At 39.7% G+C, this 72,089-nt stretch overlaps 1 protein-coding gene across 1 annotated transcript; it reads left to right on the top strand.

The window, feature by feature from the left end:
• The first annotated feature begins 24,586 nt into the window (after positions 1 to 24,586).
• On the top strand, positions 24,587 to 67,825 carry LRRN1 (leucine rich repeat neuronal 1). Its single transcript, XM_065935279.1, has 2 exons — positions 24,587 to 25,045; positions 64,462 to 67,825. The coding sequence occupies exon 2, from the start codon at positions 64,741 to 64,743 to the stop codon at positions 66,889 to 66,891; it is 2,151 nt and encodes a 716-aa protein (XP_065791351.1). The 5' UTR covers positions 24,587 to 25,045; positions 64,462 to 64,740; the 3' UTR covers positions 66,892 to 67,825.
• The last annotated feature ends 4,264 nt before the right edge of the window (positions 67,826 to 72,089 follow it).

The raw sequence follows: 72,089 nt of genomic DNA, 5'->3' as shown, positions 1-72,089 counted from the left end.
CACTCATCTAGAGTCAGACATCCTGGAATATGAAGTCAAGTGGGCCTTAGGAAGCATCACTAGGAACAAAGCTAGTGGAGGTGATGGAATTCCAGTTGAGTTACTTCAAATCCTGAAAGATGATGCTGTGAAAGTGCTGCACTCAGCATGCCAGCAAATTTGGAAAACTCAGCAGTGGCTACAGGACTGGAAAAGATCAGTTTTCATTCCAATCCCAAGAAAGGCAATGCCAAAGAATGCTCAAACTACCACACAATTGCACTCATCTCAGACGCTAGTAAAGTGATGCTCAAAATTCTCCAAGCCAGGCTTCAACAGTACATGAACCGTAAATTTCCAGGCATTCAAGTTGGATTTAGAAAAGACAGAGGAACCAGACATCAAATTGCCAACACCTGTTGAATCATCAAAAAAGTAAGAGTTCCAGAAAAACATCTATTTCTGCTTTGTTGAGTATGCTAAAGCCTTTGACTGTGTGGATGACAATAAACTGTGGGAAATTCTTCAAGAGATGGAAATACCAGACTACCTGACCTGCCTCTTGAGAAACCTGTATGCAGGTCAGGAAGCAACAGTTAGAACTGGACATGGAACAACAGATTGTTTCAAAATAGGAAAAGGAGTACGTCAAGGCTGTATATTGTCACCCTGCTTATTTAACTTATATGCAGAGTACATCATGAGACACGCAGGGCTGGAGGAAGCACAAGCTGGAATCAAGATTGCGGGGAGAAATATCAATAACCTCAGATATGCAGATGACACCACCCTTATGGCAGAAAGTGAAGAGGAACTAGAAAGCCTCTTGATGAAAGTGAAAGAGGAGAGTGAAAAAGTTAGCTTAAAGCTCAACATTCAGAAAACTAAGATCATGGCATCTGGTCCCATCACTTCATGGCAAATAGATGGGGAAACAGTGGAAACAGTGGATGACTTTATTTTTTTGGACTCCAAAATCACTGCAGATGGTGATTGCAGCCATGAAATTTAAAGATGCTTGCTTCTTGGAAGAAAAGTTATGACCAACTTAGACAGAATATTAAAAAGCAGAGACATTACTTTGTCAACAAAGGTCTGTCTAGCCAAAGCTATGGTTTTTCCAGTAGTCACATATGGATGTGAGAGTTGGACTAGAAAGAAAGCTGAGCGCCGAAGAATTGATGCTTTTGAACTGTGGTATTCAAGAAGATTCTTGAGAGTCTCTTGGACAGCAAGGAGATCCAACCAGTCCATCCTAAAGGAAATCACTCCTGAATATTCATTGGAAGGACTGATGCTGAAGCTGAAACTCCAATACTTTGGCCACCTGATGCGAAGAAATGACTCATTTGAAAAGACCCTGATGCTGGGAAAGATAGAAGGCGGGAGAAAAAGGGAACGACAGAGGATGAGATGGTTGGATGGCATCACTGACTCAATGGATGTAAGTTTGAGTAAACTCTGAGGGCTGGTGATGGACAGGGAGGCCTGACGTGCTGCACTCTATGGTGTTGCAGAGTCAGACAAGACTGAGCAACTGAACTGAACTGAGCTGAAATGTGAAGATCTAATTTGTTTCATTTCATGATCCAGGCATCAGGCAGCATCCCATCTTAGCAGACAGAAAGGGGCTCCAAGGATCTGTACAAAATGAAAAACTTCTACAGGTAGACGGAAGCAGGGCAAGGAATCTATTCTAGCAAAAAACAGATTGCTTCAGGTAAGATCCCTTCCTTTGGGAAAAGGCAGGTGTCTATCAGGCAAATTACGTCACTCGTACTGACCAGGTAATTCCCAATTGGCTCATTAGAGGTCATATTTCTGGGAGAGGTGAAAACTGCAATCAGGTTAGGCATGGAGTCTTGGTTTTCTGAAAGGGGACTTAGCACAAGGGGGTCCATTTTGGATTTGTTTCATTTTTTAAAACAATTTCCCCCTTATGATCAGATTCTTAGTTGAACTGACAATTTATCAAAGTTTAAGGCATTAGCACCACTCTCAGCTATCACTCTGTGTTCTTGCAGTTTTTGCTAATATGCCACATGGTACTCATATGTCATGACATTTTTGCTAAATCTCTGTGGTATTCACAACTCATGACTTTAGGTTTATTCTCTCTCTCTCTCTCTTTTGAAGTTGGTCATTCTCTTTGTTTCTTTTTTTTTTTGGATATTCCAGTCTTAAGATCATTTTTTGGTGGTTAGCACCTGAAAACATTCATTTAAAGATTCTGAGAGAATATAATATACCAGGGGGAACATTAAGACTATTATAAGCAGGATAATTCCCAGTGTCCGGAATGTACTTCAGAGCCATGATTCCCAAGGCCCAAGCCAATCAAAATCAAGTAAGTCAAAGAAAGACTCCGTTGAAGGAGTATGTTTTTAAGCCAAGTGGATTGCTCAGTGATCTAATGCAACCAAGTTTCAACCTCCCCCAAAGTGTTAATCCAGGTACAGCAGGTGGTGTTGGCCACAGAACAGATACTCCCTAACTCCCCGAAAAGACAGTCAAGGGCAGTCCTGTTATCAAGAACAACTTTGGCCAGAGAGTCCTAGGATTTTTGTTTGGCAGCTATTATTTTAGCAGCAGATTCTACAGTACTTTCAAGAGTTAGGGAGAGACTCCTGATCATAGCCTCATGTGTATTTACTCCTAACCAGGGAAATAGAGGCCTGTGAAAGGAAGCAAATACTGATTTATGAAAGCATCCTGGTTAAGACTGTTCTAACTCAATGATGTAAAATCAAGGGAGTGGACTAGTGAGATGTCTCAGTCTGTCTGTGAATATTTAGGGGCACAGTTAGGTAACCTAAAAGCATTGCTCTATTATACATCAGTCACCCAAAGAATGGATGCTTTTGAATTGTGGTGCTGGACAAGAATCTTCAGATTCCCTTGGACAGCAAGGAGATCAAATCAATCTTGAAAGGAATCAACCCTGAATATTCATTGGAAGGACTGATGCTGAAGTTCCAATGCTTTCACCACCTGATGCGAAGAGCCAGCTCGTTGGAAAAGACTGCCATGTTGGGAAAGATCGACGGCAAATGGAGATGAGGGTGGCAGAGGATGAGATGGTTAGATAGCATCATCAACTCAATGAACATTAATCTGAGCAAATTCCAGGAGACTGTGAAGGAGAAGGAAACCTGGTGTGCTGCAGTCCATGGAGTCACAAAGAGTTGGACACGATTTAGCGACTGAACAACATCATGTAGCCATTCATTTAAATATATATATATATATATATATATATATATATATATATATATATATATATATATATATATATATATAATTAGAGCCTTTTCAATTGTATCCAGCTTGTTCACACACCAACATTTCTTTCCACAGATTCTTTTCCCACAAACCTTCTACAATTTTTTTTTTTACATTAAGATTCTATTCTGGTTTTTTTTTTTTTTCCTTCTTCCCCACTCTGAAATAATCAGTCTCACATTAGAACAAAATTACTTTCTTTTCTCTCAATAAAATGCACCTCTGTTCCTCATTTCTTCTCTTGCCAAAAACACAGCCCTACTTTCCGTGTTGCCCTTTTCCTTTCTAAAAGCATTAAACAGTTGTGAATAGTCTGTTACTGACAAATTTATAAGTACATTCCATTAATTCCCCAAAGTATATTTTCCTCATAGTACATTTTCAATGTGGCACATTGAAATGTTTACCATTAGATCCAAATATCTTTAGTTCCTCTGTTAAAGGAAGCCAAAATAATGTGTAAACTTGTTTTTAGTAATGTTTCAGTGTTTTATTTGGAAATAATCTAAATATTCAATAAATTTGACTTAACTCATCATTTAAATTAACTTAGCAAAACCTTAAGGCTACAAGTAACCAAAAAGTTTTGGAAACTATGGTGAAAAGTTAACCTAGAAACTTTAATCCCATTTAGATCTATTATATTCATTACATCTTTAAACCACTTGTTCTTAACCATGTTTTGAATATCTATGAAAACTTCATTGGACATTAGACAAAGGTAATCATCTTCTTAAGCTATTTTTCTTGCCAACAAATGATGCCGGAGGTAACATGAATTTATTTAATTAGAAAACCCTGGTAGAATGAAAGTATTATATTTAATGCTAATAACTCTAAAGACATACCTGTTTTAATTAAACCAACAACCTTATACTAACCTTTATTTTCTAAAGATCCTATTATCAGGTTGTCAAGTAAAAAATAGTCACAACCTAAAAGTTAAGAATTACATTTTATTCGATGGGAATTTTTAGGACTTCAAGCCCCAGGCGACAGCATCTCAACTGACCTTGAAAGAACTGCTCCGAAGGGAGGGGGGTAAGGGGGACTGTGAGTGATCTGGTTATACAGAATTTTGTAACAAAGGGTAAGTGCTCCAAACATGAAAAGTATTTTTGTGAATTAAAGAAAACCCAATCTCTCAAGTTAGAGAATTTAGCATTTTTCTATGTATGGGGCTTCCCTGGTAGCTCAGCTGGTAAAGAATCGGCCTGCAATGCAGGAGACCACAGTTTGATTCCTGGGTCGGGAAGATCCACTGGAGAAGGGATTGGCTCCCCATTCCAGTATTCTTGGGCTTCCCTGGTGGCTCAGACGGTAAAGTATCTGCTGCAATGTGGAAGACCTGGGTTTGCTCGCTGGGTTGGGAAAATCCCCTGGAGAAGCGAATGGCTACCCACTCCATTATTCTGTTCTGGGTCACAAAGAGTTGGACACAATTAAGCAATGTTCATTTTCACTTTCATGTATGGGAAGATGTAATAGTCTGGGCTCACTGAAATCATTCCTTTCATATGTATCTCAGCTATCTGGTGCCAACATCCAGTGATCTTTCACATCCTAAGTTCCTCAGTTCTCATTCTAGGGAATGACTGCAGCCTGATGGTAGCCTGATCGCAGGTATTGTTCTCCTTCCTGGTTGTCCTTTGGGCTAGAAATTTACATTTGGAGGGTCAGAATTGCTGATGACTGTGACATCCTTATTTACTGATATGGCAGGAAGTACTCCATTTCTCAAGGTGAACTTGAAAAACATCTGAGTTATACTTTTGCATTTCAAAGAGTTTTAAGAAACTTTCACCCATATAAGAACTTGATTTTCTTCAAGCCAACAAAATGGAGCTCTTTTACAAATCAATGTACAGTAATACCATCATATCATCCAGAGGTAGAAATTAATATACATCTACAAAATATACACATAGATACAGAAATGTACAGACACAGATAGATACATTATAGCTTCTGTTTAAAAAGTTTAGCCATGAATTAAATACAATAATACAAAACTCACTAGTTATAAAAATGGTGGGATTCAAACTACATTTCTGACAGATGGAATAATTTAAAGTTACCTCCTCAGATGGCTAAAAGCCTTTTAATATTAGTGGAGAAGACACTTAAGATTTTTCATTTGCCTAAGTGTCAAAATAACCTTTCCCTTTTTAGTTTTTCTTCTAATAAGAATTACCTCCCTGAAGTTTTCATTTCAAGAGGATGGCCTAGATAAGAGTTCTAGGAGAAGACCAGGTAGATTATTTACATCTCAAAGGCACAGAGAAAGAATGTAGGTCCTCCAAGGACTTCTGTTCCCTAAAGCCAAAATTTTTACAATACCTACAATTTGTTTGTCTCTGTAATGTTTTACTAAACCTTTTCACAAAAGCTTCAGGTTTTTCTTTCCATCTGGGCACATGGTTTCATTTCAGCTTAGGGGTTCAGTTCAGTTCAGTTCAGTTGCTATGTCATGTCCGACTCTTTGCGACTCCATGAACTGCAGCATGCCAGGCCTCCCTGTCCATCACCAACTCCTGGAGTCTACCCAAAGCCATGTCAGTGGGTCAGTGATGCCATCCAACCATCTCATCCTCTGTTGTCCCCTTCTCCGAAGGCCTTAAAAGAAAAAATTCCTCTCAGGCTATGAATATCAGCTTCAAGTTTACCCAAATTCTGATGTGAGAGATACTTTAAAAAAAAAAGAAAAGAAAAAGAAAGACATCCTTTCAAATATCTTGTAACATTTTAGCCAGGACAAATAGTAAATAATTTTGGTAACATAGGGTAATCCTTTTTGGATTAAAGAGATATCCCCAAAAAGGATGCAAAAGAGATTTTCTTTTCCTTTCTCTACCTGGTATTACAGACAGAGATTCAAGAGAGCAGATTCTGGTAAGAATTCTCAACCTTTACTGACTTCTGCAGGATCCTACTTGCAGGCTATGACTGGGGTTTAAAGCAGAGTTTAGCTATGATATCACCAGAATTTGGCAAGATTTATTAATTTTAATTTTAGTTTTCCTTTGGCGGTTTAAAATATTACTGGTAGCAGTTTACTAGTCCCAGAGAACCCCATGAGCTCTTGAAGGGGCCCACACAGGGCCTGTCCTTTGAGGGTATAAGTTTTAGGGGAAGGACACAGGTTGAAACCTTTCACCCTGGCCAGGCACCATAGTAACCATTTGCATAAGTTGTTTTATGACAGGAGGTCCTTGTAAGGAGCACAGAACTAATAAGCCTTCACCAACCGGAAGAGTTTGGGAAAGGTCAAAAGGAGACACCACATGTCCGACCACCTCCCAGAATCCTCCTCTCTAGCATCCATCTTGGCTGAATAAGGCGTGCACCACCAGGAAGGACACTGAGTCAGAATGATTGGCTAAAGACAACCAGGAAACTAATCCCATCTCCATAAAACTCTGAGACCTCGGAGCCACGAGCCACATGGCAGAGCAGTTCTCCTGGGTTCCCTTACCCTCCTGCTCTCTGCCTGGGCGCCCTTTCCCAATAAAATCTCTTGCTTTGTCAGCACGTGTGTCTCCTCAGACAATCCATTTCCGAGTGTTAGACAACAGCCCAGTTTCGGGCCCTGGAAGGGGTTCCCCTTCCTGTAACATAAACAGCAGAATTGGAGATGACTTTGAAGATTTTTCATAGAGCCTATGAAGACAATCTTTTTTCCCCAGTGTCCTAGTTGATTACAAGTGAGACATCAATCCCTGGGCCAGCATTTTGACGATGCTTGTGAGAGTGTGATGTAGAAGACCCGGGTGTTATTTTAGCTGCCAGGACTTGAAACTGTTGTAGTTGTAAGGTCAATAGCTTAGCCGACTTTTGCTTGCGGTCTTGTTCCAAAATACTTTGAAAGTGCACAGCAATGGTCATGAATTCAGTCAAACCAATAGTCTCCCACCCTATCTTCTGCCCTTTTATCAGTCCATTTATATTAGGAGATAATTTATTTACAAACAGGGCAGCTAGAGCATGTTATGCTCAGGCAGTCAGTCAGGTCTGACTCTTTGTGGACCTATGGACTGTAGTCCACCAGGCTCCTCTGTCTATGGGATTTTCCAAGCAAGAATACTGAGGTGGGTGGGCATTCCCCCCTCCAGGGGATCTTTCTGACCAGGGATCAAACCAGCGTCTGCTGCAACTCCTGCACTGGCAGGCAGATTCTTTATCACTAGCACCACCTGGGATGCCCAGAGCAGATGGAGTGACTTCATTTATTGAATGAAACCTGGAATGCTTTAGGTAAAGCACTTCCAGACAGGTTTTAAAAATTGCAACAGAATCATTTTTGTTTTGTTTGCATCTTTGAATAATACACCAACCTACATGGGCAGAGAAGACTCTAGGAATGGCTTTTAAAACATTGGTTGCTATTTCATGAGCTTTATTTTTTGGTTCCTGAGGGAACCATGTTGATGGCTGAGGATCTCATTCTCAGGATTATGTCTTTCTGCTTCCCATATCTACTTTTTGGCGTGGACTGGCATCCTACCAATATGTGCACCAGCAGAGTACTTTGGTAAAGGAGAGAGGGGAGCAATAGGAGTAAAGTCAGATTTATTTGCTCTATTTTAGGTACCTCTTGGGTCTTTAATTTTCTACTAGGGTTTCGCAGCACATTTTTTGGTGAGGCTATTTTGGAATCTTGAAGACTTTCAGATGCTTGTGCACACCAACTTAAATAGGTATCCCATTCTGTTTAATTTAGGAATGCTTACTTTCAACTACACTTTTTAAATGACCGATCTTATCTAATTGGAACATTTGCCACAATGGCCATTATAATTATAGGCTGTTTTTAGTAAGATTTTGCCATTTTTGTAGATATTGATAACTTCCGGGACCATAGTTCTTAGACATAAAATAAGCAGGTGTACCAGAGACAGCATGCTCAAATTTTTTGGAATTTAAGTATCCCATTTTATTACTGTTAATCTACTTGCTTATGCTAGCTAAACTTCTGAGTCTTTTGGAGCCAAACTGTACCTAACAGAGATGTGCCTCTGGGTTGGGAATTGTGTAATGTTTTTCAGTGTACCTTGCTGCACAGAAATTTTCTTGAGATTGACAGGTTAGTGTCAATCTAACCCATCCCGTGACCAACTTAATGTAACACAGGTGTGTTAGGTGATGAGCACTCTAAAGGCTTTTAAATGCTTGGCTTATGTACATTTCTATGACTTTCTGAGATCCTGATTAGCAATAGTTTCTACCTCATGTGCACATTAACATACCAGCATTATCAATGTTACTGTGGAACGGCCACTAGGAAGTCCTGTCTACATCAGCAGCAATTCCCATGAAACTGGGGGCTAAACAAAGAAGTGAACCAGTGAATCCCAAAGAACGGGGGCTGCAGGATGGGTTTGCACAGCAAATGTTGGCGGTGGTGGTGGCTGGGGTGGTGGTGGGGGCTGCAGACTAAACTGCCAGCAGTTCCCAGTGTGGATCTAGAGACAGAAACAAAGGCTGAGGTGTTCCAATCAAAAGGGGAATTGTGAACTGAACAAAAGGCTTGAGTTCTAGATGGAGCCATCTGCTCGCTCATGCTGACCTACCCTGGACTGGAAAGCCAATTAGATCAGGAGCTCAACACAAAGAGAACAGAACTCAGAACCACAAGGAACTTACCCTCAGCCCTCAGAAATAGAGAAAAAGAGAACTCAGAAGATTTTCCAGGTACCAGGCTTCTGTTTCTCATTTTTCCTGAAACCATTGGAAGCGTTAGCTGCTCAGTCATGTCTGACTTTTTGTGACCCCATGGACTGTGGCCCACCAGGCTCCTCTGTCCATGGGATTCTCCAGGCAAGAATACTGGAGTGGGTTGCCATTCCCTTCTCCAGGGATCTTCCTGACCCAGGGATTGAACCTGGGTCTCCCACATTGCAGGCAGATTCTTTACCATCTGAGCCACCAGAGAAGCCCCATTGGAAGTCTCCTTCAATTCCACCATGGCCACTAAATTTGTTAAAAAAAAAAAAAATTCAACTGAGTAAATCTGAAGATCTAATTTGCTTTATTTCATGATTCATGAATTGGGCAGCATCCCATCTCAGCCAACAGAAAGGGCATCAAAGATCTGTACAAAACGGAAAATGTATAGGCAGAAGGAGGCAGGACAAGGAAGCTTTTCTAGCAAAGCATGGATTGTTTCAGGAGAAGTCACTTCCTTTGGGGAAAGGCAGGGGTCTTTCAGGCAGACTACCTCAGTAACACTGACCAGGTAAATTCAGATTGACTGATTAAAGGTCACATTCCTGGGAGAGGTCAAAATTACAATTAGGTTAAGTGTGATGTATTGGTTTGCTGACATGTGGCTTAGCACAAGCAACTCCATTTTGGATCTGCTGTTTCTTTTCTTTCCCTTTTTTTTTTTTTTTTTTTACATTTTAACTGTGTTTTCTCAGGCTCATGGCACAGAAAGATTCCTGCCTAGTTTGCATGGCAAAATGTATATATCTATCCTGTCTTTGTCACCTTTCCTTTCCACTAAATTTGCACATGGCATGGAAATGGGATTAATGTACATGCAGATAATGGGATTAAGATGCAATAATTTAGGTAAGGGAGGAGGCTTCAAAAGCATATGATCTAAGTTACCTCCTATGATCTATATAAAAATAACATTCATCATGGTAGACCTACATTTTAAAAAGTAGATTATAAAAAATAAACAGAGTATTTGCTACATATTTTATCCCTCAGTTCAGTTCAGTTCAGTCGCTCAGTCGTGTCCGACTCTTTGCGACCCCATGAATCGCAGCACACCAGGCCTCCCTGTCCATCACCAACTCCCGGAGTCTACCCAAACCCATGCCTAGGGCATTACAAACTAACCTCAGTATTTTGCGTTCCCCAAATTTTACCATGTTAATTTCTAGAAGCTTTCAGGAGATACCCAAGACATAAAAAGATCACACTTGCACTTGGGAAGGTTATAGTTTTGTTAGTAACTTGGAATTCAACTAGTGAAAACATTTAAAGAGAATTTCCAGAGCAATACACAAGCATGAGTGATGGAAGGCAAGTACATGTATATGAAACTTCTTATTTTTAAGCCAGTATAGTATGTTTCCTTAATTGAAGATAGAAAATTCCTAAAATATTTTATTTCCTTTCTGTGCAATACATGTGTACTATTTCATTTAACCTATTCAAACACATATAGGATAGATATCTAAATGACAATTATTTCTATATTTAAGGAAGCTAAGGTTTGGAGAGATAATTAATTTGTCAAGGGTCATCACAATACCAACAGCTAGGACCAGAATCTCAGCTATCCTTTTGAATCCTATTCCAGACCACTTTAGACCACATCACAGCTACATTCCAATGCAGTTTCTCATTTTAAACTCAGGGAGTTAAATTCCTCAAATGCGGAGAGGCTGCCTAATAGTGGGTATAAAACCTGCTAGAATGACCAGCTTACTCTGGTCTAGCCTGTCTTTACTAATTTTAGGCATCAAAATATTACATCCTGGGAAATCAGTCTCCCTTTAAAAAAGAAAAGTTTTCGGCACCATTAAACCCCTTAGTTGCAGGTAAACTCGACAGTTGGCCACCTTACCCCTGGTTTTCCCACATATATAGGGGTAGAGTCAATCCTAACATCATTCTCCCAAGCCACCACCACAGCCTACATCCAATCCCCTAGGGCCTACCTAAAGCTCAGAGCGAAAAACAACCCCTAAACATAGGAGAAAAGTAAAGTAGCTCAGTCGTGTCTGACTCTGTGACCCCGTGGACTGTAGCCTACCAGGCCCCTCCGTCCATGGGATTTTCCAGGCAAGAATACTGGAGTGGGTTGCCATTTCCTTCTCCAGGAGATCTTCCCATCCCAGGGATTGAACCCGGGTCTCCTGCATTGTAGGCAGACACTTAACTGTCTGAGCCACCAAGGAAGCCCTAACGTAGGAGAAACTCAACAAATATTTGTGAATTAGCGTCCATGTTTGTCAAGTTCCCCAGTTCATGTGCTGCACTGTTTTGCCTCCAGTCATTGTTCATCAATGTTTGCTGAATCATGTACAGATGAAATCAGTCTGAAATAAACATTAAGGGCAATCTTAAAGAGGTAAAGAAGGTTCCAAGGAAGGAAGAGATCTGTCTCTTCATCTTGATGATGGTGTAGGACTTGGGGCTTGATTGCACATTTATGAATATAACATCTCTCTCCTCTAGAAGATCAATTGGTAGAGCTACATTTCCTCTCCTGACCAGCAACCTCCCCAAATTGCTGCTTGACTGCCAACACCAGCTGGGCTTCCAAAGGAGCAAAGGTCAAAGTAAGTGTCCCATTGACTGTCTAGACAACATTCCTCAAGACTCAGGCAATGTGCTCATAATTAGCCCATCTAATGCTTGCAGCAACATGACACCATTACTATTATTATTCCCATCTTATGGATAAACTGACTAAAGCTTCTTAAGGGGGCTGAATCAGAAACCAAGCCCTTAGACACAAAGAGAAAGAACATTCCACGTTATCATACAGTTGATGGACATGTCATGCCTAATCATTCGGTACCTCACCAACATTTATTGTCTTTGAGTGTCTTGAAAATAATCAGAATGGTTATTTTCTGGTAATTGAAAGATACTGGGAATAAAAGATTATGTAAACAGAACTTTGTATAATTTAAGGTGGCTTAACTTTGCTTGTTCTTTCTTCTGGTTTTCGGAACTTTATACTTGGAATCTGTAGGTCTGAACCTGTGCCTAACATTATAAGCAGTTTTCCTATGACTGCATCTGCAAGTACTAGCAAAGTAAAAATTCTTCCCTTGAAAAGCCCAAAATATGTCCTTCTGAAAAACAAACAAACAAACTATACATATTCGTCAAATATTCACCTTTCTTTCCCTTGCACTCCTTTTCCTTTCCTTTTGTGTAAATTGGATGTTCTTGTACAGATATATCTAACTGAGGGAATCAACCAAATGTAAAAGCAAATGAAGCCATACTCCATGGCTTTAATATCCTTAACTACTGATAATTGTAGAGAATATATTGGAACTAGCTGAGTCCTCTAGGAAAATATTTTAAAATTCTCCACTTTAACCTTGGAAATGCATAGAATCAAGGAATTTTACAACTGGAGAGATCTTAGAAATAATCTAATTTGGTGGTTTTCTAGCTTTGGTTTACAGAGCCATGGGAGCCTGTTTGATGAGTGACTGTTCAACAGGGTCCCATCAACATCAAGGAACAGTGACAGGAAAAGGTTAAAGAGGGGTCCTGCTCATCTTCAATGTGTACTGATGGCATGTATTATGAGTTGGCCCACCCAGCACCTACTCCAACCCCTTTCTAGCTGTCCTCCTGCCCTGTACAGCGCCTGGGTTCAGTCAACAACACACACACATAAAAGTCAGCTACATGAAAGGGCAGCGCAGATGCTGGGGGCTCAGATCTTCAGGCAAGGACAATGGCAATATCATTAGGCAGAGCTGTGTACACTTTCTGGTTTCCAGTCTATAGTGTGGTAGGTATCAAGTGACGGGCAAATGACAACGCTGCTTCCACCAGAAGAGGGGCATTTTGGAATATTCTCTAGCTGCTTTGTTCCTTTGCTGACAAAGGTCCTTCTAGTCAAATTTATCATTTTTCCAGTAGTCACGTATGGATGTGAGAGTTGGATCGTAAAAAAGGCTGACGCTGAAGAATTGATGCTTTCAAAATGTGGTGCTGGGGAAGACTCTTGAGAGTCCCTTGGACAACAAGGAGATCAAAGCAGCCAATCCTAAAGGAAATCAACCCTGAATATTCATTGGAAGGACTGATGCTGAAGCTCCAATACTTTGGCCTCCTGATGCAAAGAGCCAACTCACTGAAAAAGAGTCTGATGCTGGGAAAGATTGAGAACATGAGGACAAGGGGACAACAGAGGATGAGATGGTTGGATGGCATCACTGACTCAATGGACACGAGTTTGAGCAAACTCCAGGAGATAGTGAAGGACAGGGAAACCTGGCACGCTGCAGTTCATGGGGTCGCAAAGGGTTGGACACAGCTTAGCAGAACGATGAACAAAACCTCATGCCTGTGCCTGAGGTCAAGGTCTGTGGAAACCTCATGCTAGAAGCCCATGTCTCAGAGAATCTTCCAATCTCCTGGCACCAAGAAAAGAATGGCTGACATAGTCCACAGATTGCAAAGTGATTCACTGAACAGTTTGACTTGATTCAAAAAGACAGCACTCAGACTGGACTTTTCAGGCAGCACATTTAAACTAGTGGTTGGCCCACTGAGAGGGACGTGACGGGTCAATGGCACACTCACATCTTCTGACTGTAGTCCAGGACTCGAGAGATCTCTGTGCAAGTAACATTTGACTAATATATTTGAATCAGTTTACTTCAGTTCAGTCACTCAGTCATGTCCGACTCTTCGCGACTCCATAGACTGCAGCACACCAGGCCTCCCTGTCCCTCACCAACTCATGGAGTTTACCCAAACTCATGTCCATAGAGTCGGTGATGCTCTCCAACCATCTCATCCTCTGTCGTCCCCTTCTCCTCCCACCTTCAATCTTTCCCAGCATGAGGGTCTTTTCAAATGAGTCAGCTCTTCACATCAGGTGGCCAAAGTATTGACGTTTCAGCTTCAACATCAGTCCTTCCAATGAACACCCAGGACTGATCTCCTTTAGGATTGACTGGTTGGATCTCCTTGCAGTTCAAGGGATTCTCAAGAGTTCACAGCGCAAAAGCACCAATTCTTCAGTGCTCAGCTTTCTTTATAGTCCAACTCTCACATCCATACATGACTACTGGAAAAACCATAGCCTTGACTAGACGGACTTTGGTTGACAAAGTAATGTATCTGTTCATATATTTGAATAGCCAGTTCTAAACCAATTTATAAATCATAGGTTGTACATTTCAAAACCAAATAGGTCTAAGTATGTGACTCAAGGCTGGTGTAAGGTAATAGGCAGGGTGCTCCTTCTGAGATCATCTAAAAGTCCCTACTCCTTGAAAACAATCACCTTCAAGATTTATTAACGTGTAGGCTTACTGCCACTCTTAGACACTGTTCTGGGAATAAAAAATGGTACCACCACTTTAGAAAACAGTTTAGCACTTTTTTAAAAAGTAAGAAAAAAAAGCCCATGTACCATAGTCATTTCATGCTTGGATATTTACTCAGAGAAATAAAAGTATATATCCAGATAAAGACTTGAACATAAATACTCAGAGTAGTGTTATATGTAAGAGGTAAAAACTGAAAATAATTTAAATGTCCATCAACAGGTGAGTGAATAAACATATTGTGAATAAACATATAAACACAATGGAGTTCTACTCAGCAATAAAAAACAGACTATTAAAACACAAAACAACATGGATGAATCTCAAAATAATTATGCTGAGTGAAAGAAATTCTGGAAAGTATAAATGAACTTAGAGAAAGAAGGTGAGTTTACTGAATCTAGATTTGGCAGCAAGAAGGGGCACAGAGGGTGGGAAGGAATAAAATACAGGAAGACACAAAGAACCCCTTGTGGGTGATGAATCTCTTCATTATCTCCATTGTGATGATGGTTTCATAGGTGTAAACAGAGGTCAAAATTCAACAAAATAAGTAAGTGAATTTATCATATGGCAATTGTTTCAGTTTGCTAGGGTTGTTATAACTATATACCATAAACTGGTTTAAACAACAGAAATTTATTTTCTGGTAGTTCTGAAAGCTAAAAGTTCATGATCACGGTGTCAGTAGGCCTAGTTTCTTCTGAGGTCTGTGAGGGAGAACCTGTTTTGTGACTCTCTGCTACCTTCTGTGGCTCGCTGGCAAACTGGTGTCTCTTGGCTTGCAGAAGCCTCACCCTAATCTCTGCCATTGTTTTCATTCAGTGCTCTCCTCATGGGCCTGGATGTCCACATTTCTCCATTTTATAGGATTATAAATTTTGGATTTTGAATTAGATGTCTACCCTACTCCAGCATAATTAATCTTAGCTAATTACTTCTGCAGTGATCTTATTTCCAAAGAAAGTCACTTTCTGAGGTCCTGGATTAGAACTTTAACATACGAGAAGAGACGCAATTCAACTCATACAAGCAAATATAACTGAATAAAGCTGTTTAGAAAAAAAAACAAAAAAAACCTTACCAAACCAGTTAAAATGGTTAAACTGGTTAAATTCAACCATCAATTTTATGTAAGAGTTGGACTTTTCCCATTTTTTTCCCTAAAATTAAGTCACCTCTTACTGTGTGAATATGGTACTCATTCTGTTTCTCTCTCTGTCTCTAGTTTAGACTACTCCATGTTGTGGGGTGATTCAGTTCTCTTATCCCATTTTTTACTTTCCCTTCACTTTTAACTCATGAAATTTCTCAGGAATCTTCTTTCTTGGAATGTGCTGAGACATCATGTGGCCTTTACCTAGTCAAAAGACATCATTTATACACCAAAATCACCCATTTTCTCTCATCAGTTCCAATACAAAGTGGTACTACAATCAACATGGTCATAAACACAAAAACAGATACTGGCACTCGATGGCATTTTTCTTCATTCAGTTATAAAGATGCCATTCAATGATTCAGAATATGCTTATATTAACAGTAATTTTTCAGATTATTACTAGAATGCGAACAAATAAAAATTTCTTACAGCAACCTAGCAGACTACTGAGAGTATAACCACAAAATGCTGGGAAGCCTGAGAATCCCAGTTAAAGTTATATTACTATTAATACTAGAGAAAGATCCCTGATCTAAAATTCAAAGAGACAGATTTTAGGCTTAAGTGTGCCTATTAACCAACAGTGTGACCTTGGACAAGGATTTAAATCTACCCAAATTTCCCAGATGCGCTGAAGTACATGGAAATGTTAGCATTCTTAAGACATGAGCTTTCTCATCTGTGAAATGAAAGGGTTAAGCCAGATTATCTCTAAGGTTCTTTTCAACCTTCAATCCTATGGTACTTGCTGAACAGAACTTCAATATAGACTCAATTCAAGTGACCAGGCTAAGCCGCCACTTATATATCACATGTCTCTCTGTGGCTTTTTCTTCTCCCAAACTCACAAAGTTTAAAAGCTAAGACCCTTTTCCAAAGGACAGTGTATGGTGCAAGGTTTGGGTTAGATACAGACTCAAGGGTACAATGTGAATCAAATTTCAGAGGATAATGATTTCAACAGATGATTAGTCTGGTAGGTAAGTACTCAGTTATCCATGAAAATGGAATATGGGCAATCCTTTACTCAGAAGAAACTGTTAACATGCTCAGAGATGTAAAATGTGAGCATCTTTATTATAAAATGAAGTGCAATCATAAATGCAAACTTGACAGAGGAAGGTACTGAATGAAGTGGAGGGAAATTCCAAGAGCTTCTGTATTTCTGCAGGATATGTATAAAACTTTTGGTCTCCTTTGCCTGATGATCTTTCCTTTATAGCCTGGTAGACCCCTAGGACTAAAAGTAAATGTAGATACTAAATTTATGGTAATGGGGCACTGAATTCCCGTGCAGTTTTCCTATGAGGAAATATTCTGAACTTCTTTGAAGTCTTATAGTTACTGAAAGAAAAAGGATATTAATGAAAGCAGGAGTACAAGCTGCTGAGGGGGCAGCTGACAGTCACCCCTCCCTGCTTTAAGTCTCTGGGAACTTTCAGAAGGCAACAGAGTGATGGTAATCAGGTTAACCATCCCCCAAGAACCATTTTAAGAGGAAGTGAGAGCAGAATACATCCAGTATTTTATAATATCAGTCATGTCTGACTCTTTGCGACCTTATGGACTATAACCTGCAAGGTTCCTCTGTCCATGGGATTTTCCAGGCAAGAGTAACGGAGTGGGTTACCATTTCGTCCTCCAGGGAATCTTCCCAACTCAGGGATCAAACCTGCACCTCTTATGTCTCCTGCATTCTTTACCACTGAGTCACCTAGCAGGAAGCATAAGAAGAGAGGAGACTATGGACAATATTTTATACTAACCATAAATGGAATATAACCCTGAATTGTGACTCACTATATTGTGTATCTGTAACACAGACTATTACACATCAACTATACTTCAATTAAAATAATTTATAATAGAAAAAGAGGAAGTGAGAATTGGAAAGCCCTAACAGCTATATTATAGTGTATTTTGTTTAATATAATGATGGCCTTGTCCTTGCTGCATGACCCTGAGTCAGTCATGTCCTCACTGACTGTCCATAGGAAGAAAGTCTATGACAAACCTAGACAATGTATTAAAAAGCAGAGACAGCACTTTGTTGACAAAGGTCTGTATTGCCAAAGCTATGGTTTTACCAGTAGTCATGTATGAATGTGAGAGTTGGACCATAAAGCTGGCTGAGCACTGAAGAATTGATGCTTTTGAACTGTGGTGTTGGAGAAGACTCTTGAGAGTCCCTTGAACAGCAAGGAGATCAAAGCAGTCAGTCCTAAAGGAAATCAACCCCGAATATTCATTGGAAGGGTTATTGCTGAAGCTCTAATATGCTGGCCACCTGATGCAAAGAATCAACTTATTGGAAAAGATCCTGATGCTGGGGAAGACTGAAAGCAAGAGGAGAAGGAGCAACAGAGGATGAGATGGTTAGATGGCATCACTGACTCAATGGACATGAGTTTGAGCAAACTCAGGGAGATAGTGAAGGAGAGGGAAGCCTGGCATGCTGCAGTTCATGGTGTCGCAGAGTCGGACATGACATAAGAGACTGAACAAGAGTAACAACGTATGTTAGGAACATAAACATTTTTTAATCCTCACAAACCCCACCATATAGATGCAAGGACAAACAAAGAGAACTTAAATAACGTGTTCAAATCCACACAGCTATGCTGTGCTGGAATATAAACCTTAGTAACATAAATAAAAGGCCCTAACTTGTAACTATTACAGTATATTGTCTCGTTAGTAGGTGTATTACCGGGCACAGAGTAAGTAGCTAATTTACGTTACTTAAGTTATCTATTATCATACAGGCAAAAGAGAAATCAGAATGGAGAGCAAATAATTAAAAACAAACATATAAACTAAAATCTTTATAATATAAGAGCCAAAAACCTAAATAAACCTTTATTTATTAGTAAGGTCTGGCTGCCTAAAAATAAATAGCTATGGAAATAGAAAAAAATTGAATATATTAAATTGATGCTTCAAACTATAGTTTATGCATCCATAGTTCAATAACCAAAATGGGCATTTCTAAAGAGTAAGTTTATTACAACATCTGCTGTAGCAAATAACTGATAAAGCCTTATTTCTCACCAATAGAAGATTGGTAGAATTACACAGCCATAAAGCATTACAGTTTCAAAGACATTTTAATAATATGAAGAATAAGCTCATGATCTAATCTGCTCTAATTATATGAAGACATTAACTTATTAATTGAGTCAATTCATCCATTCAAAAAATGTTTACTGAGTACCTATTACATGCTGAGTGCTGGGCTAGGAGATGGCCATCTGGTCTCTGCCTTCAAACAGTATATAGTCTAGCTTTATAGAGTAAGCTTTGTCAATAGCATGAATAGCATGGCACAATCCCTTTATAAGACTTAGTTTTCTTATGTGTAAAATAAGGAGATTGGGCTAGATGACTGATAAGGACTACGCAGCAATTAAATTAAGGCGAAATGGGATTCTTGATCCAGTTAGGCATAAAGACATTATTTGGCGTATGTGCAAGGTTATAGCAGGACTAAAATTGCAAAAGTACCATAAACTGAGGAATGTGAGCTGTTTAGAGCTATGAACCATCTTGATTTGTTCCAGACTGAGGAATTTCTCAGATGTGAAACTTTAGGAAGAAAACCTCCAATGTCCTAGGCAAACCAAGATAGTTGAACACCTTATTTTCAAGTCAAATTATTAACATAATTGCAGAAATAATTTACATTAATAATTAGTAAAATTAATTTGCTGAAATAATTAATAAAATTATTACAGAAACCTTAATGAATACCTTTTCTGTGTTGAAATGATGTTATATGCAGTACAAAACTGAAAGAACAGAGACCATGGACACGCAGTAAACTCACTCCATTGTCAGAAATTTTCAGAGAAATAATACGTTTGGTGTGCAAGTTAACAATGATTACAACAATCACATGAGTTTTACAGTCATCATCCTCTAAAAGCTTGGTAATGATTGTTTTAAAACTATAATCTTAATTCAGAGGCTGTAAAAAACACTGACCATCAGAGAGAGACCACACTGTCTCTCTCTAATTGAAATATACATTTACTCTTAAGATACATTAATATATATTAGTACATATGATATTAATATTTATGATATTAAATAAACAATAATATTTTATTCAGAGAGACATTTCTTTATTATTATTATTATTTTTTACTGAAGTTTTTGTTCAGTCACTATGTCATGTCAGATTCTTTATGACCTCATTGACTGTAGCACTCCAGGCTCCTCTATCTTTCACTATGTCCCAGAGTTTGCTCAAATTCAGGTCCACTTAGTCGGTGATGCTCTCTAACCATATAGTTGACTTACAATGTTGTGTTAATTTTTGCTGTACAGCAAACTGATTCAATTTTATGAAAATGAAAGTGAAAGTCGCTCAGTGGTGTCTGACTCCTTGCGACCCCATGGACTGTATAGTCCATGGAATTCTCCAGGCCAAAATACTGGAGTGGGTAGTCTTTCCGTTCTCCAGGGGATCTTCCCAACCCAGGAATCAAAATGGGATCTCCTGCATTGCAGGTGAATTCTTTACCAACTGAGCTATCAGGGAAGCCCTCAGTTTTCCCTATATATGTAATATACTTTTCAGTATTCTTTTCCATTTTGGCTTATCACAAGGTTTTGAACATAACTCCCTGTATTATACAGTAGGACACTGTTGTTTATCTATCTATCTATCTATCTATATACCACATCTTCTTTATCTCTCCATCAGCTGATAGATGTTTAGGTTGTTTGCATGTTTTAGTTATTGTAAATGGTGCTGCTATGAACACAGGAATGCATGTAACTTTCTGAGTTACTGTTTTGTCTAAATATACATCCAGGCATAGGACTGTTGGATCATATGGCAAGTCTATTATTAGTTTTTTGAGGAATCGCCATATTGTTTTTCATAGTGGCTTTTCCAGCTTATATTCCCCCTAACGGTGTAGGAAGCTTCCCTTTTCTTCACAACCTCTCCGGCATTTGTTATTTGTAAACATTTTAATGAAGACAAGAATGTATCACTGGTATGAGGTGGTATCTCATTATAGTTTTGACTTGCTTTTTTCTAATAACTAGAGATGCTGAGCAACTTTTCATGTGCCTATCGGCCATCTGTATGTCTTCTTTGGGAATATGTCTGTTCAGGTCTTCTTCCTACTTTTCAATTGGGTTATTTGTCTTGTTGTTGAGTTGTATGAGATGTTTGTATATTTTGGAAATTAAGCCCTTGGAGAGAGACATATTTTCAGCTTGTAAAAGCTGTGACTTAAAATGGCATATTATAATTTCATTCTTAAAGTATAGACGTCCTTTAAAAGATTATTCTAATATGATTACCTTCTAAAGATTCCATCTTTCTTTTTTCTGTCCTTTTACCACATATATCAGTACAATTAAGCTAATACCAATTATAATGTTTCTTCAAACTGAAGCTAAAGAACCTCAAGGGGATGGTGAGGGATCCCAGAGGAATTTGTAGTGTCTCAACAAGGCCAACTCCAGGGGCACGAATGCCTCCCTACATCAACAGTAAGACCTGGCTCTCTTGGGAGAGTCTGGGGCCCTTCTATCAATTTCCATTCTCCTCCAAGGCCTCCAAGGCCTTCCAAGATGTAAGAAATAAATGTTTACTAATAAATTTAGGACCCCAGTAATGGGTGAGCTCAGGAGGAGAAATTCAGATAGATTTGAGGATTCTACAAAAGAAACAAATGAGTTTGGTTTAGTTATCCTTGTCTGTTGACTATTTCCTCTTTATTCATTCCAATGACAAGGGGTTTTTAAATGTCAGTTGATAAAATAATCCTGGCACGCCTTTGCAGAGTTACAAAATGGCAGTTCCTAAAATTTGGACCCATTAACCATTTAGGCAGTTCATCACATTTCCAATGACTGCATCAAACTTCTGATTCCTTTATAAATACTCTGTCTACATCTGTCTTCCTCTGTCCCACAGCCATCTTTCCAACAAACAGCAAACCTGGTCTTCCCCACCAACCAGGCTCCCTTCCCACCTCTGGCACATATCTTTCTTCCTAATGGTAATGCTCCTCTGTCAGAAGCCAAATACATGCAGTGGTCAAGTGGAAATAGGCAGAGCTTCCTTTCTCATTCTTGCTTTGAGGAAGAAGGAAAGTAGTTTAAATAAGTGATATGGGGGTTTATAAAGAAATGAATAGTGGAGAGACAGTCTGTTTCTCTCGTTGGAGCTGCTAGTGCTTTTAAAATATCTGTCACCTGTATCAGCTCTGTGAAATTATCATCCCACTTGTCTAACCTAATGACCTAATGAGAACCTAATTATCCTCACTACTGGGCTAATAATGCCTAATTCTTCCTTGTGCTGAAAGCTTACTTCAGTTCAGTTCAGTTCAACCGCTTAGTCGTGTCAGATTCTTTGTGACCCCATGGACTGCAGCACGCCAAGCCTCCCTGTCCATCACCAATTCACAGAGTTTACTCAAACTCATGTCCATTGAGTCAGTGATGCCATCCAACCATCTCATCCTCTGTCATCCCCTTCTCCTCCTGCCTTCAATCTTTCCCAGCATCAGGGTCTTTTCAAATGAGTCAGTTCTTCAAATCAGGTGGCCAAATTATTGAAGTTTCAGCTTCAGTGTCAGTCCTTCCAATGAATTTTTCCAGGACTGATTTCCTTTAGGATGGACTGGTTGGATCTCCTTGCAGTCCAAGGGTCTCTCAAGAGTCTCCTCCAACACCACAGTTCAAAAGCATCAATTCTTCGGCGCTCAGCTTTCTTTCTAGTCCAACTCTCACATTCACACATGACTACTGGAAAAACCATAGACTTGACTAGACAAACCTTTGTTGGCAAAGTAATGTCTCTGCTTTTTAATAAACTGTCTAGGTTGGTCATAACCTTTCTTCCAAGGAGCAAGTGTCTTTTAATTTCATGGCTGCAGTCACCATCTGCAATTATTTTGGAGCCCCCGAAAATAAAGTCTGTCACTGTTTCCATTGTTTCCTCATCTGTTTGCCATGAAGTGATGGGACAGATGCCATGATCTTAATTTTCTGAATATTGAGTTTTAAGCCAACTTTTTCACTCTCCTCTTCCATGTTCATCAAGAGGCTCTTTAGTTCTTTGCTTTCTGCCATAAGGGTGGTGTCATCTGCATATCTGAGATTATTGATATTTCTCCCAGCAATCTTGATTCCAGCTTGTGCTTCCTGACTAGACACCAAGAACTGCACCAAGCATTTTACAAGCCTATTCTTACTTAAACAACACAACCCCCTGGGATAGGTACTGCTATTAATCCCACTTTATAGGCAAGGAAACTAAGGTTTAAAGAAGTAAAATGACTTACCCCAGAGGGACACAGTTCATAACTTGCAGTGCTGGGGTTTAAAGCAGTGTCAGCCTAGTTTCAAAGTTCATACACTGGTGGTCTGACTTGGTTTCTTCTTAGCTGGGCTTCACACCATTCTCATGAAGCCTCTTCCAAAACCTGGAGGCTGTTAACTATCTTGCCTCCTAATAACAGTAATTCCTAACCACCATTAATTGCTTCAACTGCTCCCCAGGACTTACCTCTGTCAAACACCACTGTGCAAAGTACAACATTGTTTCCCTTCCTCTCCCAGAAAGACAATCAGAAAAACCTAAAGTAGACTTCCTAAGAAACCTGTGTTCTGTCTCCCTTATCATTCAAGTTCTGTGTTTCTGCTAGATGCCCACCTCCTTTCAGACAAGCTACTTCCAAGCTACATATAATCAGCATGAGAAAATTTGACTCTTGGGAAAGGTTCTAGAGTCACCTTACTTTGAAAGTTTTAAAACCTTTTATGGGCAGCACTCTCCCATTCTATTTGCAATGGGCCTTTTTGTATGGCTGTCCTTCTACACTTCATTTTACCTGTTTCCCTAAGTCAAAATATCTTCTTTCCCTTGAGCCTTTTAAGGCACAGTATGACCCACTGATATCTATATGACAGTTTCAGGATAAAAAAAAGTAAATGGACATTTGAGAGCATCAAATATTTATCAGGCAACTATAAAGACAGCAAGGAATGCTACAGGAATCAAGATAAAACATTACTATGATTAAATGCATACTATATTTTCAAGGAATTTAAAAGATGATACTGTAATAATGAGTTTATTCTTCCAAATTCCCCAGAAGTTCTAAACTTGGACATCACAAAGAAATGTTGTCATATTCTCTTGCCAGAGCCACTTGGCACTGAGGGGTTAATAATGCTCTAGCTTAAATCAGTAACAAGTACTAAGTGCTTCTCTGAAGTCTGGTTGCAAGGTGCTTGGAGGATGAAACTCAGGTTCATGTTCGGTTCCCAAAAACCCGTTTCCACCTTGCTCTCTGCCACCCCCCGCTTCAAACAGACTGCATTCTCAATCCTCCGCTTATTTGAACACAACTTTCACACCTAACAAATCAGAGAGCTGTAATCACGAAGTTTCAGAAACGGTTCCTGAAAGCGTCTCTAAATAAGAAGCTGTTTCGCCATCCATTTAAGTGTCATAATAGTCTCTTTCTGCGGCAAGGACACAGACCAGTTCCATGTGCATATAAGTCCAGGTGTGTACACACAGCCCAATGAATCTCCATTCATTTTAAGAGGAAGGGTCAGGTTTCACACCGAGACTTAGCTGTCTTCTGGGTTGAATTTGTCTGCTTCTCAGTCCCAGAAGCCCAAGTTCTATGTTGCACAAAAATCTGGCTCCATTGTGCCTAGGTGGCCTGGTAGAAAGGGTTTTTTTCGTTTTTTGGGGTTTTTTTTTTTTTTTTTTGGTACCTTTTATGCTAAGAAACGGCAATGTGCTCTGCCTGCCTAACCCAGCCGCAGCCTGTCGTTCCCTAGACAAAAAGCGGTGGCCCGTTGCTCCCTGCAGCGGCCGCGGCCGCGACTCGGGGAGGCCGAGCCACCCGGACCCACGGCGCTACGTTTTCGTTGAGCCGGCTACAGATGGTGCCCCAGCACCGGGCTGAGGCGGGGGTGGTGTGGGGGGCAGGAGGACCGGAGGGGGAGGCCGGGAAGGGGGTCGGGCGGGAGGGGCGGAGACCGTGGAGCAGCCAATGGGCGTGCAGCCCATCAGCTGACCGCTTTTGCTTACACCAGGTGCACGCCGGCTGCGGGGAGCACAAAGCGGGGCGCACCGAGGGCGCCGGCAGCCAGCCGGCGAGCTAAGCGAGGCCCGTGCGCCCGCGCCTGCAGCGCCCTCCGGGCGGGGAGAGGGGCCGCCGGCGTCAGCGCGGGCAGCAGCATCCGCGCGGTGGCATCCCTAGGCGCTCCGGACGCCCTCCTTTGGACCTGGACAGTCGCTGTCCCGCTGTCAGCATCCCGCTTCTATCCTTTACCCCAATCCTGCCTGCCTCTGCCCGGCCCCCGAGAGCCGGATTGAGCCCAGGCCCGCGCAGCAGCTGTTGCTCGTGTTACTGCCTCGCTTCGCGTCTTGGTGCTCTGCCGCGAGCCCCCTAAGGAGCCAGTGCCTGTGGGTTTGGAGGGAGGTGCCGCTCAGCCGGTCCTCCTCCTTCTCCTCTTCCTCCTGCTGCCGCCTCCGGTGCCTGGTCCGTGCGCACCCCGGCACCCCTGCCAGCCGGGCCTCGGGGTAAGTGCGCTCGCTCAGCCGGGCAGCGGCGGGAGATGTGGGCGGCAGCGAGGGGAAGTCAAAGCAAACTTGGTGGCTTGGAGGGCCAGAGAACGGTCTGGGGAACCGTGGGACAAGATCGCGGGCCTAAGAGGTACGAGGGGGCGCGGCTCATGAAGCTGGGAAAAATGACGGATCTGGAGGAGCGGGAATCTAGTAACCTCTTTACGGGGTTTTGAAAAAACAAAAAAACAAACAAACAAAAATCACTGGGGTGGGGGAGAATGGTAATTCGGAAGGAAGGCCGAACAGAAATGAGCAAAAGGCAGTGACAGGAGACGAACCCGCTAGATTCCCGGGACCGACGGCGGGGAGGGTGATGCCCAGGGATCCGGAAGAAGGAGGGCTGCTGGAATCTGAACTGAGAAATGCTGCCAGAGTCGGAAGGGGCCCGGGGAGTTGGAAAGAGGGCTAAGAAAAGGGGAAAGAAGGTGGCAAGCTGTGGAAAGAGATAAGAGAGAAGATGTCTTGGCGGTGGCCTTTTTGCCAAAAGGGTAAGGGGCGTAATTCACAAAGCGCTTGAGTGTACTGAAGTGAAAGCATTCGAAAGAATCAACTCAGCTGTCGCGCGGTCTAAGTGGGGAAAGACCTCACCCTGCGTCGCGTTTTGAGTCCAGAAAGGGTGGCAGCCTCAGGAGGTTTGCCAGGGATGCAGAAATGTCTGGGAAACCTCGGTCCGTCCCAGGCATGGAGCCGGTGCCGGTTCCAGGCTAGGCTGGGGAGGATAGCGGAAAGTTTGCCAGCGGGTGTCTTTTGTGCTGCGTGCAGAGGGGTGTGGGCAGCCGCCGACCCGGGACTTCCCAGGGCCCGGCAGTGACTGCCTGCACCGAGGGGAGCCGCTGCCTGGTAGGCCCAGGTAGGGTGGAAAGATCGAGTGGCTACAGGGGCTCGGCTGACCCGGGACTGGTGGGAAAACCCGTCCGAGGACGGTTGTGAGGAAGCCGGCCTGGATACTGGCGCCGGGAGGTTGGGCAGTAGTACCGCCTTCGGGAGAGAGAGGGGGACCTTGCCTGCTGAGTTCACCCCTGTAGCCATAGCGCCTGGAACTGAATGAATGAATTATCGGGGTGTGAAGGTTTTGAGACATTCACTCAATTCTCGAACCCCACAGGCCGAGAGTTGAGGAAAATAGACCCTTCTCTAAATAGCACACCGCTATTAGCATCTTCATTCCCAGACCCAGATAATAAAGAAAATTGAATTCATTGAGGGGACAGGTATTGCTGACTTGAGAGCTTTTTGCTTGTAGGATATTTGGGAAATACAGTATGTTGTTTTATTTTGCAATTTGCTCTGCCACCATGGCCTAAAAAGCATTAACACTACTCGAATATGCCAATTATTTTTGAAAGCCAGCACTAGAGGACTGCAAAGTTCAGGAAGGTACTTTGATCAGTATAAGTCTACAGTTAAAAAGTGGTGTTGTTGGCTCTGGGGCCATGTGTGTCCCTAAGTCTCTGATTTGCATGCAAATGTGAGCAAATCCTGGCAGATGTCTGGCCTCATCCATTCACATGAAGGAATTTGAAAAGACAAGGAGTCTTTAGTTAACAATAGACCTTAAGAAAATGGAATAAAGGCTCAGTGAGTTTTTCTCTTTGGGAATTCCAAGGCTTGCTGACACCTTTATTCAAGAGCCAAAATCTCTGAGTGTGATTGTACTGAAAGCTCCAAGCACTGCTTGCTCTTTACCTGGCTGTGTTTTTATGCAATATTCAAGCTGGATGTTCTGAGCTAGTGAGGAAAAGTGTTAAATGAAGCAGAAGGTAACTTAATTCAAATGATTTGAAGTAATTTCTGAACTGACCCCTTAACTTTTATTTAGAGTTTCTTCTCCTTTCCTTTTAGTAACCCCACCTCCTGCTCACATAGGCTCTCCATCCTCAGGGTTATACAATATAGTTGAAGATAGTTGTAGATGACTGACAGGAAGATCTCACTAGAAGATCTTCATAGTCCAGTCAAAATCATTTCAGTAGCAGGCACCAAACTTGTAGAGTTGCAGGTGATGAAACCATCACACTCCCAATCACCTGAGGGGCTTTAGGGCCACAGGACAGAACAGTGAATAGCGAGGCACTCATGTAATGGACCCTCAAACAGAGACATGTCTGCCTTGTCTAAGAGTAGCCAACAGACCACTGCACTGTTCACCTCCTGGCATTGATCAACCGCTGAACAAAAGGCAGGCAGTGTGGTCTGCACGTGAGTCCCAGGGATCATACCTACTGACAAGCCAACCAGTGGCCTCGTCTTTTGTCAGCCTCAATCACTGTTGGAGGGAAGAAGAACCTATTCACTGAACAGCATTTGCCCCTGTATTCTATATATTCACTGAAAAGGACATTAAAATACAAGTAAAAAAAAAAAAAAGAGAGAGAGAGAGAAACAATATTGTTTTGAAGCTCAGTAGGGTGGGATGGGTTTAGGGGATGGGTAACAGATGTTAGTTGCTATTTTACTTGCTTTCTTAAGTTATTTTTCTGAACCAGTTAAGCTGGTTCAGTGACTTCTTTTAAACACATAACACAGTACTTTCCCAGAAGGGGAAAACTGAACTGAGTCAAATTTAAGTAAGTCAAATTTAGCCAAGATTACATTTTTCTGTCTTAGGGCTATCTAGAAGTCAGAAAGTTACAAATCATTATAATAAACTCTTATGTGACTTAAGCCTGGGATTCTGTGTGTATTATGGACTTGAAGGGTACCTATAAAATGCAGCTGGCATTTCTAAACTAGGCAATAAGTCATTTTACCGTAAAGTTATCATCTAGATATTTTTGAAACAAATGTGGTAACTTTAAAATGTCCAAAGCTTCACCTTTTGTGAGAATTTCTTTGGCTGTTATCCTGGCTGTGTGAAATTTTTGTTCCACAAGTCTAATGAAAGGGAAAATTAGGGCTTATTCCTTGGTAAATAAAAGTAATAAAGTACCTATTATTAGACAAGTATCACTCTGCTAAATAAAATCTTAGACCAGACCCAACTGCCTACTCTGGTTCTGAACAGTAACAGAGGTAGTTCTGCACAGTGTCTGCAATTCCCAAAAAGCCGGGGGAAATACAACCACTGATTTCTCTCTGGTTAGAACCTATTAAAGCTAGCTTTTTGACCTGAACTGTTAGAACAATTATCACATATTCTGAAGCAGTTATACTCATGGGGATGAATCCAGTAGGTACTAAAGAAAATCTGCCTTTACAGAATTATACTGCTACTTCCCAAGGCATTTGGGCATGATTTTAAATAATCAGAATGGTAGACCTTTTTATGCCACCATAAACAAACCATAAACCACGAGTAAAATGTGGTAAATTATAGAACCAGGATGTCATTTTTCACTAGAGTTTCATAATACTTTCTTATTATTTATTTTTAAGATACAAAGTAATAGTTTTTGAATGATTCACTTGTGCACTAATGTAAGGTTGCTCAAATATTGTATTTAACTTTTCAAAATTATTATGCTGAACATCTATTTTGGGTTAAGGCAATCTGGAGATAAAGCAAATTCTATTTCAGAATCATAACCATATTTTGGTTTCTGGGAACAATGGAAGTATCTTTAACTCATGAATAGAGTTTTGATTAATATTTTATTCAGGATGAAATTATAATTATACAGATAAAGTCAGAAAAACATGTATTCTGTCTTGTTTTGGCTCAAAGTGCAGAAGAGAGACAAAAGTTAAACCCTATATGTAAAATTCAGTACTTTAGTGACCAAGGGAACCATTCATTCTATAAGTCTTAAATAAAATTTGCTTTTTAAATTTTCTTGTTTTATCATAGTACTATTTGCCTACTTGCTTCTGTTATAGCTCAGATGGTGAAGAATCCACCTGCAATGCAGGAGACCCCGGTTTAATTCCTGGGTCAGGCAGATCTGTTGGAGAAGGGATAAGCTACCCACTCCAGTATTCTTGGGCTTTCCTGGTGGCTCAGCTGGTAGAGAATCCACCCACAATACGGGAGACCTGGGTTTGATCCCTGGTTTGGGAAGATGCCCTGGAAAAGGAAACAACTGCCCACTCCAGTATTCTGGCCTAGAGAATTCCACGGAATCTATAGTCCATGGGGTCACAAACAGTCGGACACAACTGAGTTTCTTTCACTCACATTTGCCTACTTTATGGATCCATCACTGGATGTAGTGTCCAAGTCTCAAAACAGACAAATGTATAATAAATTGTTTACTGACATTATAATTATAATATACAATACAATCATATAGCATACATTTTCAGACTTTATGGACACCCTTGGGCTTCCCCGGTGGCTCAGTGGTAAAGAACCCGCCTGCTAATGCAGGAGATGTGGGTTTGATCCCTGAGTCTAGAAGATCCCCTGGAGTAGGAAATAGCAAGCCATGCTAGTATTCTTGCCTGGGAAATTCCATGGACAGAGGAACCTGGCGGGCTATAGTCCAGGCTACAGTTCATGGGATTGCAAAAGAGTCAGACATGACTTAGTGACTAAACAATGCCATGCCAACAGAAGTGTTAAGCATTTTATTCAATAATTAAAATTTATGCCACTTTATGTTCAGAGTTATTTTTTAAGAAACAATATGCAGGCTTATATATTATTATTATTTTTTTTTTACTTTTTGAATATTTTGAAAAGGTCTAACAAATGTAGAATATTATTAGCAGTTTTATCAGTTATCTGGTTGGTAACTCAGCTATCTAATCTTAGCTAGGTGATCTTAGATCAGTTTCTTAGCACCACAAACTCTCAGTTCCCTCATTTGTATCTGACAAGGTTAGGTGAATAGGGCTGGAAGGACTGACTGCCCTAATAAGTAAGATTGCTAAAAGCTCTGTGGAAGTTGTGCCCTCAATACCACAACTAACATAAACGTTTAACTGGGATGGAACCTTTACACTTGATACAGTGAAAATCATCCTGAGATGCAAAGAAACTAGGCTTAAACTTGCACTGATACATTACTGGAGGTCTGTCAACTTTGACTTGGGGGTACCCTCCAAAGATACTGCTGCCTTTATTTATGACATTTAGTTTCAAAAACTGAGGAGTGAAAACTGCTTTTACAGTGGCTTATTGCCTTCCATTTACACTCTTCATAGCTCAGGGGTTGAAATGTTATTGGAAAGCTCTGATTAATATAAATGCCTGGTAATTTTCTGACCCAGGCCATCCTCGCTCACGTCTATCATACCACCGGCAGACTTGTGGACTCCACAGCCGCCCCCTCATTTGTGTATGAAACAGACACACTGCTGGCATTTTTTGGTCACCATAGTTACACTAACAATGTACATGTGACATGACATTCTTCTACATGAAAGGTTTTTGTGGCAAATATTATGTAGACCTGGGGGTAAAGGACAACTGCGTAAAGTTTGAGGAATACATAGATTAATCCGTTGTCCATTTCTGGAGCCATCGTTTCATTCATGGCAGGGCAGCCATTCTACAGTGAGATCCAACAAGAGGCAACTGCAAGCCTTTGACTAACAAAGATTTCTAAGGGAGGCATTTCCAACAATGCTTAACCTCTACTGAAGGATGTCTGTTAAGTATTCATTTCAAAATATTTGCTACTCCTATTTATGACTGCCCTTTGAGATAATGTATTAGCATAGTCATTTTTGATTCATATAGGGGAAAATGGACAGCATGAGTATTAGCATCCATCTCAGGAAGGCCCAGGAGACAAAAAAAAAAAAAAGTCAGCGTGCAGTATTAAGTAGGAAGCACAACGAGAGAATCTTCATTTAGGAAAACTAAGAAAGCTTTACAAAGAAAGAAAGCTTGCTTAATTGGTTTCATGCCTATAATTTTCCCCTCTAGAAAAAAATGTTAGCATGGCAATAAAGAATATGATTAACCTGCATTGTTATTTCACAATAGTAATAAGTCTTAATTTGCATCTATAATAATCACTGTAATCAAGTACTGGACAGGGAGTCAGGAAGGCACAGACTCATTTCCCAGCTCTGACACTAATGACTGCATGTGTGACCTTCTGGATGTCCTGCATCCCTCCTGGTGCTTTGCGTCCCTAGCCAAGTTGTGTTTTAAAGGATCCAAGCACACTAGTAGATGTTTCTAGTATTTTCCACTGCAAAGAATGTGATTTCTGTCGTGTATGTCATGATGAAACAGAGAGCTTAAGGTCTGGGGGACACAGGAAGGTTATCTTCCTGGTTCCTAATACCACAGTTTAAGAGATTGTTTTGTTCTTTAAAAATCCTCCCAACCCCTCCCACCACAGGACAATTTCCCAGCACCTCACTTGGATTCTTTTTTTTTTGTATATATATTGTAGTGGTTTTTGTCATACATTGACATGAATCTCACTTGGATTCTTTTGAGGGAAAGAATTTTACTTGGGATACAGGGAGCTGCTTAGGATTATAGAACACTTGTTCACCCAGTAAATATATTCTGAGCACCAGACGTGTGCCAGGCACTAAAACCAAAAGAAATTAGCTTGATTTTTCTGCAGCTTGTACACTAAATCATCATAAGCATTTTGTTGCCATCAGTCACGTAACCTTCAGGGATTTATTGAATGCCCAGTATGAAAAGACACTTGGCTAGATCTAGCATGGAAGTTTTCAACTGGGGGTGACTTTGCCCCTTCACCCCCAAGGGACATTTGAATACATTTTTGTCAGGTATTGTCACAACTGAGGATGGGGCCGCTACTGGCTAGAAGTCAGGGATGATGTTAAATATCCTAAAATGAACAGATGGGCCCTCCATAGCAGAACAGTATCTGTTCCACGTGTCAGTCAGGCTGAGGGTGAGGAATCCTGCTCTGGTGAGTTTACGTCTAGTACAGGTGACAGAAAGGAGAGTGGCAAGTGCAATAAAGCATTCTGTGATGGTAAAGGTATGAGCTACAGAATCTGTACAGAAGTAGAAGCCTTCATCCAAATTTTGACTGCCAGCAAACGCTTTAAGAAACATTCTGATTCACTCCCTGAACAGGCTATCACCTGGAACACCAATACTCAGCAGGAGACAATTTTAGACCTAACCTTACTGAACATAAATGAGTTGGACGGTTGGTTGAAAGAGGGTACAAGTCTTAAATTTTCAAGAAGTCTACACTGGGGACAGAGCTGTTAATTCCTTGTAGAATTCAGAATTCAGAGTGTCTTGAGTCATCAGGAGAGGAGGCTGGAAACAGAATGAGTGTCAGTGACAAGAAACATAGGGCTGTACAAGCTGCTTAAAGAGCTTAAAGAGGAGATGTGGCTGACAAAGCGAGCAATGCCTCATGTTTCAGAACCTCAAATTCATCAGAGTCCTTAAATATGTATCTCATTTGACCTGCAACATTCTGAGACACCAAATACTATCATTCCTTCTTTTTTATTTTTTTAAATAACTAATGAACCAAAGCCATGGAAAGATGCAGTGTGACCTTGGACAAGTCACTTAATATTTCTCTAAGGTTTATCTATAAAAGAAGTAGGGTTGCAAGGCTCTTCTTGGTAATGCAAGTTCAGTTTGTCTAAGGTCACACACCTAAGGAAACAACAGAGCTGGGGTAAGACCCGCCTCCCTGCCTCTTTCAAACCCAGTGCCTTTCTGGTTCACACTGAAGCTACTTCCTGGACTATGAAGTCAGAACAGGTAATAATATGACAGTGACTCAGCATCTAGCTCTTGGGTTACCAAAGAGAGCAAAGATCTGGGATGCTTTAATTATAATGTATCATGCAGAGAAATTTAAGCTGGGTTTCCCAGACACCTAAGGACTAATAGTTCTTTTTCTAATATTTTATTTCAAGCTGACCTTAAAAGCTTAAAAAATGACTGTGACAGGCTTGGAAGAAAGGTTCATAGAAGAGTGATGCCAGGGTAAGAAAATGACATAACCCAGAATATGTGGACAGAATTGAGGATGTTCTCCCTAGGAAAAGAGATGCAGTAGTAGTGTGGCTCTCTGCCTTTGCTTTTGCTTTTTTTCTTTGGCAGGATTATTTTAACTTTCTCTCTGAGAATAATGACCAGTGTATACATAGATACACTTGCACACCCACATACAACAGGGATGACATATTAGATTTCATATCGAAAAGTTTCTGTATTTGCTTTTAATAAAAGCAAAAAGAACGCAAAAGTGTTAGTCGCTCAGTTGTGTCTACTCTTTGTAACCCCATGAACTGCAGCCCACCAGGAGAGCTACATGGAGAATTCCATGGAATTCTCCAAGCAAGAATACTGGAGTGGGTAGCCATTCTCTTCTTCAGGGGATCTTCCCGATCCAGGGATCAAACCCGGGTGCCCTGCATTGCAGGCAGATTCTTTACAGTTTGAGCCACCAAAAGACTGGCACATTAAAAATGAGTTTTGGGGAGAGCCTTCTCTCAAGGTTTTAAATATATAACTACTTCCCACTTCTCTGGAATGGTGTGATGTTTTCTTGTGAGAAGGAAGACTGAGGAACTGCCTGACTGTTCAGGGTTTTCTCATCTTTGTAATTCTGTGATTTCCAAGATCATGAGTGAGAGTTATGTAGGGCTTCAGCCATGACCTGAGAGTTTCCAAGACACTAATGGAATTTATATTAACTTAGCCAACCACGATGGAACCGCTGGAGACACTGGAGTGGCAATTAACTGGATTTCTCTGCTTGTTCTTCCAGCTGATTATAGTTCTTTGCAGAGAGAACTTCACGTCAGATTTAAATTCCCAAAGGACCAGTTAGCTTTGCTGTGTCCTTCAGGGATAGTCTATCTCTGGAATCCCAGGCAACTTCTGCACATACTCACAAACCCATCATTTCTCACCTGGGAGACCAGGTGGAAATCTTGGGTTCCTTCAAAGCCATCTAAAGGAAAAACAGAAAGTACATGGGCAAATGCTGGTGGGACAGTGTTCTCTTCATGCACTGAAGGATAACACTGTCCAAATAAACCCTACTGAAGAAGTTTCCAAATGATTTCACCCTCAATATAGAGCAATGGAATGAGAGATTCACTCCATGCAAGTGAGATACTTTACTTTTTAGGAAGAAGATATTATATAGGACTCCCAAGTTATATCCCCAGGGCCTACCATGTTACCTAATATAAAATGTAGACGCAGTAAGAGAAACATGTCCAACATTTTTGTGCCTTTCTGGTGTGCCCAGAACCATCCCACATACTTTACCTGCATTCATTCATTTAATCCTTGCAATTAAGTACTCTATAATGTAGATACCTGCTTTACAACTCAGGAAACTAAGGAACAAAGCCATTAAGCAACTTGCCCAAGGCCACAAACTAGTGTGTACTCAATAGATATGTCGAATGAATGAATAGAATATATATGTTTTAGAGCAGAGAGTCCTTTAGGTGAACTCTCAGTTTTATAGCAGTTCAGCTTTCTAAGCAGGGCACTTTCAAGAACTGGCTCTGGATGACGAATGAATTCTTAGAGCTGCTACGTGGCAGGGCAGGGATATGAACTTGGGTCTGACTATAAACTGCACTGTAAAAGTCCTTGGCTGTGTTTCTTTCTCTTTAATTGTAGCTGAAAAACTAAAGGATTGGACTAAACTAGCTTTCATAGCCCATCTGGCTCTAAAAATTCTATAATTCCATTATTAAGGGTTTATGTAAAATAAAATGATGTGTTTATTTATTACTTTAAATTTTAAAACATGATGTTTTTATTTAACCAATCATCATTGAATTATCCTTTAAAATTATTGCAATTATTAACAGCATGTTTCTAAATTGTATTTAAGATAAGTAATTTTAAGTGGATGAAAATGCATACTTAAAGACTGCATTCTCCTAACCATTACCATCACGTGGCATATTGAGTTATTTCACCTGTTTAAATTTAGAAGGTTTCTAAAAGTTGAAAAACATCTTTATGGTACACATAAAAAAGAAGTAAAATGATTAGTTGTGAAAAAAGTTATTTGATATTTGCAGAGATAAGTAGATTGGTAAATATTATGAAAAGTATTGAGTTTGCTATCCATATTAGAAACTACTTGAGATTTGCTTCTTTTTTTATTTTCATGGAAGGCTAGGTGTTTATTTTTGCTGCTTCTCAGACAAGCTACTCAAGGTAAAAACAAAACACACAGTTTCAATAGCATAGATTTGCTTCTAAAGAGTGCTTTGCTTTTAGAGATCCTTCTGGTGTGCAAGTTATGCATCAAAAACAATGTGAGTCCCTGTCATCTTGTTACAGGATGTACAACCCAAGACAGAGCTAAGAGAGTGGATAACCAGGCAGGTCTTAGAGTTGGGAAGAATTGGTTTCAAAACTGCATCCTAGCTCTGTGACCTGGAGTGAAGTCAGTGAGCCTCAGTATCCTCTTCAGTAAAATGTAAGGCCTGCCTTACAGAATCACTGGACTCATTCAATGAGATCATGCATCTAAAGCCTTTTGCACAGTTCTTGGACCAATGGAAGTACATAGTAAATAGCAGCAGTAGGTCATACTGGTATTATTATATAGAAACCCAGCATTCTGACTGCTATAGTGTCTGGATGCTCTTTTTTAGTCAAGTGGAGGAATTTAAAAGACAAGAAGATTCGGACTAGATGTTTGAGAAGCTGATTGTACACACAATTGTCACCTTTTGTGGTGAACCCCAAGAGAGCTTATATTTGTCCAGACATGCAAGAAATCTTGAGTCAGTGGATGTACAATATTTTGAAAGAACTGGCAAACAGATGAATACATTAGAGCCTTTTTTTGTTTCTAGATTGTGCTTTGTATCCATTCTGCCTTTTCTCTCTTTGAAAATATTATAATACCCCTAAGCTGTGATTCCTAGAATCAGATTTTCTAACCAGAGAGAAAAGGTACAGTTCAGAGCTATCAAAGAGAGCTGAATTCAAAATTTTCTTACAATTAACAGACCCAAAAGCTTCAACTCTAACACTGTAGGATCCACTGTTAAGATAATAAATCATGCTATTACCATTACTATTGTTGATTCTTTGAATCACCATCTTTGTAATATTTACCTTCTTGCTTCTTGACAAAACTGCAAAACTCCTGGTTGGGATCAGATTAAAATCCAGTTCAATGTAACCAAAAGTCCTCCTGGGAGCAGGTCAGTCACAAAGCAAGAGGAAGTACCAGTCTAGCCAAATCAGGTGACTCTTAAGGAGACCCTTGGTCTGACTGACATAGGAAAAAGCTGCTATGATTTAAGCTGCTCTGCCTTGTTTCAGCTAGCAGATTCTACTTTACACATGAAGGCGAGGGTTGGAATACTATTTGCCTCATTTTCTCTGAATTCTATGAGGGCTGGAAGTAATAACTATACGCAGAGAACTTTTACTGTCTGTCTCATCCTTCTAATCAGAGCTTCCCAACTGGTAGGTGGGTGTATTTACAGGTAAATGGAGATGCTACTTTTAGCCACTGGGGACAGACAGCCAGTGCCACCCAGTTCGTCACCTCTAGTTACTCTTACCAACAAATAGCTTTTTCTAAGTGTGTTGAGAGGAGGGTATAGCAACTCTGGGACATAGGTATTATCCCCAGTTTAAAGACAAGTAACAACCTGACACACAGAATTTGTCCAGTATCTCACAGCCAGTTAGTGTTTAGGACCAGGTGCTTTTAACTCTGGTTTTCCTCCAGGCTGAGCTAGTCACATTGTCTTTGCTTTCCCCACATTTCCTTGTTCTCTCTTCAAGCATAGATTATCTTAATTTAAGACTATTTATTTACATCACTGTGATACCACCCCCTCCATCCAACAGTTCCTTGAGGGAAAGACTATGACTTCCTCAGCTTTACGTCCCTGGCACCCAGAAGAGTACACATGGAAACACACAAATACTCAGCAAATGAAAGAGGAAAGGGATTTCCATATCATATGTCCATTTCATTTTGCCGTGCTGTTTCTTTCAAATAATTTTAAAAAAATTATTTCCTAAAGTTTGGTAGAAATTAGTAGCTCTTAAACCTGTATTATACTCACACATGTTAGTACATTACTATTTTAGACAGGTTGTTATAGAACGCTGAGCTCATTTGGGGGTGCTTTTATGTTATTAATGCCAAGAAAGTACTATTAATCAAAAAGTATTCATTAAATGCATATAGAATATCAAATGCTATTAGCAGGGTGATGTGGGGGGATGAAAATAATGTACAAGGTGCTATTTCCATCCCAAATAAGCTTTGAGACTCATTGGGGAGATAGAATGAATAGAAACAAGACAAAATAATTAAGTGATCATCTGTGGAAATTCTGTAACAACAGAAAAAGGGACTTGGATGAGATGGGTCTAGGTTTGAATTTCAACTCTATCCCATACTAGCTGAGTGATCTTGGTTAAAAGACTGAATTTATTTGCTCCCCACCACCATCCCACCCTCACCCCAAGTTCTCTCATCCGTGGAATAGAGGAATGATGTGATCTCACAGGGTTGCTATGAGGATACGTGGGCAAGCTCTTGCTGTGATGCTTAGTACATGACAGTCGTTTACTTCAGTCACTTGACAGGCACTAACAGCACCACCTCTGTCTCGGTGCAGATCTCTGTGTGTGGACTGAGGAGCCTTGCGGGCTATAATCCATAGGGTCACAAAAGAGTTGGATGCAACTGAGCAAGTAAACGACAACGCGATGGCCCACTTTCACATGCATTGTATCTGGGGATATAGTGGTGAGCAGAACAAATGACATGTGGTCCCTTCCTATGTCGGGCTCACCTTCTGATAGGGGATAAAAGCATTAATCCAGTTATCACACAAGGAAATGTAAAAGTATGGCTCTGTCAAGTCCAGAGAAAGAGAAGTTCAAGAGGCCAGAATAGAACATGCCATGGAGGCTTCTAAGAGAGGACCTCCCTAAAGAAGTGACATTTCAACCAAAAATTCAAGGGTAAGTGAAAATCACCTAGGCAAAAGGGTACAGGGTAGATCTTTGTAAGCTAGGACCTGGAGGTTGGAAGAAGCTTGTTGGGTTTGAAAAACAAGAGAGAAGACCAGTGAGGCTTAGAATAGAACAAAATATTGAGGGAAATTAGTCCTTCCTCTAAAGTACGCTGGAGCTCAGACAAGGCAGGCTATTATGAAGTTCTGCAAAGGAAGAGTTAGCATTATGTACAAAAGGAATGGGATGTGTTGAGTTTAGTCATGAAAAGAAGAAGACAGCAGAAGGCTTGAATTCCTGGAGAGATGAACTGCAGGAACAACAGCTGAGTGGCATGCCGGTGCCTGACATATTTGGACTGACATGCCCAGTTCAGTTCAGTTCAGTTCAGTCGCTCAGTCGTGTCTGACTCTTTGTGACCCCATGAATCGCAGCACACCAGGCCTCCCTGTCTATCACCAACTCCCGGAGATTACTCAAACTCATGTCCATCGAGTCGGTGATGCCATCCAGCCATCTCATCCTCTGTCATCCCCTTCTCCTCCTGCCCCCAATCCCTCCCAGCATCAGGGTCTTTTCCAATCTGGTCCCATCACTTCATGGGAAATAGATGGGGAAACAGTGAAAACAGTGGCTGACTTTAATTTTGGGGCTCCAAAATCACAGCAGATGGTGATTACAGCCATGAAATTAAAAGACGCTTACTCCTTGGAAGGAAAGTTATGACCAACCTAGACAGCATATTGAAAAGCAGAGACATTACTTTGCCAACAAAGGTCCATCTGGTCAAGGCTATGGTTTTTCCAGTGGTCAGGTATGGATGTGAGAGTTGGACTGTGAAGAAAGCTGAGCACTGAAGAATTGATGCTTTTGAACTGTGGTGTTGGAGAAGACTCTTGAGAGTCCCTTGGACTGCAAGGAGATCCAACCAGTCCATCCTAAAGGAGATCAGTTCTGGGTGTTCACTGGAAGGACTGATGCTAAAGCTGAAACTTCAATACTTTGACCACCTGATGCGAAGAGTTGACTCATTGGAAAAGACATGCCCAGACTAAGAGCTAAAAAGGCATAAGGCAAGAAAGGCCTTCCTTTCTGAGTGGTCTTGGGCATGTTGCTTAACTTCTCCACCTTTTGGTTAAAGATAAAATGCATGTGAGAGTGGGCCATAGTATTGCCTTTTAGTTGCTCGGTCACATCCAACTCTTTCTCAAAGCTATGGACTGCAGCCCGCCAGACTCCTCTGTCCATGGGATTTCCCAGGCAAGAATACTGGAGTGGGTTGCCATTTCCTTCTCTAGTGGATCTTCCCAGTCCAGAGATTGAACCTGCATATCCTCCTTGGCAGGTGGATTCTTTACCACTGAGCCACTTGGGAAGCCCAGTAAACTAATGTACCCTCTTTTATTTTCTGCTTTCCATCGCCTGTTTTCCCCCTTTACTGTAGATGTAATACATGTCCCTTTATTGTAGATGAACCTCTGATTAAGACACTGGCTAACTAACAACATATCGACTGTGATGCCCACAGTTATAAAATTTTAAGTACTGGTTTAGGAGTATCATTTAAATAACTCCTCTTGCTTGGTTTGCAAATGTTTTAGGTGTAGAATATCATTCTTGTTCATGGTCTCCATTATAAAAGTTGCACTTAGCTACATTTGGCCGGTGTTAACGTGAAAAAGGTGACTGATGTTGAATGTGCAAGATCCTCTGAGATATTTAGATGGTGAGTAATTTCATTAGGGTGCTAATGACCATAAAACCTAGTTGTTATTGATTTGTCCTCCGTGGAGAGATATACTTTTCTGCCTGATCTCAATTATTATGGTTCATAATACAGAGATCACCTCAATACTGAGTTAGAGTGCTGCCTGGTAATAATTTGTTTTAGCTCCATCTTTGTATTGACATATAACTTAATTCCAACACTATCACTAAACAGTTATCAAAGGAGACAATGAAGGTAGAGTCAGTTGTTTTTCAGCAAGATGCCATTATCCTTTGTATTTGTACTGTGCTTTATGGCAGAACATCTCTGGCTTCCCTGAACCCTTTTGTTATTATTCTATTTTTCTCTCCATGCCTCTTGAGATCTCAAGTCTTCTATACTAGACCTTTATGAAAAAAACATTCAAGTTTCTCTCTGACCATAACCTCACTTGCAAACTCCTGTCCTATATTTTTATATTTTCAAATATCCGCTGGATATTTTCACCCCTAAAGAATCACAACATCATCAAAGGGTCAAGAGGAGGCAATGGTTTGGATCCAAAATGAGTTGTGGCCGTATGAGAGGATACCATAGTGTTCTGCAGAGGAACATAGTCACTACACACGGGCCCAGCAGCGAGGGGACCAGAGGGAGAAGTACTCCGACCTTTCTCTCTTCCCACCTTCTAATCACACAAATGGAAACTTAGCCCACTTTCAAAATAAGCTCCTGCATACCCTGTCTTGTTTGCAGCCAGGATCTCAAAGTCATCCAGGCTCAATACTTTGGTAACTTGTAACTGTTCTCTCCCCTTTCTCCATATCTGGTCAATGTAATAATATCTGATAGATACCTCTCTATTTATAGCTCTCTGATGCCTCCTACATATGGTCTTTCTTCTCTGTTCCTATCACCACAACCCCAATGCCAGTTCTCATTACCTCTCATTTAGCTTATTCAAAGTGCTTCTTGGTGGGTTTCCCCATATCCATCATGTTCCCTCTCCTGTCATACAGGTGCGTCAGTCTTTCTGAATTTATAGAAATGATCCCATAGTTCCCTGTGAGGACACTTAGTTGTCCTCACTGATACTGAGATTGTGCTGGTTATTCTCTGTACACCTCTGGATCCACCCTACCCTTTCCGCTTTGCTTGTAACCTGGAAATTGGATTGTATGGACTGTCCCAGTAGGTCCCTTGCTGTTTGGTTTCTTATTGGCGTCTGCTTCTTGCAGTAGCTAGCTCAGGGCTGTTCGGTCATCTTTTGTGAGTTGATCTGAACCTTCTCCATGCCTTGTAAATTGTCCCCTTTTAGGGTTTTTTTTTTTTTTTAATTCACTCCATTTTTAATGTACCTTCTGTTTTTTGCTAGGTCTCTGACAAGGATAGTAAATTCAGAGAATACTTCTTAATGAAGCATTAAAAGTCCTCCATAGATAGGCACCATCCTTCTTTTCTGTCTTGATTTTTCCACTCTTATCTTGTTGTTGTTCAGTCGCTAAGTCATGTCTGACTCTTTGTGACCCCATGGACTGCAGCACGCCAGGCTTCCCTGTCTTTCACTATCTCCTGGAGTTTGCTCAAACTCATGTCCATTGAGTCAGTGATGCCATCCAATCACCTCATCCTCTGTCATCCCCTTCTCCTCCTGCCCTCAATCTTTCCTAGTATCAGGGTCTTTTCCAGTGAGTCAACTTTTTGTATCAGGTGGCTAAAGTATTGAAGTTTCAGCTGCAGCATCACTCCTTCCAGTGAATATTGAAGGTCAATTTCTCTTAGGATTGACTGGTTTGATTTCCATGCTATCCAAGGGACTCTCAAGAGGCTTCTCCAGCACTGCAGTTTGAAAACATCAATTCTTCAGCGCTCAGTCTTCTTTATGGTCCAACTCTCATATCCGTACATGACTATTGGAAAAACCATAGCTTTGTATGGACTTTTGTTGGCAAAGTGATGTCTCTGCTTTTTGATATGCCATCTAGGTCTGTCATAGCTTTTTTTCCAAGGAGCAAGCGTCTTTTAATTTCATGGCTGCAGTCACCATACTATCTTAGCAGACGTTGAATCTCATTCATAATGAAGTAGTTCTGATTCCATGTACCAATTCCAACTCTGCTCCTTTGGTGCCTTAACACCAGTAGTGTGCTGGTAAATGTTTAACATGTCTCCAATAAGATAATCCTGATTCTTAGGGTTTGCCAATTTCTGTGGTGTACACTTAGCATGACCAGTTTCAAGCTAACAACACACTGTCTCTAAATTTGGATTTGAAAAGAAGTGCTCACAACTGACTCAGGACACTACGCTTTGCTTACAGTTTCACCTCAACCTAGGATGCCCAGCACCCCCACTGTCTGCCCCCAACAGTGCCTTACACAGGAGAGCTTCCCAATCAATTATTTTCATTCATTCTGTTGTTCCTTTGACGTGTACAGTAACCTAATGGCCAGTCACATATTGATGGTGATACTTCTGAACCCACAGTTTTTTCATGAGTGCTATAACATGGGTGCTTGTTAGATTTCTGAGACTTAAAAGTCCTGAAGCAAGATTAAGCTACCTGTCCATATTTTAGCCCAAGTTGCTGAAGCTTACTATTTAAAATTGCCTAATTCTCCAGGAAAGTAATTCTCATTTTCTGGTCTTGTGTTCAAATTATGTCTTCATTATCCTCATTTAAATGTAATGTGAAGTAATAATAAGCCAACATTAATCTATTTCATCTCTGTTATAACCAGTTGAGCAAATAGTGTACTCTTAAACTTAAAACCCTATAGAAAGCTTGTACGATTTATGTTAGTCCTAGATAGATGAGCTTGTACTGCATTTTATTCTAAAATGTATTTTATTTAAAAAGAACCTTCTTATTTATTTAGTCAACCTTTCTAAGAGATAACTTTCATTTTGAGTCATTAAAAATATCATAACTATATCTAAAGTTCAAAAAGTAACTACTAAAGTAATAAAGATGATCTTATAATAGCATTGAATTATTTTATATTTTAATGGTTATGATGGCAATATATTTAACTAAAACTATTCTTTTTACTTTTAATTTAATAAGACACATGAATTGAGGAGATTATGGAATGCATTATGATTTACAATGCCTGCTGACATTTTAATGTTCTCAGCTGTTCCTTTGCACCATTGATTACGTAAAGCCTAAACTGTGTAATTAAGGGACCGTCCCACTAATGTGTTCTGGTGGATTTATGGTGCTCAGGTCATCGACGATGTGAGCACTTTGTGTATTGGACCATTAATTTCAAATGCATACTAACATAGGCAAACACATTGGCATTAAGGAGAATCTATAATAAGAAGCTATTTCAAATTCAGGGAGGTAGCTTTCACCTGATTTTAATTTACCAAAACAATTTAAAAACCTGATTACCAGAAATCCTAATTAACTAGAAATTTTTTCCTCCAGAGTCCACTTTTAGGAGAAAATGGGAAATTGGAAGAAAAGAAGTTAATAACCAGGGGTCTAGATTTTTTAAAACAGTTTTCTAATATGAGTTCATTATCAGGGCCTTGAAGGAAAAAAAAGTCTTTAAAACAAAAAATTAACTACCCTTATCTAAGGCAAGAAAGTGGGTATTAAAGATCAAAACTAAAAGCTTTCTAATAAAGGTTTAAATCTGCCAATTCCCTGAGCTTAATCTTCTGGTTAACCAAGGTTTTACTTTACAAGTTAGTTTTCTTCTGTGTATCTGCCATTTGCTGCAGTGCATTCACAATTCTTAATGGAGGTCCAATAAGATCACTGAGGCAAGTGGGTTCACAGAATGGGTTCTGACTTCAGAATGTAACAAACTTGGGGGACTTCCCCAGTGGTCCAGTGGGTAAGACTGCTTGCTCCCAATGCAGGGGGCCTGGGTTCGATCCCTGGTTGGGGAACTAGAGCCCACACACAAGCTACAACTTATGTCTGTAGCTACACATTAAGAGTCTGCATGCTACAACTACTAAGCCCGCATGCCACAATGAAGAGCTCGTGAGCCACAGCTAGGAACCGGTTCAGCCAAAATAAATAATAAATACATATTTTAAAATAAATCACAATAAATGTACTTTTAAAAACGACATCTTTTCTTAAAAAAAAAAGAATGTTAACAAACTTGGGTATAATACCAGCTCTTTCACCAGTTAGCTGTGGGAATTCTAGCAAGTCACTTAGTCTCTGGGCCCTAAAAGTTCGTTTATAAAATGAGAATAATCACATTTGCCTCCATCTCAGCTGTGAGAAAGTAGGTAAAGCATTCTCCCCAGTGCTGCCTTCTTGTTGTATCTCCTGCTCCCATCCCTGGTCTTTGGCCATCTTGACACTCTTCCGTAGAGAGCCATGCCACCCTTCAGAGGGAACATTTGAACAGACAGGCACCCTTTTTACTGTATCTGTCCTCTCCCAGTGATGAAGAAAATCAAGTTCTTTGAGTCCTTATTAGAATAAATAGTCATATAAAAATAGTTTAAGGGAAAGAACTTGGAACCACATTTATTTTAAGAGTTCAGGGACAGATGGCTTTATTTTGCTTCTTTTAAAAATATTGCAGTCTGTAGAAATACAGTGTGCTTAAGGTCTATCAAATTGAAGGGCAAATACTGTCACTCATCCAAACACTGCAATCTTTAACCTTGAGTAGCAGGAACTTTTACACTGAAGATATGTATACCTCTGTATATCGGGCTCCAAATTCTACAGGAACATTTCAATGTGAAAGGGATATGTTGTTGACATTTTCTCAATATAAAGTTTAATAGCACTTACTCCTCTAGTTGGCAAATTCTAAGCAGTCAGATTCCTTAGAGAAATACCTCAAGATGAGATCTAAAAGTATAGACTCCCCTTAGAACAACACTGGGTATTTTCATTTTCTAAATAAGAATTTTGTGAAGATGTCTGTTAGCTAATAAAGATTACTACTGGATATAAAAATATAACAAAAAGTGGTACAGAATTCTCTTTGAGCAAAGAAGAATGCAAAAAGTATTCTGATCTGGATGTGAAAATGTTTGCCATTTTTTTGATGAGAAGTTATTACAGACTAAACTCTCGTTCAGGCTGGAAGCAAAAGAAAATCTGATACAGTCTAATGGAGCTGCTTGACTTGGTTGGCATCCAGTAAGTAGTCTACAGTGTTGGTATTAGCAGCCGACATATTGCCACTTTCAAAACCAACCAACTCATCAACCGTGATGAGTCTGTTTTTTTCATTGGTCTGTCTGTAATTTTGAAAATATAATCAAGAGCCATTATAGCAGGTGGCTCCTTATGCAACATTTATTAACATGGCATGGTAAAATCTATGGGCTCAGTGAAAATATTAAGCAATATACTTGAAGTTCTTAAAAAGAAGTAATGAAACAGCCTTCTGGGCATATAAAGGCTGCCAAACTAAGAATTTTGCATTTATTTAACATTTAATCATGTCGGTAATTACAAAGCAATTATTTTATATAGACATATTATGGGAGGAGAATTAAAATAACTTGTAAAAAGACTAAAATTAATTGATTTCATGGTAGTTTTTATGTCACTGCACTTGCTGATACTAAAAAGGAGCAATAAAAATAGCCCAGTTGTTGGTTCATGTTTTGTTCTGTTTAGCCTTCTGTCAGTTTCTCAATTCAATAATGTTAAATTGCTACTTTATGATTCCAGTTATGCTAATAGCTCATTTCTTACAAAGAAAGGAAAAAAAGAAAAAAACTTTCTTGATCCTGCAAGTGATGTAAACAGGAAAAAAAAAAAATCCTGGTCCAGCTTCCTTTGCCTGTCTTAGAATCTCAGGTTTAAAAGGGATTAGAAAGACGATAGGTTCAAGAATTCTTCAAACTGTATCTGCTTTATGACTTTCAAAACACTGAAGGAAAAATTATTTTGGCATAGAGCTGAGAGTTCATGAATAACCATTAGTCTTGCTTGCTAAGTCCTAGAGAAGAAGCTGTAAAGATCATCAAGTTTACCAGAGCATTTAAGAATGAGTACTTCCCTATCCATAAGATGTACAGGCAATGGCAGAAAACCACCTTTTTTCATAATTAGTTTCTGTGTCCTAGGTATGTAGTGGGGAGAAGGAGGGTAAAGAGCGTCAGCACCTTAAATAAAATAAGGATTCATGGAAAAATAATTAGGAAAGTAGCTAATACACATATTTATTGTTTAGTCACTAAGTCGTGTCCAACCTTTTTGTGACCCCATGGACTGTAGCCCACCAGGCTCCTCTGTTCATGGCATTTCCCAGGCAAGAACACTGTGTTATTTTCAAGATGTCATAATAAAGGATCAAGGCCTGGGTGGCTGAAACACCAGAAGCGTACTGTCTCACAGTTCGGGAGGTCGGTAGTCTGAAACCAAGGTACCCAGGAGGCAGCGGCGTCATGCTCCCTCTGAAACCTGCAAAGGATCCCTTGCTTGGCCCCTCCCTAGCATCCGGGGGTTTGCTGGCAAACGGTGTTCCTTGCCTTGCAGCTATGTACTCAAATCTCTGCCTTCATTGACAAAAGGCGTTCTCCCTGCACTGTCACTTTGCTTATTCAACTTATATGCAGAGTACATCATGAGAAATGCTGACCTGGATGAAGCACAAGTTGGAATCAAGATTGCTAGGAGAAATACCAACAACCTCAGATATGCAGATGATACCACCTTTATGGCAGAAAGCGAAGAGGAACCAAAGAGCCTCTTGATGAAGGTGAAAGGAAAGTGAAAAATCTAGCTTAAAACTCAACATTAAAAAAACTGAAATTATGCTCATGACAAGTAGAAGGGGGGAAAGTGGAAGTAGTGATAGATTTTATTTTTTTGGGCTACAAAATCACTGCAGACTGTGACTGCATCCACGAAATTAAAAGACACTTGCTCCTTGGAAGTTAAGCTATGACAAACCCAGATAGTGTATTAAAAAGCAGAGACATCACTTTGCTGACAAAGGTCTCAATAGTTAAAGCTATGGTTTTTTCTAGTAGTTGTGTATGGATTTGAGTTGAACCATAAAGCAAGCTGAGTGCCAAAGAATTGATGCTTTCAAATTGTGGTGCTGGAGAAGCCTCTGGAGAGTCCCTTGGACTGTAAGGAGATCAGTCAATCCTAAAGGAAATCAACCCTCAATATTCACTGAAAGGACTGATGCTAATGCTCTAATACTTTGGCCACCTGATGCGAAGAGCTGACTCATTGGAAAAACATGATGCTAGGAAAGATTGAAGGCAAAAGGAGAAGGGGACAGCAGAGGATGAGATGTTTAGAAAGCATCACTGACTCAATAGTCATGAATTTAAGTAAACTCTGGGAGACGGTGAAGGACGGGGAGCCTGGTGTACTGCAGTCCATGGGGTCGCAAAGAGTCAGACACAACTGAGTGACTGAACAACGACCGTACTCTTCATGTGTGTCCCTGTGTTCACATCATCTTCTCTCTTATAAAGACACAAGTTTCACTGGATTAGGGGCCCACCCTGCACCAGTATGACCCCCTCTTAACTAATTAACATCTCCAACAACCCTACTTCCAAAAAAGGTCACTTTCTGAGGTCCTGGGAGTTAGGACTTACACATACCTTTTTGAGGGAGGACAGTTCATTTGAGCCTTTTAACAACCCCATGAAGAAAGGAGGCTCACACGACTCCTGTAAGTAGAACTAGATTTTCATTCAATCTGTTGGCTCCAAAGCCTGAGTTTACTCTTATCTTCTAAAGTGTTGCCTTATCAGTTGACATATTTTCTCTCCCCTTTCTTCTAGGTGGGAAATATAATTTCCTGAGTTCTCAAAAACAATTTCCACCTTTCCTACCATAATATGAATTTGCTTTGCTGGTTTTTATTTTATTATTATTTTTTTTTAATATTATTTTATTAGTTGGAGGCCAATCACTTCACAACATTTCAGTGGGTTTTGTCATACATTGACATGAATCAGCCATATAGTTACACGTATTCCCCATCCCGATCCCCCCTCCCACCTCCCTCTCCACCCGACTCCTCAGGGTCCTCCCAGTGCACCAGGCCTGAGCACTTGACTCATGCATCCCACCTGGGCTGGTGGTCTGTTTCACCATAGATAATATACATGCTGTTCTTTCAAAACATCCCACCCTCATGTTCTCCCCCAGAGTTCAAAAGTCTGTTCTGTACTTCTGTGTCTCTTTTTCTGTTTTGCATATAGGGTTATCGCTACCATCTATCTAAATTCCGTATATATGTGTTAGTATACTGTAATGTTCTTTATCTTTCTGGCTTACTTCACTCTGTATAATGGGCTCCAGTTTCATCCATCTCATTAGAACTGATTCAAATGAATTCTTTTTAACGGCTGAATAATATTCCATGGTGTATATGTACCACAGCTTCCTTATCCATTCATCTGCTGATGGGCATCTAGGTTGCTTCCATGTCCTGGCTATTATAAACAGTGCTGCGATGAACATTGGGGTGCACGTGTCTCTTTCAGATCTGGTTTCCTCGGTGTGTATGCCCAGAAGTGGGATTGCTGGGTCATATGGCAGTTCTATTTCCAGTTTTTTAAGAAATCTCCACACTGTTCTCCATAGTGGCTGTACTAGTTTGCATTCCCACCAACAGTGTAAGAGGGTTCCCTTTTCTCCACACCCTCTCCAGCATTTATTGCTTGTAGACTTTTGGATAGCAGCCATCCTGACTGGCGTGTAATGGTACCTCATTGTGGTTTTGATTTGCATTTCTATGATGATGAGTGATGTTGAGCATCTTTTCATGTGTTTGTTAGCCATCTGTATGTCTTCTTTGGAGAAATGTCTGTTTAGTTCTTTGGCCCATTTTTTAATTGGGTCATTGATTTTTCTAGAATTGAGCTTCAGGAGTTGCTTGTATATTTTTGAGATTAATCCTTTGTCTGTTTCCTCATTTGCTATTATTTTCTCCCAATCTGAGGGCTGTCTTTTCACCTTACTTATAGTTTCCTTTGTTGTGCAAGGATTCTTTAATATCCGCAAATCAATCAATGTAATACACCACATTAACAAATTGAAAGATAAAAACCATATGATTATCTCAATAGATGCAGAGAAAGCCTTTGACAAAATTCAACACTCATTTATGATTAAAACTCTCCAGAAAGCAGGAATAGAAGGAACATACCTCAACATAATAAAAGCTATATATGACAAACCCACAGCAAGCATCACGCTCAATGGTGAAAAATTGAAAGCATTTCCTCTGAAATCAGGAACAAGACAAGGATGCCCACTCTCACCACTACTATTCAACATAGTGTTGGAAGTTTTGGCCACAGCAATCAGAGCAGAAAAAGACATAAAAGGAATCCAGATAGGAAAAGAAGAAGTGAAACTCTCGCTGTTTGCAGATGACATGATCCTCTACATAGAAAACCCTAAAGACTCTTCCAGAAAATTACTAGAGCTAATTAATGAATATAGTAAAGTTGCAGGATATAAAATTAACACACAGAAATCCCTTGCATTCCTATACACTAACAATGAAAAAACAGAAAGAGAAATTAAGGAAACAATACCATTCACCATTGCAACAAAAAGAATAAAATACTTAGGAGTATATCTACCTAAAGAAACAAAAGACCTATACATAGAAAACTATAAAACACTGATGAAAGAAATCAAAGAGGACACAAACAGATGGAGAAACATACCGTGTTCATGGATTGGAAGAATCAATATTGTCAAAATGGCTATTCTACCCAAAGCAATCTATAGATTCAATGCAATCCCTACCAAGCTACCAACGGTATTTTTCACAGAACTAGAACAAATAATTTCACAATTTGTATGGAAATACAAAAAACCTCGAATAGCCAAAGTAATCTTGAGAAAGAAGAATGGAACTGGAGGAATCAACCTGCCTGACTTCAGACTCTACTACAAAGCCACAGTCATCAAGACAGTATGGTACTGGCACAAAGACAGAAATATAGATCAATGGAACAGAATAGAAAGCCCAGAGATAAATCCACGAACCTATGGACACCTCATCTTTGACAAAGGAGGCAAGGATATACAATGGAAAAAAGACAATCTCTTTAACAAGTGGTGCTGGGAAAATTGGTCAACCACTTGTAAAAGAATGAAACTAGAACACTTCCTAACACCATACACAAAAATAAACTCAAAATGGATTAAAGATCTAAATGTAAGACCAGAAACTATAAAACTCCTAGAGGAGAACATAGGCAAAACACTCTCCGACATAAATCACAGCAAGATCTTCTATGACCCACCTCCCAGAATATTGGAAATAAAAGCAAAAATAAACAAATGGGACCTAATGAAACTTAAAAGCTTATGCTTTGCTGGTTTTTAAACTTGAAGTTATTTTATATCTTCTAGTATTATCTGACCCAAGGGTGTGATCCAGAAATGACAAATGTTTTTGATGAGAGCCAACTGCCTAAAACACAAACTAGTTCAAGCACAATAGCACCTAAAAGCTTATTCATTCAACAGCCAATGTTGAGTGCCCCCTCAATGCTGAGCACTCTACTAGGCCCTGTGTAGCAAACACCATCAAAAATTCTTAATTTCTGAAAGTTTCCTACACTCAGCCTTATCTGTAAGAAATAGACAAAGAATTATGGCATTTGTTACAGGGTTAGACATTTTTTGTTTAGGTTATTTTCTATTATTTTCTATACAAAGATGGTAAGGAGAATAATGGTGCACTCTGTTACTTAATTTGAAGGCAGGAGTCTTACTTGCCTTATCCTGAGATTTTGGACAAACGAATTCTTTTTTCATAACTTTCCTTCTGTAGTCAAATTATGAATCTTTTAAAGAGTGCATTGGCTTTCTTGTGTTTGCTTTTTGCAGTCCATCATCCATACATACACCTCTTTCAAGTGGACTTTGTTCTCTGGAGTGGCAGTCTCCTTAAGTGGAAGATTGTTGAAAATGTATTTTGTGATCTATCTTGGTTCCTTCAGTCAACATTTATAGTAGACTCATAGGCCAGGCACTGTGTTAGGCACAGCAACTACCTAGAGGAATAAAACACAACTTTGGGCTTCAGTTAAATATTAGCTTGGAGCTTGGGTCACCTCCAAAAACACCTGGATGAGTAGATAAAGGAAGGAAACAGAGTGACTTGGAGCAAAGCAAAGCCAAGCCAAGTGACATCTTTACAGTTACCATGTAAAGAGATCATCTGGCTCACATGCCTGCCAGACACTCTGAGCTTGTGCTTGCTGACAGGGCAGAGCCCAGGATAGCCTGAGGCTGGAATTTTTAAACTTGGTGTACTTTAGAGCACCCTGTGGAGCTTTATATACCCAAACCCTGTCCCAGACCAGCGTCATCAAAATTTCCTTAAGGCATGAGAATCTGCATTCTTAAAGAGAACCCTGGGTAATAAACAACTAAGTCTATAAATCTAGGGCTCTGCTGCCCAATATAGTAGCTGCTGGCCACATCTGGCTATTTAAGTGCAATTGAAATAAGTTTAAATCAAAGTTTTAAATTCCATTCCCCAGTCATGCCAACTACATTTCAAGTACTCAGTAGCTACTCAGCCAACACAGAACACTTCCTGTTGGGAAGAGCCAACACAGAACACTTCTGTCATCAGAGGGCTGGACTGGATGTTGCTGATGGAGTTGTCGCAGGCTGGCAACTCTCATCTCTCCTTCCCAAGGATCTACATATCTCTTCATTCCTTCCTTCCTTCTGACATGTATCTTATTTTACAGAGTCATTTGTATATTTTGTCTTCTCCTCCTCCACAGGATTATAAATTATTTAAGCCCAGGGTCTGGTCTTTCTAGCTCTGTGACACAGTCAACACCCAATGAGTATTTGTGTAATTAAATTAATCTAATTAAATTAGGCATCCGTTTATTAGACCTCTTTTGCATTTAGACTAAATCCTGATTTCATCAGAGTCTGGAAAATAGATCAATCAGAGAGCAGGATTTTCCTAAATCACAGGCATTAGGATGGATGGGGAGAAGTTTATGTGCTAAATTGAAAGCTTTTTCTTCTTCTTTGTTAATTTAAATAAAAGTATGATTTTTAAAAGCAAAGGTTGGGCTGCCCTGGTGGTCCAGTGGTTAAGAATCCTCCTGACAATGCAGAGAACATGGTTCTATCCCTGGTCCAGGAAGATCCCACATGCCCATTCATCACAACTACGGAGCCCAGGCACCGAGAGCCCGTGCTCCTTCCACAACAAGAGAAGCCACCACAATGAGAAGCTGCAATGAGCACTGCAGTGGAGAGGAGCCCCCACTCGCCACAGCTAGAGAAAGCCTGCCCACAGCAGCGAAGACCCAGCACAGCCAAAAAAATAAAAGAAAATAAAATCATAGAATTTCTATCAGCCCAAATTAGAAGAGACCCAGTAGGACTGTGAAGATTGCTGGCTTAATGTCATTGTCGTACTTGGGCACTTGGAAAGCATGTTTTAATTGAGTCAGATATTTTCTTTATTTAGTAAGTGCCTACTGTGTAGATGCCAGGCCAGTGTCATTGTGAACAAGATGGAAACAGGGTCTCTACTGTGAGCTCACTTTAGCCCTGGCAGATAAATCATTGCCAAGGACTTGCTCTGCCCAGACAGGCTGGGACAGTAGCGGAGCATGATTTGGGCTCTGGCCTCAGGTGCCTGGATTCACACAGATCCTCCGTCACTCTGCTGGCTCCAAGATCTTTGCCAGCTTCTTTCATTTTTCTGAGTCTCCATTTCATCATCCATAAAAATAGATAAATTAATGTTTCCTACCTCATAGGGTTGTGAACACTAAATGAAATAGCTTGTGTAAAGTGCTTAGTGCAATGCCTGTGGCATTATAACAGCTAACTGCTATTACTAAGTATGGACTGATATTATTATTATGACTACTACTCGGTCAACATGAACCCAAAACAAACACTAGGTGTAAAAATGACAAGTGTCTACAAGGTTAGAGAATAATTTATTTTTTTAGAAAAGATGCTTCTTATCTTTCTTGGGCTAACAATTTAATTCTCTTTGCTTCTTATTTACATCTCTGCACCCAGAGTAACCAAGATCAATAAGTAAGTATGTTGGTAAATGCCCATCCTTTGCTTCATTTTTTGTTTCTTTGTTTGGCAAAGGATTTAATTCATTTGGAACATTTCTAAGACAATTAGAAATGGAAATATTCTGAGAGGTCATTCAACCTCTCAGTATAGAGAGGTATATGCACTTTTAAACCTAGTTCTTCCAAAGGAGAATTCTTTCAAGAGGTTTATCATTAAACTGCAAAATTGACATCCTACTTCACTAGCATGCAAGGATTTAATTAGCATTGTCTCATTAAAATAAATATAATATTTTCTTCTAAAAATGATATTGCCATTGAAGATATGTTCTGGAAATGAGCATTGAATTTTGAAGGCAGTAATGAGATAATTGGAGAGTTTGCAGGTTGAGCTTTTTCTGAGTCCTGCCCATTGTTTTGTCTGAAGGAGAAAGACAGCTGCTTGCATAAATGTATACAAGTGTACACAAGTGTACAAGTATATACTTGTATTTCATATTAAAGTAAAATAGAATAAAAATCGTGGTACCTACCAAAGTCTTCTGTAAAGTTTCAATCCAAACCAAACTGCAGAACTATTCTTGTGCCTTTGTTCTAACATCTTTCTAGAATTCTAGAAAACTGTTTTATCCTTAACTGAGGAATAGAGGATGTCTCAGTGGCACACGAGCATTTTGGCAAAGAGATGATCCATGCCTAGATCTATTAAGCTCCAATCATTTGGGAAGAATCTGTATTGCCTTTAAGAGCAATAAATACTCCCTGCCAGCTAGTATAGAATACTATACTTTTGATACTTCATTGACAGTCATACTCCTCTGATTCAAAATCTGGGCTTCTTTGGGATGATCATGTGGGAGGTCACATGTTACATGTGGGTGTTTAGGCCATGGGCTATGGAGCCAGGCTGCCTCTGTTCAAATCCTGTTGCATCACTTTCTAGCTGTATATATCGAGCATACTACTGAATATCTCTGCATTGGTTTCTACTGTGTGAAAAGGGACAACCATAGTTCTATCTCCCAAAGATGATGTGAGGCAAAAGTAAAGCATTACATAAAGATCGGGCTTGAGAGAGAGAGGAGAAAGGAAAGAAAAGGAAAGGAAAAAGAGAAAGGTGTTCCAGATAATGTTCAGAAAATGTGTTCATTTCCTTGTTGGAAGAGTAGATATCAACTCAGTTTTCAGCATCTGACTGTATTTTCTAAGTTGAGAACTCCAGAGTAAATGTGCGATTATTGTGATTATTGAGATTCCCAGGCACTGCTCAAGACATGCTCTTTCATTAAATCTTCACAGCACCCATGTGAGGCAGATAGATAAAGATCCCCTTCCAACAGACGAGGAAACCATGGCTCAGAGAGTTGGACTAATTTGTCCAAGGTGATATAGATAGTGGCAGGATATGGACCTAGCTCTGTCTGCCTCTTTAGACGATTTCTTTAAAAAAAACAAACAAAATTTCTAAACATAATTTCTCTTACAAAGCCAGGATTAAATAGTGTTTTGCTGTCAGTCATAGGAAGGGCTGCTTACATGGGTGCTACTATGAGTAGAAACTCAGAAAAGAAGTGTCAAGTACCTAAAATCCTGGAGCTACCAGAGTCCTAAGACATCATCTATATTTGGCCCCAACTCACCCCTTACAGGCCGCAAAGATGGCCAGCATGATCTGAGTTGGAGGCAAAACCAGAGATAAGGACTCAGGTCACCTAACTGTTGGTCTAATGCACCAATCCTGGTACCACTCTGATTTTCAAACTGCCTCCAAACCAGAAAAGATTCACAACTAGATAACATTTTGGCCTGAGCTTTATGTCCTTGACTCAGTCTTATTTGAGATCTTAGACAAGTTACTTGACCTCTCTATAACACATAGGGATGATCATACATTATAGGATGTACATGTAAGGCACTCACTATAGTGGTCAGTCCATAGTAAGTCTTCTATTAAAGTAAGTCTATTAATAAAGTTAGCTGTATTCATATTATTATTATATTATTCATGAGGCTTCTCCTACCTTGAATGCTCAGTTCCAATTCCTACTAATTTTTCAAATCCACTTTACACTTATTATATTTGAATATCTGTCCCCTTACTTACAAAGTTTGCAACATGCACAGTCCATCATCAAATTTTAAAAAGTTTAATTTATGCATTTTACAAATTAAACTTGTGATTTGGTTGTGCTTATGTAGAACAGATCAACCATTATAATCAATTCAATAGCATGTTTTAAAAAAATCAATAGACATTGTCTAGCTGACCTGACTTAATTTTTTGGAATAAACTGGCCATCAGCATGATTAATTGAGCTATCCCATCTGTGATCCGCCTAAGCGAAGGTTAAGATGGAGGCTACTAAACAAGCCACTGCACTCTTCCTAAATATAATGATATTTTCCTATGCTTCAAATAAATGGTAACTGATTAATGGAGTGCTGGAGGCCAACATTCTTCAGAGAGTTTTGGACCCTGACCATTTAGACCCTGCCAGAATATGAATTTCAACTAACCCAAGACTAAGCGAAGCAGTGTGACGTTCCATAAACAGCCCTGCATTTGGAGGGTAGGAATGCAGTCAAGCTTGGCCTCCAAATATGTGATTTCACCTCTCTGAGGTGTCCTCTATGAAATGAGAGCTTGTTTTAGATGTGCCAGGTAATTAATCTCCAAGGCCTTATCCAACTTTCATAGTTTGTATTTCTCATATTTCAAAGGGAGATGAGCCTGTTTGCCTTTGATCGGTTGAAACCAAATCAGATTCTGAAGTAGATGTTTTTCCCCAGGGCTCTTCCACAAGTCCCTTCCCAATCATACCAAGTCACCTACTTAGATTTGGGTTCATCCCTACTGGCTCTGGGTTTCTGACTTTTGTTTTCTTTTGGCCTTTTAAATTTTTTCTTTTGTAACTCTTCAGTCCATGCATCCTAGCCTGTTCTGTTTACCATGCCTGGCCAACCCTCCCAGAAGGGCTAATGTGCTGTCCTTGCCCAGTTCTTCTCAGGAGCCTAATGAATTGTGGTTCCAGCTTATACCCTCAACTTGGAGACCAGCTGCACCTCTGAGCTTTTCCCAGAGGTGCTAGCTGATGCTTTATCTGCTGTGTAATGGATTTGCCTCAGCCCAGAACAGGAAGGAAAATTCGGGGTAATCAAAAGATCACGTGTGATCATCCTCTGCTTTACACCCTCCTGCATTTGTACTACCTAAGCATGCCAGAGGGTTTTTGAGTCCTTATTAGTTAAGAATAACAAATACAGGAAGAAAATAAAATTAGTGAAGGGATGATCACAATTTTCTCTAGGAGCCAGAAAAACCAACACTGAATTTTAAAGTGGTCAGATCAGAAACTGCTGAATTGAGGATCAAGGCACTTGTGTTTTATTTTGTTCCTCTGCCAATTAACTGGGTCATGCTGGATCACCTAGGGTATCTCTAAGGTCCTGCCTTTTAAAGTAGGTGTTCCAAAAGAAAGGGGTGTAAAATGAATTTTTGTAAATGTAATGCTCTTTTAAAAAGCACTAAAGTGTTGAATGAGAATCTTGAGAGTCTCTTGGACTGCAAGGAGATGAAACAAGTCAACCCTAAAGGAAATCAACCCTGAATATTCACTGGAACGACGGATGCTGATGTTGAAGCTCCAGTACTCTGGCCACCTGATGTCAAGAGCTGACTCATTAGAAAAGACCCTGATGCTGGGAAGGCCTGAGGGCAGAGGAGAAGAGGGTGGCAGAGGATGAGACTGCTGGACGGCATCACCAATGCAACGAACATGAACTTGGGCAAACTCCGGGAGATGGTGAGGGATAGGGAAGCCTGGCATACTGTAGTCCATGGGGTTGCAAAGAGTGGACATAACTGAGCGACTGAACAACAACAAAAGAAGTTTTCTTCAGAGCAAAGAGTCACATCCACACCTTAATACGCTGAGCTTCTAATTATAGATTTTCATGTAGGAAGTATTTGCCGATAATATTTGAAAACTGACATCTAATTATCAGATACTCCCATTAGCTCAGCATTATTGCTGATATTGTTACCTATGGTGATATTTAAATAGTTCAGAGATTTCAAACTGGCCACATGCCATTAAAGGCCTCATAAAGCAGATAGTTTTGTTTTGTTTTAGCTCGTACAGATATAAATATCTGAAAATGCCTTTGGGAGTGCATGCACTCTCCAGCTTTTTACATGACCATTATTTCCTTCTGTGTTCTACTCAGCTGACTTTACCCACTTGACCCCTGAAGGCACTGCAGTTTGAGATCCTTGGCATAATCATCAAACGTCATGCCTCTGTAATGATTTAATAACCAAAAAAGAGAAATAAAGTAAAGAAGGAAAGGCAGGAAGAAGGATTACCTCTCTGGAATGACGGGAAGTGTAGTTTTCATGACACTGGAGAATGGGCTGATGAGATGACTTCCTGAGGATTATGTTGGTCTTGGAAGCTGTGACTGTGTTTCCTCTTGACCCACTTACTGTGAGATAAATAAAATAGGACACAGAGTACTGGACTTGCTCAAGGTCACCTGAAAAGTTTGTGGTGAAGCCAAAATGAAGAAACATTTCCCTGGTGTCCTCGTTCTGTTGCTCAGCCCATTCACACACACTGCTGCACTCTTTGCTGATGAATAATGTGGGCTCTCAGGAACAGTTCCTTATGCAAAAGTGTCTCTGTGAGCTCCATTACATCCTTGCAAGGGGATACACTTTATTGTTGCCTTAATGCATTATGGAGACGATTATAGCTCTTCCTCCCATACGCACCCTCCATCTGCGATCACTAACACACGCTACAGGGTGCTTCACTTTGGATAATGTGCGAACAAGGAGTGTAATTTTGGAAAATGGTTGGAGAAAGAAATCCAAAAGTCAGAAAGGGTCAAGGGCCAGAAGAAAGTGCAAGAAACCAATGCCTTTAAAAACAGTTCTTGCAGATTCAGAGTTCAGAATGCATTAGCAAGACCTTCTTTCTTTCTTAAGGGAAATAAAATATACCCTTCATAAAGAAACCCCTGCAATCTCTCTCTCTCTCTCTCTCTCTCTCTCTCTCTCTCTCTCTCTCTCTCTCTTTCGTTCTACCTGCTATAGCCATCTGCCTTGTTAGAAGGCCTCCAGCCAAGTCCTTTTCAGAACTTGCAGTTGCTGATACCAAAATGGCACTCTACTGATTTCTACCACCCTTTCATCCTCAATGCCCATTAAGACACTCAGATTCAATATGAGACATCAAACATGTAAATAATGATAGCTAACATCTGTTGAGTGCTTGCCATGTGCCAGGTCCTCTACCAAAAGCTCCATATTTAACATCTCATTCTAATTCTCTTACCAAAGAAGGTTTCATGATAGCCATTTTCTTAAAAAAGGAACCAGACTTAGAGAACTTCAATAACTTGCTCAAGGTTACAGAGCTGAATTTGACACCAGGTCTGCTTCTCCAGAAACTGCACTCTTAACTCTATGCTAAATTCCTGTTTCAAAAAGCTTAAAGACTTTGTGAATCTAATCATCAGCCACTTGTACCTGGAGCAGAAGTCAAGGTGGCCTTCAGACATAGGGGAGTTCCCTATGGGAGGTCAATCCATAGAGTGAGGTTGGCTCTACTGTACCACCCCCACTTCAGCCCCCATACCAGGAGAGTGGATAGAGAGACAATGTGTATGGAGACAATTTTTGTTTCTAACCAGAAGGAAAGCTTGCTTGAATAAAAATCCCTTCTCTCCATTATTCAAGCCATTCCCAAAAGAAGACAATCAAACCTGAATTCTGTGTTAGCCCTAGATCTATGTGGGCTAAAAGACTGATTTTTCTGAACATTATGTACATGGTGTGAATTTGGCCACCAAAGAAACTTTGCATAAAAGTATATGTCTGCTGAAGGCATTTTCTTCAGCTTTTAGGAGGTCAAAGTTTTAGTTCTTCATTGATGTGACTAATAGTGTCTATGAGACGATGTTAATTTCCAGGTGAGAGGTTTGTGTTTCACAATTTGCTTGCCTGCAACAAGTTTTAATTTAGGCCCAGTGCAATAAACTCTCTGGGTTTATCACATTATTAATTCCAATAATACTGGGTAAAAATATAATGGAAATGGTAAGCAATAATAACTTTTGAAATAATTAGAAAAAATAACTCTTTTCTAAGTACCTGTCATACCCAAGAGTCTTAAAGAGATTTGCTTATTCATTACCTCCCAATCGCACTGCAGGGTGAGAATGAAATTTAATGGGTAAATTTGATGAGGTTCCAGAGATTCAAATAAGGATTTTTGGTCTCAGTCTGTGCTGGACTCTTTCCCAGATTCTGGGCTGAATACTTTCACATAGATTATTTTATTTAGTCTCCACATATGAAGTATGTATAATTAGTCTTACTTTAAGTCATGAAAACTGAGACACAAAAAATGTATGTAGTTTGTATAAGGTAACACTTCTAGTAAGTAAGTGAAAAAGTCTGATTCTGAACCCAGATCACTTGATTCCCCCAGGACAGAGTCCTTTCTGTAATTTGAGAGCTATCTGGGTTCAGCATAACTAGAATTTGCACAATCGTCATGTTACTGTGACTTGCTTATTTCTTTTGCCCAACTCCCTAAGAACTTAATGCATAAAGAGTCTAGCCCAAATTCCTATCAGCTGTTGTGATTTTGTTAAACAAACATCCCGTCTGCTTGATTCAGTGGAGGAAATGGGAATCGGTGCCAATTTCACTGATGGTGATGACCATGCAGTCCATTTCCTCTGAAATCTTATATGCAGAGCAGAGTGTTCCAAACATATATAAAAGAAGCATCAAATTTAATTATATAATTGTTCATGGACTCTTTGAAAGGCATCACTGGCCAATTCCGGGCTTTTAGAGCTATGGTTTGTTATTATTTAAGGGACTGTTCCTTTAAACTGCCACAGTTGTTTATGGAAGACACTGTCTTCTCACATTTGACCAACTTTGGTCCAATCAGCCCTAGAACTAATCAAATTTACTTTTTCAAATAATCTGTGCTAGCCATTTGTTATTTGTTGCAGAATTTAAGATCTCAATTTGTGTCTGGGTGATAAAAGTTGGCCTGTATTATGATTAACTTACTTTATTATAGTAAAAAGCCCTAACCCTAAATGTTGTTGTTGTTCAGTCGCTAAGTCATGTACAACTCTTTGCAACCCCGCTGACTGCAGTATGCAGGCTTCCCTGTCCTTCACTTAAACTTACCATCTTCCATTTTCTAAGTGTATAGTCACACTGTTGTACAGAGCTCCCAAAACTTCTTCATCTTGGAAAACTGATACTTCCAAGATGAAGTTTTAAAATTTTTTAAATGTAATTATCTCTTTCCCCTCCCTATAGTCCTTAGCAACCACCTCTCTACTTTCTGATTCTGTGATTTTGATTATTTAAATAATTCATATGAGTGGAATCTTACAGTATTTGTGTTTTATGACTGATGTTTCATCTAGTGTAAATGTCCCCAGGGGCCATCCATACTGTAGATGTGACAGGATTTCCTTATTTTTTAGAGCTTTTTTAAAGCTGTATAAGATCCCACTTTATGTATATGCCATGTTTTCTTTTTCCATTCATCCATCAGTGGACAGCTGGGTTGCTTCCACTTCTTGCCATTATAAATGACACTGCAGTTTACATTGGTGTGCACATACCTGTTTGAGATCATGCTTTGAATTCTTTGGGATAAATACCCAGAATTGGGGTTGCTGGATCATACTGTTATTCTATTTCTAATTTTTTGAGGAGCCCTCCATACTGTTTTCCATAATGGCTACACCATTTTACATTCCAACCTGTAGTGCACAAGAGTTTTAATTTCTTCACATCCTCATAGAAAGTTTGTTCTTTTCTGTTCTTTTGACAGTGGCTATCCTCTTGGGGCCCAACTTCATTCTTCTGCATCTGGATACCCACACCATTTGTTGAACAGACCATCTTTTCCACATTGTATAGTCTTGACACTCTTGTCAAAGATCTTCTGATAATATATGGAAGAGCTTATTTCTGGGCTGTCTGTTGCATTGGTTTGTACGTCTATCTTTGGTCATTATTACTTTGTAGTATGTATGTTTTAAAATCAGGAAATGTGATGCCTCCATTTTTGTTCTTTGTTTTCAAGGTTGTTTTGGCTAGTCAGGGTTCCTTGAGATTCCATGTACATTTTAAGATTTTTTTCTTTAATTATCTTCAAATATGGTCATTTGGATTTTGATAGGGATTGCATTGAATCTATAGATCATTTGGGGTAGATAGATATCTTAACAGTAGTAAGTCTTCCAGTCTATGAACATTGAATTTCTTTCCATTTATTTTCATCTTCTTTTATTTCTCTTAGCAGTATTTTGTAATTTTCAGTGTACAAGTTTTTCACCTCCTTGGTTGAGTTAGTTTATCCCTAAGTGTTTTATTATTTTTGATGCTATTATAGGTGGGATTCTTTCCTTAATTTCCTTTTTGGATGGGTCATCAACATGTATAGCAACACAACTGATTTGTGTCCTTCAGTATTGTTTAAATTGTTCATTAGTGTTAGCAGTTTGGAGGTTTTTTTCATGACCTCTTTAGGGCTTTCTACATAGAAGATCATATCATTGGCAAACAGGGACAGTTTTACATCTTCCTTTCCTATTTGGATGGCTCTTATTTCTTTCTCTTGTCTAACTGCTCTGCCTAGGAGTTCTAGTACCAAGGTAAATAGCAGTGGCTTAGTTCTAGTACCAAGGTAAATAGGAGGACAATCCTTGCATTGTTTCTGATTTTAGATGAAAAACGTACACTCTTTCACCAATGAGGCTGATTTTAGCTGTGGGCTTCTCATATAGAGGTTTTATTATGTTGAGGCAGTTTTCTTTTACTCTTAGTTTGTTGAGTGTTTTTATCATAAAAGGGTGCTGGATTTTGTCAGGTGCTTTTTCTGAATCAACTGAGATAATCATGTGGGTTTCGTCATCCGTTCTGTTAATGTGGTGTGCAGTGATTGATTTTCATATATTGAATCATCTTTGTATTCTATGTATGAATCCAACTTAATCATAGTGTATAATCCTTTCAAAGTGCCACTGAATTCAGTTTGCTGGTATTTTGTTCAGGATTTTTGGATCAATATTCATCAGATATTGGTCTGTAGTTTTCTTCTCTTGTTGCAATAATGGCTTTACTTTTAAACACTGTTAATGAATGGTTCCTGAGACATAACCGATGTTTTACAATGGCATAGGCACTCTATGAAGCTTTGTTCTATGTATAATGTTCAAAAATAAGTCTGGGAGAATACAATAAAGAGAATTTACAATGGTATACAAATAGAAACATCTTAAACACCTCCTTTTGTGTTAAGGAAGTTTTATTCTCAGTTCCCAAAGGAGTTGAATGCTAATTTGAGAGAATATATCTTCCCTCTATGTTTGATATGATAGCTGACATTCTGAGCTTGTGTGGTGTGTTTGTTTAAAGAGGTTTGTTAAAAAAAAAAAAAAAAAGAAGTTTGTGTATGTGTCAAGGAGAATTTTGAGTATTTCAGTATAATAACTTCATCATATAAACTAAAATGGAGGGATTCCACATGACAATATTCAAAGGATAGCCCCATAAAAGATACTCTTCAATGGTAACAGACGGTTTTGGGAGTCTCACACAACTTAAATATATGTTTTACTTTCTGCCATGTTTTCTTCAGTTCAGTCAGAATTTAAAAATTAGTTGAAATTCCATCTCAGAGTTATTAAAGGTATATTTATTCTCCTGGTTTTTCTATTGTGAATTAAAATTAAGAAAAAGCCTGTGGCAAAAGTGTTCTTAACTGAACACCTATTGTGACCACTGTGCCAATTTTAAGATTACTGTAAATGGAAACAAGAGTAGAATAAACTTGTGGAGTTAATGATATTTGGAAAATGCATCTCTGAGGTATGTTTTTATTTCATGTGATTTCTTGATAAAAGTCACAATCAGGTAATGTTAAACATTGAAAAGTTTTGCATATCCATGATGTGGTCAAGTATCCACATCAAGGGGAGGAGGATGTCAGTATGTTTAACCCCACTGAGGAGAGTGAGCATCTAGCATCACACAGCACATGGCCTCCCTTCTCCCACTTCTGATTTGCCAGATCTGTACTGAATGGTTTTTTAAAATCCCATCTTGTTAGACCAATAACTTGGTTTGTGTATTTTATAAAACAACCGGAAAAATATACAATTTTTCATTCTTTCTACATATATATATATATATATATTATGGTATATATATATATATATATATATATATATATATATATATACCATAAATAGAGACTGCAGGACTGACTATTTGTAGCATTATGCTTCTTGGTCCCTCACAAGGATAACTGTGTTTTGTAAAGAATGAGTGTAGTAATAGTAGCTAATATGAATTGAGAGCATGCTGTGTATTGAACACTAGGCTTCAAATATGTTATATGCTCTACTTTATTGAATCCTTACAGTAATCTTCTGAAGATAAAGAAAACACTAGTGACTGAAGTACCTTCAGTACTCAAAGCTGAATTGCATTATGGCAAGTGTAAGGAAATATATATCTCTACTTTTAATATCTTAGCAAATGACTGGATTGGTCTTGGGAGAGCAGGACAGACACTGAATCCATAATGACTTTTACACATGCTGTAATCTAAAAACTCAGCGGCATTAGCTACTGTATGATCTTTACAAGCAGGTGAGCAATACATATTTGACCCCAGAAGACCTTATCAAAATCAATAGATGATACATGGCTAAATAAAATCAAATATCTCCAGCTTTCCTTCTTTTATTTATCCTCCAGTAACCACTGCATAGCTAAAATTAAATAGATGAGAGCTGTAATAAGATAACAAATATAATTAACTTTTATAAGCATTTAATATCTGCCAGGCACTACACTAAGAGCTTTACATAGATTCTTTTAGTTCTCTCAATAACCCTATGAGAGAGATATTTTTATGACCAATCCTGCTTTATGGTTGAAGAAGCTGAGGCTTTAAGAGGTTAAATAACATGCTCTTGTTATTTAACAGGTTAAATAAGGTTGAATAACATACCCTTATATAGCTATTAAGTGACCGTGTCATTTCCTATGAGATGGATGAAATCATGCATGTGAAATTATATATATACATGTATAAGTGTATTTGTATTTTTAATGAAGACCAGTAGTGTGATGGACTAAAGTCCTTATACAATTTCATTCAGTCAAAATCAGCTGTATCTATGAGAATACAAGAAAAACTGATATTTTTCTTTTGTAGTTCTGTTAAATTAATTTTTTGTATAAGAATAATCTAGCTGAGCTAGATCAACTGTGGCTGAATATATCTACCATTTGGAAAAGAAAGAATTCATGAGAACAAATGAAGAATCAATTAAAATACAAATAACTAAAAATGAACTTTGACTTTCATGCTTTGCTTTTATGAGGAATGATCTTTTAATTTTTTTTTGAGCCATAAATATGTGTAGTTTCTAAAGTCATCTTCATCTTGAAAGAAATGACATCTGTGGGCTTTTCCAAGTGTTTTTATTAAGTGTGTGTGTATATGTGTGTACCTGTGTGTTTAATGATTTCACTCAATAACACAAGAAGTCCCAACTTAATTGTAAAAGTGAAAGAACACTAAAACTAGTTTAGTAAGTGTAATAATATATTAAAAGTATTCTATAAATTAAAAGCTTATTTCATTACTTTGAACACTATTAGATTTATAAGTGATTGTCTTTTTAGTAGACAAAGAAAAGCTCTAATGTGGAATGTATGTGGAGTAAACATAACGTTTGTCCTAATCTGATTTTCAGGCACATCTCCAGACTCTGATTGGGCTGAAATAACTTATGCCATAGAGCTGTGCATATGCCTGGAATTGAGAGACACGGGTAAAGAGACTCCAGATTGCGTCCTGCCTTCTGAAACGCCAGGAAATCATCCCTTCAGACTCTGGAATTCTACAGCTTTCAACAGAGACTTTGCTTAAATGTTTACATTTTTTGCTTGCTGTCTTTCACACCACTATATAGTGCTCGTGTTTTGTTAAAACTTAACAATTGTCAGGAGCTCAGCTTGCTTGGCACGCCAGCATGGCTAGGGTGAGCTTTGTTTTCGCAGCTTACCAGATGGTGCTAAGCTTGCTCATGACTTCATTACCTGGGTCTCCCCTGCAAAGTGGTGAGTGTCCACAACTTTGTGTGTGTGAAATTAGGCCCTGGTTTACCCCTCAGTCAACGTACAGAGAAGCCACCACTGTTGACTGCAATGACCTCCGCCTAACAAGGATTCCCAGCAACCTTTCCAGTGACACTCAAGTGCTTCTCTTACAGAGCAATAACATCGCCAAGACTGTGGATGAGCTACAGCAGCTTTTCAACCTGACGGAGCTAGATTTCTCCCAAAACAACTTTACAAACATTAAGGAGGTTGGGCTGGCAAACCTGACCCAGCTCACCACTCTACATCTGGAGGAAAATCAGATTACGGAAATGAATGATTATTGTCTACAAGACCTCAGCAACCTTCAAGAACTCTACATCAACCATAACCAGATTAGCACTATTTCTGCTAATGCTTTTTCAGGCTTAAAAAATCTTTTAAGGCTCCACCTGAACTCCAACAAATTGAAAGTGATTGATAGCCGCTGGTTTGATTCCACACCCAACCTGGAAATTCTCATGATTGGGGAAAACCCTGTGATTGGAATTCTGGATATGAACTTCAAACCTCTCTCAAATTTGAGAAGCTTAGTTTTGGCCGGAATGTATCTCACTGATATTCCTGGAAACGCCTTGGTGGGCTTGGATAGCCTCGAGAGTCTGTCATTTTATGATAACAAACTGGTCAAAGTCCCTCAACTTGCCCTGCAAAAAGTTCCTAACTTGAAATTCTTAGACCTCAACAAAAACCCAATCCACAAAATCCAGGAAGGGGACTTCAAAAATATGCTTCGGTTAAAAGAACTGGGGATCAACAATATGGGGGAGCTCGTTTCTGTGGATCGCTATGCCCTGGATAACTTGCCTGAACTCACAAAGTTAGAAGCTACCAATAACCCCAAATTATCTTACATCCACCGCTTGGCTTTTCGAAGTGTTCCTGCCCTAGAGAGCTTGATGTTGAACAACAATGCTCTGAATGCCGTTTATCAAAAGACAGTCGAGTCGCTTCCTAATCTGCGTGAGATCAGTATTCACAGCAATCCCCTGAGGTGTGACTGTGTCATCCACTGGATTAACTCCAACAAGACAAACATCCGCTTCATGGAGCCCTTGTCTATGTTCTGCGCTATGCCGCCTGAATACAGAGGGCAACAGGTAAAGGAAGTGTTAATCCAGGATTCCAGTGAACAGTGCCTCCCAATGATATCTCATGACACATTTCCAAATCATTTAAACATGGACATCGGCACAACGGTTTTCCTAGACTGTCGGGCCATGGCTGAGCCGGAACCTGAAATATACTGGGTCACTCCCCTCGGGGATAAGATAACTGTGGAAACCCTTTCAGATAAATATAAGCTAAGTAGTGAAGGTACATTGGAAATATCTAAAATACAGATTGAAGATTCAGGAAGATACACTTGTGTTGCCCAGAATGTGGAAGGGGCAGACACTCGAGTGGCGATGATTAAGGTTAATGGAACCCTTCTGGATGGTACCCAGGTGCTGAAAATATATGTCAAGCAGACAGAATCTCATTCCATTTTAGTGTCCTGGAAAGTCAATTCCAATGTCATGACGTCAAACTTAAAATGGTCATCTGCCACCATGAAGATTGACAACCCCCACATAACATATACCGCCAGGGTCCCGGTAGATGTTCACGAATACAACCTAACACATCTGCAGCCTTCCACAGATTATGAAGTGTGCCTCACAGTGTCCAATATTCATCAGCAGACTCAAAAGTCGTGTGTTAACGTCACAACCAAAAATGCTGCCTTCGCGCTGGACATTTCTGATCAAGAAACCAGTACAGCCCTTGCTGCAGTCATGGGGTCCATGTTTGCCGTCATTAGCCTTGCGTCCATTGCTGTGTACATTGCCAAAAGATTTAAGAGGAAAAACTACCATCATTCATTAAAAAAGTATATGCAAAAAACCTCTTCCATCCCACTAAATGAGCTCTACCCACCGCTCATTAACCTCTGGGAAGGTGACAGCGAGAAAGACAAAGATGTTATTGCAGATTCCAAGCCAACCCAAGTTGACACATCCAGAAGCTATTACATGTGGTAACTCAGTGGATATTTTGCTTCTGGTAGTAAGGAGCACAAAGACGTTTTTGCTTTATTCTGCAAAAGTAACAAGTTGAAGACTTTTGTATTTTTGACTTTGCTAGTCGGTGGCAGAGTGGAGAGGACGGGTGGATATTTCAAATTTTTTTAGTATAGCGTATCGCAAGGGTTTGACACAACTGGCAGCGTCTCTAGGCTTCCGGTTTGTGTTTGGTTTTTATTCTTATCATTATTATGATTATTATTATATTATTATTATTATTATTATTTTGTTTTAGTTGTTGTGCTAAACTCAATAATGCTGTTCTAACTACAACGCTCAATAAAATGACTAATGACAGGTTGGGGCTCCCCTGTGCTTTTACCAGTAGCATGACCCCTTCTTCTGAAGCCATCAGCAGACAGTACCATGTCCTCCAAAAAGCTAGCACAGGTTGTGAAGCAGCATTGAAACTTCTGTAGCAATCTGGTCTATAGACTTTTAACTCAAGAAGCTAAGGCTAGACTTGTTACCTTTGTTGAATGATGCTAGTTGACTGTACTGTGATGTTGTATCAACTGAATTGAATGTTTGCTTTTGAACAACAACTTTTCTTTTTGTAATAGTTAAAAGGCTTAGAACAAGCTAACAGGCAATAGAAATATGTATATCAGATTTTTTATGTAACAAACTACATGTTAATTGATACCTTATTCTTTTTATCTTTAGTAGACACTTTTAAAAAAAAAGACAATAATTTTGTTGTGTTTAACTCACCAACATGTGGTGTATAATGAAGACAGAACTATAATAAATTAGTTTTGTTCTGATTTTTTAGAACACTTGCAATAATGTATCATTTATAGTTCTTGCTAGTTGCAGTGGTGATATTTTTCACATCCCCAAAAACAACCACCAAAATAAATTACCGAGAGCATGTTGCTTTTTAAAACTAGGCCTAAAAATTTTTGATTTCTTTTTCTAAGGGAAGAAATAAATATTTTAATGAAAAGAATTTCTATATTTTAAATATTACTGATAAGACCTAATGGAAGGAAAAGTTCATATGAAGAAAAAAGGTGTATTACTGTATCCCATGTAGAGCTAAATGTAGCAAAAGACATAGATACATTGGATATGTCACATTCCTTCTCTGTAAGGGTCTTGTTAAAATCTGATTTTTTTAAAGTAGTATCCATATTCCCCATCAGTCTAAAACATAAGTTCTGAAATGTATTACATGTTATTCCTCTAACAGCTGTCATTATGCCTAGATACATAATAATCCACATATCAGTGGGGAGATATCTACTAAGAAAAGTAAATGATTAATAGAAGAGAGAACAACTTCTCTACAACTGGCATTTTACATCCAAATAATATATCGAAACAGTTTTGCAGAATAATGTGTTTCCCGAATAATGTGTGTGAAATTTAGAACAGAAGGACCCAGATTTAGGTGGGAGGCCCGATCCACAAAGCAGGGGAGGGGGAAGATTTAAAGGTACAGTTAGAGGAAAGAGGACCCACTTGAAGATGAAGACTGATACAGCAGAGAAATGTTTTTAAAAGACTGTTCCAGCTGGCACCTGCTCCCAGAGACATGCTGTCACACCAGGAACGATGAGATTGTAAAAAAAAATTGAGAGCAAGTGGGTGCCAGCTGAGCAAAAGCAAGGGAAAGGGAGAGCGAAGTGCAAGTGAGGAAGGATGAAGGATTTCTTTGTAAAATTCCTTTTCTGTGTGTGTGAATCTCTTAGAAAAAAATCATCACCTTCCTCCCCATAGTGTCTACTGTGTAGAAGAGAAGTTCGAATGCTGATGCAAGTGAGCTGCATAGAAAAACAAAGAGCATCCGAATAAGAAGCATCTCTTTCCACAGCCTTCATTTGTTGGCAGAAAAACTGGGGTCCGGGGAAGGATTGTATCTTGCCCTGGTCAGACTTTTACCCATGGAGAAGGCTGCCTCCATCTGTTGCTCTGGGACCAGCAGCCTTCTAGACTGCGGTGCAGAGCTTCTCTTTTACAGTTCTCACAACCTCTGGTGCCCTTGCTTCACAACTGCCTTGTATCTTCAAGTTCTCATTTATTCAGGACATATTTTAGCACAAGGGCAAACCAAAGGGTCTGGAAAGCTTCTGCCTCATGGTTATTTGCCAGTTACATGTGGGATACACCGGGGACTAGAGATGCTTTGGATGCAGCTTTGGTGGGGGAGGGTTTCCTGCCGGGGACTCTTGTCTTCAAATATCTACAGACAGTAATGGACTATCCAACAAACTCTTCCGCTAACTCTGCAAACTGTGAAAGGAGAATGATGCCAAAGCATTAGGCCCAGAGCAGGGAGGAGGCATTGTTTATCCCAAACAGCAATGACCTGAACCTGGCACATAATCAGCACTCAACTATTAGTGGCATAAATGAAAACAACAACAACAAAACCACTTCCCTATTCTCGATATGTAATAAGGGATGGCAAGAGTCGGACACGACTTAGTGACTAAACCACCACCACCACCACCAAGCAGCAGGAAATCCAGTGCTTTTTTTGCCAAACATCTTCTGCCAGGTCAGTTTGGGGGTAAAACTCTTTAACTCTTTCTCCAATAAATATTCGAGCTTCTTTTTCCTTGTCCATGCCACTTGGTTTGGTTTTCAGTCGAGAGAAAGCAAAATGGCATAGTACTTTTTTTTTTTACCTTAACCAAGTATTTTCTCATTTGTACTTAATTTAATTTGATCCGTTAGACAACCAATGAAATTAGACATCAAACGAGGTCCTGATTGGTAATGGAAGTTACATCACCTTTACCAATGAAGGGACTATTATAGGTCATTTTCTAATTCATATTTTTCCCTTTCACTTCCTGCTGCCCTCAGGGCATATAATGTATCTTTAACTTTATTTCACAAGGTTATTTTTGGATCAGTTTCTTAAAACAGGCATTCCCAAATTTGCCTAATTGAACTGATGCCATGAATATAAAAACAAATGCAATGCTTGATTATCAAATTTTCTAATTTGCCTGTGTGATTGGCCAAAAGGAACTATATCCATTCTTTCACAAACAAACAATACTAAAGTCTATTATCTTCTCTCATGTGGTTTTCTATTTATTCATTCATTTATTTGCTACGGACACCATGATCAGTCCTTTACTTGGTGTTTGCTTTCTATCTCTATGGTCATGTTCCAGGGCATTTTCTTTTCTTCATTACTAGGGAAAAAATTTTCACATGCCTAACATTTTCCCAGGAAAACCATACTTTCTGACTTTCTATTCCCTGAAAAGAGGAGTTTAACTACTTCTAATGCATTCTAAATACAACTGAAAAATGCTTTCTTCACCTAAGTTCTGTCACTCTCACCCTGCTGGCAAATAGACTTTTTAAAATTGTTATTCATAAGGGATTACCTACAGGGAAAACGTTTCTTAAAAGACTTTGACAATCACCATTCATCCAGAGCTCTGGAATGATTTTGACCTAGAATCCCTGCAGGACTTGATCTAATCTGGTGTGGGCAAGATCACTCTGCCCTGCCTCCCTTGCAGGGATACCAGCTCCTTCACTCTGTACTCCAAGTCAGGAACTTAGGGTACATGGTAAGAATAAGGAGATAGCAAGGGAGTGCTTTATTTTTGTACCTGCTTATTCAGCATTGCCCAGCACAGGTTAAGAGAACTAAATGGATGTCTAGTATTGTAGAGTTCCTCAGACACATGATGGTACTAATAGGAAGTACATAGCATTTCCCTGTCATTTCACCATTAGGATATTTCAGGCTACTATTATTCTGCATTACAGATCCTGAGAATTTGAGGATTTAATTTAATCTCCAAAATAGTCCTGATAAACTGGGGTATTTATTCTTCACAATTTTATAGAAAAGACAGTCAAGGCCCATTTGTTGCTGTTTTTCAGTCACTAACTCATGTCCGAGTCTTTGCAGCCCCTTGGACTGCAGGATGCCAGGCTCCTCTGTCCGCCACTATCTCCTGGAGTTTGCGCAAATTCATGTCCATTGATCTGGCTATGCTGCCTAACCAGCTCCTCCTCTGCTGTTGCCTTCCCCTTTTGCCTGACGCCATTCAGTTCTGTAAGTGGGTGACCAGGATGGGGCCCTTCACTTCGTCTCCTCCACATCCAGCTGACACCCTTCTAAGGTGGAGGGGGGAGCATCTACCAAAGGTGAGAGGCTGGAGGTCACAAGCATGTGGAGAAGGCACATGCCGGAGAATTCACGGGAGATGACTCTGCAAACTTTGTATCTTAAAGTTCTTCTCTCTTCCCCTCTAAAGCTTTGTGCTAGGAATTTCTGAGATACCCATCAAAACTATGTTCACATGAGGCTTAACTTTAATTCTAACCTTCAATTCTCCTATAATCTGTTACATGCTCAGAAAATTTTAAAGATTTTGTGGAGGAAATTCCAAGCTCCTCCTTTCCTTAGCAGAAGATCATGGAAGGTGTATGTAAAGTTAGTAACAAACTCAATCTTTAGCTCTGAAGCTTAAAGAGGGAAATGTGGAATTCCTATAACTAGAAGGGTGTGTCTGACATACTTGGAGAAAAATGGGTTTTGTATAACCACCAAGTTTATGGAGTTGGTGAGATCTTTTTATTCAGGGATCTCTCTGTTCCCCAGGGAAAAAAAGTATCCAGAGGCTGAAAGGCATTAAAAGGATGTCTTGATTTCTTATTTTTAATAAATGTAATAGCCCTCTTGACATACTCGAGTTTTGTCAGTTGTATACTACTTAATATGAAGCAAAGCCAGTTTCACTCTCTTCATGAAAGTAGCTCTGGGTACAGAGTGGGTCAGACCATGCAGTCCTCCTCTTTCCACCTTGGCCTTCCTTTCTCTCTCCCATAAGATTAAACTGACAAGGTAAATTTCAGCCTGGGCCCTGATAAAATGGTAATGAATTCCTAATTAGCGGACTGCCCTGAATTAAGCAGCATTTTAATGCGTCAGTCTGCACCTTAGCATGTCTCACTAATACAAACAAGACAGGATGGTCCTGGAGGGAAGAAAACCAAACTTACAGTGGTGACTGACAAAGAAAGAAGGAAGGAAAAACATTTTCTTCTGTATGTAGCCCTCTGCTAGGAGCTTCACGTGGATTATTTACGTTTAATCCTTTTAATTGACCCTCCTCCCCCAGGGAGTGGGTACAGGGCAGGTAGCATTGTCCCTCCACTAGAGAGGAGAAAGG

Source organism: Muntiacus reevesi, chromosome 4 (assembly GCF_963930625.1).
Source record: "Muntiacus reevesi chromosome 4, mMunRee1.1, whole genome shotgun sequence".
Classification (NCBI taxonomy): domain Eukaryota; kingdom Metazoa; phylum Chordata; class Mammalia; order Artiodactyla; family Cervidae; genus Muntiacus; species Muntiacus reevesi.
The sequence above is the reverse complement of the archived record's forward strand: the minus strand, read 5'-3'. Positions and strand labels throughout refer to the sequence as shown.

Excerpts from the sequence above, each read along its gene's own strand:
- LRRN1 (XM_065935279.1), top strand. The coding sequence starts at position 64,741 with ATGGCTAGGGTGAGCTTTGTTTTCGCAGCTTACCAGATGGTGCTAAGC.